Genomic DNA, 72,089 nt, shown 5'->3' with positions numbered 1-72,089 from the left:
ACTGACTGTAGATTGATCCAGACTGAACATTGTGGGCCCAATGGCCTGTTCCTCTCCCTGTACCGTTCGATGTTCGATGTTCTATCCTGACTGACTGTAGATTGAACCAGACTGAACATTGTGGGCCCAATGGCTAGTTCCTCTCCCTGTACCGTTCGATGTTCTATCCTGACGGACTGTAGATTGAACCAGACTGAACATTGTGGGCCCAATAGCCTGTTCCTCTCCCTGTACCGTTCGATGTTCGATGTTCTATCCTGACTGACTACAGAGAGAACCAGACTGAACATTGTGGGCCCAATAGCCTGTTCCTCTCCCTGTACCGTTCGATGTTCGATGTTCTATCCTGACTGACTACAGAGTGAACCAGACTTAACATTGTGGGCCCAATAGACTGTTCCTCTCCCTGTACCATTCGATGTTCGATGTTCTATCCTGACTGACTGTAGATTGAACCAGACTGAACATTGTGGGCCCAATGGCCTGTTCCTCTCCCTGTACCGTTCGATGTTCGATGTTCTATCCTGACTGACTGTAGATTGAACCAGACTGAACATTGTGGGCCCAATGGTCTGTTCCTCTCCCTGTACCGTTCTATGTTCGATGTTCTATCCTGACTGACTGTAGATTGAAACAGACTGAACATTGTGGGCCCAATGGCCTCTTCCTCTCCCTGTACAGTTCGATGTTCGATGTTCTATCCTGACTGACTACAGAGTGAACCAGACTGAACATTGTGGGCCCAATGGCCTGTTCCTCTCCCTGTACCGTTCGATGTTCGATGTTCTATCCTGACTGACTACAGAGTGAACCAGACTGAAAATTGTGGGCCCAATAGCCTGTTCCTATTCCTGTACCATTCGATGTTCGATGTTCTATCCTGACTGACTACAGAGTGAACCAGACTGAACATTGTGGGCCCAATAGCCTGTTCCTCTCCCTGTACCGTTCGATGTTCGATGTTCTATCCTGACTGACTACAGAGTGAACCAGACTGAAAATTCTGGGCCCAATAGCCTGTTCCTCTCCCTGTACCGTTCGATGTTCGATGTTCTATCCTGACTGACTGTAGATTGAACCAGACTGAACATTGTGGGCCCAATGGCCTGTTCCTCTCCCTGTACCGTTCGATGTTTGATGTTCTATCCTGACTGACTACAGAGTGAACCAGAATGAAAATTGTGGGCCCAATAGCCTGTTCCTCTCCCTGTACCGTTCGATGTTCGATGTTCTATCCTGACTGACTGTAGGTTGAACCAGACTGAACATTGTGGGCCCAATGGCCTGTTCCTCTCCCTGTACCGTTCGATGTTCGATGTTCTATCCTGACTTACTACAGAGTGAACCAGACTGAAATTGTGGGCCCAATAGCCTGTTCCTCTCCCTGTACCGTTCGATGTTCGATGTAATATCCTGACTGACTGTAGATTGAACCAGACTGAACATTGTGGGCCCAATGGCCTGTTCCTCTCCCTGTACCGTTCGATGTTCTATCCTGACTGACTGTAGATTGAACCAGACTGAACATTGTGGGCCCAATGGCCTGTTCCTCTCCCTGTACCGTTTGATGTTCTATCCTGACTGACTGTAGATTGAACCAGACTGAACATTGTGGGCCCAATGGCCTGTTCCTCTCCCTGTACCGTTCGATGTTCGATGTTCTATCCTGACTGACTGCAGATTGAACCAGACTGAACATTGTGGGCCCAATGGCCAGTTCCTCTCCCTGTACCGTTCGATGTTCTATCCTGACTGACTGTAGATTGAACCAGACTGAACATTGTGGGCCCAATAGCCTGTTCCTCTCCCTGTACCGTTCGATGTTCGATGTTCTATCCTGACTGACTACAGAGAGAACCAGACTGAACATTGTGGGCCCAATAGCCTGTTCCTCTCCCTGTACCGTTCGATGTTCGATGTTCTATCCTGACTGACTACAGAGTGAACCAGACTTAACATTGTGGGCCCAATGGACTGTTCCTCTCCCTGTACCATTCGATGTTCGATGTTCTATCCTGACTGACTGTAGATTGAACCAGACTGAACATTGTGGGCCCAATGGCCTGTTCCTCTCCCTGTACCGTTCGATGTTCGATGTTCTATCCTGACTGACTGTAGATTGAACCAGACTGAACATTGTGGGCCCAATGGCCTGTTCCTCTCCCTGTACCGTTCGATGTTCTATCCTGACTGACTGTAGATTGAACCAGACTGAACATTGTGGGCCCAATGGCCTGTTCCTCTCCCTGTACCGTTTGATGTTCTATCCTGACTGACTGTAGATTGAACCAGACTGAACATTGTGGGCCCAATGGCCTGTTCCTCTCCCTGTACAGTTCGATGTTCGATGTTCTATCCTGACTGACTACAGAGTGAACCATTCTGAACAGTGTGGCCCAATGGCCTGTTCCTCTCCCTGTACCATTCGATGTTCGATGTTCTATCCTGACTGACTGTAGATTGAACCAGACTGAACATTGTGGGCCCAATGGCCTGTTCCTCTCCCTGTACCATTCGATGTTCGATGTTCTATCCTGACTGACTACAGAGTGAACCAGACTGAATATTGTGGGCCCAATGGCCTGTTCCTCTCCCTGTACCGTTCGATGTTCAATGTTCTATCCTGACTGACTGTAGATTGAACCAGACTGAACATTGTGGGCCCAATGGCCTGTTCCTCTCCCTGTACCATTCGATGTTCGATGTTCTATCCTGACTGACTACAGAGTGAACCAGACTGAATATTGTGGGCCCAATGGCCTGTTCCTCTCCCTGTACCGTTCGATGTTCAATGTTCTATCCTGACTGGCTACAGAGTGAACCAGTCTGAACATTGTGGGCCCAATGGCCTGTTCCTCTCCCTGTACCGTTCGATGTTCTATCCTGACTGACTGACTGTAGATTGAACCAGACTGAACATTGTGGGCCCAATGGCCTGTTCCTCTCCCTGTACCGTTCGATATTCGCTGTTCTATCCTGACTGACTGTAGATTGAAACAGACTGAACATTGTGGGCCCAATGGCCTGTTCCTCTACCTGTACCGTTCTATGTTCGATGTTCTATCCTGACTGACTGTAGATTGAAGCAGACTGAACATTGTGGGCCCAATGGCCTGTTCCTCTCCCTGTACCGTTCGATGTTCGATGTTCTATCCTGACTGACTGTAGATTGAAGCAGACTGAACATTGTGGGCCCAATGGCCTGTTCCTCTCCCTGTACCGTTCGATGTTCGATGTTCTATCCTGACTGACTGTAGATTGAACCAGACTGAAAATTGTGGGCCCAATTGCCTGTTCCTCTCCCTGTACCGTTCGATGTTCGATGTTCTATCCTGACTGACTGTAGATTGAACCAGACTGAACATTGTGGGCCCAATGGCCTGTTCCTCTCCCTGTACCGTTCGATGTTCGATGTTCTATCCTGACTGACTACAGAGTGAACCAGACTGAACATTGTGGGCCCAATGGCCTGTTCCTCTCCCTGTACCGTTCGATGTTCGATGTTCTATCCTGACTTACTGTAGATTGAACCAGACTGAACATTGTGGTCCCAATGGCCTGTTCCTCTCCCTGTACCGATCGATGTTCAATGTTCTATCCTGACTTGCTACAGTGTGAAGCAGACTGAACATTGTAGGCCCAATGGCCTGTTCCTCTCCCTGTACCGTTCGATGTTCGATGTTCTATCCTGACTGGCTACAGAGTGAACCAGACTGAACATTGTGGGCCCAATGGGCTGTTCCTCTCCCTGTACCGTTCGATGTTCTATCCTGACTGACTGTAGATTGAACCAGACTGAACATTGTCGGCCCAATGGCCTGTTCCTCTCCCTGTACCATTCGATGTTCAATGTTCTATCCTGACTGACTACAGAGTGAACCAGACTGAGCATTGTGGGCCCAATGGCCTGTTCCTCTCCCTGTACCGTTCGATGTTCGATGTTCTATCCTGACTGACTGTAGATTGAACCAGACTGAACATTGTGGGCCCAATGGCCTGTTCCTCTCCCTGTACAGTTCGATATTCGATCCTGACTGACTGTAGATTGAACCAGACTGAACATTGTGGGCCCAATGGCCTATTCCTCTCCCTGTACCGTTCGATGTTCAATGTATAATCCTGACTGACTACAGAGTGAACCAGACTGAAAATTGTGGGCCCAATAGCCTGTTCCTATCCCTGTACCATTCGATGTTCGATGTTCTATCCTGACTGACTACAGAGTGAACCAGACTGAACATTGTGGGCCCAATAGCCTGTTCCTCTCCCTGTACCGTTCGATGTTCGATGTTCTATCCTGACTGACTGTAGATTGAACCAGACTGAACATTGTGGGCCCAATGGCCTGTTCCTCTCCCTGTACCGTTCGATGTTTGATGTTCTATCCTGACTGACTACAGAGTGAACCAGACTGAAAATTGTGGGCCCAATAGCCTGTTCCTCTCCCTGTACCGTTCGATGTTCGATGTTCTATCCTGACTGACTGTAGGTTGAACCAGACTGAACATTGTGGGCCCAATGGCCTGTTCCTCTCCCTGTACCGTTCGATGTTCGATGTTCTATCCTGACTGACTACAGAGTGAACCAGACTGAAATTGTGGGCCCAATAGCCTGTTCCTCTCCCTGTACCGTTCGATGTTCGATGTAATATCCTGACTGACTGTAGATTGAACCAGACTGAACATTGTGGGCCCAATGGCCTGTTCCTCTCCCTGTACCGTTTGATGTTCTATCCTGACTGACTGTAGATTGAACCAGACTGAACATTGTGGGCCCAATGGCCTGTTCCTCTCCCTGTACAGTTCGATGTTCGATGTTCTATCCTGACTGACTACAGAGTGAACCATTCTGAACAGTGTGGCCCAATGGCCTGTTCCTCTCCCTGTACCGTTCGATGTTCGATGTTCTATCCTGACTGACTGTAGATTGATCCAGACTGAACATTGTGGGCCCAATGGCCTGTTCCTCTCCCTGTACCGTTCGATGTTCGATGTTCTATCCTGACTGACTGTAGATTGAACCAGACTGAACATTGTGGGCCCAATGGCCAGTTCCTCTCCCTGTACCGTTCGATGTTCTATCCTGACGGACTGTAGATTGAACCAGACTGAACATTGTGGGCCCAATAGCCTGTTCCTCTCCCTGTACCGTTCGATGTTCGATGTTCTATCCTGACTGACTACAGAGAGAACCAGACTGAACATTGTGGGCCCAATAGCCTGTTCCTCTCCCTGTACCGTTCGATGTTCGATGTTCTATCCTGACTGACTACAGAGTGAACCAGACTTAACATTGTGGGCCCAATAGACTGTTCCTCTCCCTGTACCATTCGATGTTCGATGTTCTATCCTGACTGACTGTAGATTGAACCAGACTGAACATTGTGGGCCCAATGGCCTGTTCCTCTCCCTGTACCGTTCGATGTTCGATGTTCTATCCTGACTGACTGTAGATTGAACCAGACTGAACATTGTGGGCCCAATGGTCTGTTCCTCTCCCTGTACCGTTCTATGTTCGATGTTCTATCCTGACTGACTGTAGATTGAACCAGACTGAACATTGTGGGCCCAATGGCCTCTTCCTCTCCCTGTACAGTTCGATGTTCGATGTTCTATCCTGACTGACTACAGAGTGAACCAGACTGAACATTGTGGGCCCAATGGCCTGTTCCTCTCCCTGTACCGTTCGATGTTCGATGTTCTATCCTGACTGACTACAGAGTGAACCAGACTGAAAATTGTGGGCCCAATAGCCTGTTCCTATCCCTGTACCATTCGATGTTCGATGTTCTATCCTGACTGACTACAGAGTGAACCAGACTGAACATTGTGGGCCCAATAGCCTGTTCCTCTCCCTGTACCGTTCGATGTTCGATGTTCTATCCTGACTGACTACAGAGTGAACCAGACTGAAAATTCTGGGCCCAATAGCCTGTTCCTCTCCCTGTACCGTTCGATGTTCGATGTTCTATCCTGACTGACTGTAGATTGAACCAGACTGAACATTGTGGGCCCAATGGCCTGTTCCTCTCCCTGTACCGTTCGATGTTTGATGTTCTATCCTGACTGACTACAGAGTGAACCAGAATGAAAATTGTGGGCCCAATAGCCTGTTCCTCTCCCTGTTCCGTTCGATGTTCGATGTTCTATCCTGACTGACTGTAGGTTGAACCAGACTGAACATTGTGGGCCCAATGGCCTGTTCCTCTCCCTGTACCGTTCGATGTTCGATGTTCTATCCTGACTTACTACAGAGTGAACCAGACTGAAATTGTGGGCCCAATAGCCTGTTCCTCTCCCTGTACCGTTCGATGTTCGATGTAATATCCTGACTGACTGTAGATTGAACCAGACTGAACATTGTGGGCCCAATGGCCTGTTCCTCTCCCTGTACCGTTCGATGTTCTATCCTGACTGACTGTAGATTGAACCAGACTGAACATTGTGGGCCCAATGGCCTGTTCCTCTCCCTGTACCGTTTGATGTTCTATCCTGACTGACTGTAGATTGAACCAGACTGAACATTGTGGGCCCAATGGCCTGTTCCTCTCCCTGTACCGTTCGATGTTCGATGTTCTATCCTGACTGACTGTAGATTGAACCAGACTGAACATTGTGGGCCCAATGGCCAGTTCCTCTCCCTGTACCGTTCGATGTTCTATCCTGACTGACTGTAGATTGAACCAGACTGAACATTGTGGGCCCAATGGCCTGTTCCTCTCCCTGTACCGTTTGATGTTCTATCCTGACTGACTGTAGATTGAACCAGACTGAACATTGTGGGCCCAATGGCCTGTTCCTCTCCCTGTACAGTTCGATGTTCGATGTTCTATCCTGACTGACTACAGAGTGAACCATTCTGAACAGTGTGGCCCAATGGCCTGTTCCTCTCCCTGTACCATTCGATGTTCGATGTTCTATCCTGACTGACTGTAGATTGAACCAGACTGAACATTGTGGGCCCAATGGCCTGTTCCTCTCCCTGTACCATTCGATGTTCGATGTTCTATCCTGACTGGCTACAGAGTGAACCAGTCTGAACATTGTGGGCCCAATGGCCTGTTCCTCTCCCTGTACCGTTCGATGTTCTATCCTGACTGACTGACTGTAGATTGAACCAGACTGAACATTGTGGGCCCAATGGCCTGTTCCTCTCCCTGTACCGTTCGATATTCGCTGTTCTATCCTGACTGACTGTAGATTGAAACAGACTGAACATTGTGGGCCCAATGGCCTGTTCCTCTACCTGTACCGTTCTATGTTCGATGTTCTATCCTGACTGACTGTAGATTGAAGCAGACTGAACATTGTGGGCCCAATGGCCTGTTCCTCTCCCTGTACCGTTCGATGTTCGATGTTCTATCCTGACTGACTGTAGATTGAAGCAGACTGAACATTGTGGGCCCAATGGCCTGTTCCTCTCCCTGTACCGTTCGATGTTCGATGTTCTATCCTGACTGACTGTAGATTGAACCAGACTGAAAATTGTGGGCCCAATTGCCTGTTCCTCTCCCTGTACCGTTCGATGTTCGATGTTCTATCCTGACTGACTGTAGATTGAACCAGACTGAACATTGTGGGCCCAATGGCCTGTTCCTCTCCCTGTACCGTTCGATGTTCGATGTTCTATCCTGACTGACTACAGAGTGAACCAGACTGAACATTGTGGGCCCAATGGCCTGTTCCTCTCCCTGTACCGTTCGATGTTCGATGTTCTATCCTGACTTACTGTAGATTGAACCAGACTGAACATTGTGGTCCCAATGGCCTGTTCCTCTCCCTGTACCGATCGATGTTCAATGTTCTATCCTGACTTGCTACAGTGTGAAGCAGACTGAACATTGTAGGCCCAATGGCCTGTTCCTCTCCCTGTACCGTTCGATGTTCGATGTTCTATCCTGACTGGCTACAGAGTGAACCAGACTGAACATTGTGGGCCCAATGGGCTGTTCCTCTCCCTGTACCGTTCGATGTTCTATCCTGACTGACTGTAGATTGAACCAGACTGAACATTGTCGGCCCAATGGCCTGTTCCTCTCCCTGTACCATTCGATGTTCAATGTTCTATCCTGACTGACTACAGAGTGAACCAGACTGAGCATTGTGGGCCCAATGGCCTGTTCCTCTCCCTGTACCGTTCGATGTTCGATGTTCTATCCTGACTGACTGTAGATTGAACCAGACTGAACATTGTGGGCCCAATGGCCTGTTCCTCTCCCTGTACAGTTCGATATTCGATCCTGACTGACTGTAGATTGAACCAGACTGAACATTGTGGGCCCAATGGCCTATTCCTCTCCCTGTACCGTTCGATGTTCAATGTATAATCCTGACTGACTACAGAGTGAACCAGACTGAAAATTGTGGGCCCAATAGCCTGTTCCTATCCCTGTACCATTCGATGTTCGATGTTCTATCCTGACTGACTACAGAGTGAACCAGACTGAACATTGTGGGCCCAATAGCCTGTTCCTCTCCCTGTACCGTTCGATGTTCGATGTTCTATCCTGACTGACTGTAGATTGAACCAGACTGAACATTGTGGGCCCAATGGCCTGTTCCTCTCCCTGTACCGTTCGATGTTTGATGTTCTATCCTGACTGACTACAGAGTGAACCAGACTGAAAATTGTGGGCCCAATAGCCTGTTCCTCTCCCTGTACCGTTCGATGTTCGATGTTCTATCCTGACTGACTGTAGGTTGAACCAGACTGAACATTGTGGGCCCAATGGCCTGTTCCTCTCCCTGTACCGTTCGATGTTCGATGTTCTATCCTGACTGACTACAGAGTGAACCAGACTGAAATTGTGGGCCCAATAGCCTGTTCCTCTCCCTGTACCGTTTGATGTTCTATCCTGACTGACTGTAGATTGAACCAGACTGAACATTGTGGGCCCAATGGCCTGTTCCTCTCCCTGTACAGTTCGATGTTCGATGTTCTATCCTGACTGACTACAGAGTGAACCATTCTGAACAGTGTGGCCCAATGGCCTGTTCCTCTCCCTGTACCGTTCGATGTTCGATGTTCTATCCTGACTGACTGTAGATTGATCCAGACTGAACATTGTGGGCCCAATGGCCTGTTCCTCTCCCTGTACCGTTCGATGTTCGATGTTCTATCCTGACTGACTGTAGATTGAACCAGACTGAACATTGTGGGCCCAATGGCCAGTTCCTCTCCCTGTACCGTTCGATGTTCTATCCTGACGGACTGTAGATTGAACCAGACTGAACATTGTGGGCCCAATAGCCTGTTCCTCTCCCTGTACCGTTCGATGTTCGATGTTCTATCCTGACTGACTACAGAGAGAACCAGACTGAACATTGTGGGCCCAATAGCCTGTTCCTCTCCCTGTACCGTTCGATGTTCGATGTTCTATCCTGACTGACTACAGAGTGAACCAGACTTAACATTGTGGGCCCAATAGACTGTTCCTCTCCCTGTACCATTCGATGTTCGATGTTCTATCCTGACTGACTGTAGATTGAACCAGACTGAACATTGTGGGCCCAATGGCCTGTTCCTCTCCCTGTACCGTTCGATGTTCGATGTTCTATCCTGACTGACTGTAGATTGAACCAGACTGAACATTGTGGGCCCAATGGTCTGTTCCTCTCCCTGTACCGTTCTATGTTCGATGTTCTATCCTGACTGACTGTAGATTGAACCAGACTGAACATTGTGGGCCCAATGGCCTCTTCCTCTCCCTGTACAGTTCGATGTTCGATGTTCTATCCTGACTGACTACAGAGTGAACCAGACTGAACATTGTGGGCCCAATGGCCTGTTCCTCTCCCTGTACCGTTCGATGTTCGATGTTCTATCCTGACTGACTACAGAGTGAACCAGACTGAAAATTGTGGGCCCAATAGCCTGTTCCTATCCCTGTACCATTCGATGTTCGATGTTCTATCCTGACTGACTACAGAGTGAACCAGACTGAACATTGTGGGCCCAATAGCCTGTTCCTCTCCCTGTACCGTTCGATGTTCGATGTTCTATCCTGACTGACTACAGAGTGAACCAGACTGAAAATTCTGGGCCCAATAGCCTGTTCCTCTCCCTGTACCGTTCGATGTTCGATGTTCTATCCTGACTGACTGTAGATTGAACCAGACTGAACATTGTGGGCCCAATGGCCTGTTCCTCTCCCTGTACCGTTCGATGTTTGATGTTCTATCCTGACTGACTACAGAGTGAACCAGAATGAAAATTGTGGGCCCAATAGCCTGTTCCTCTCCCTGTTCCGTTCGATGTTCGATGTTCTATCCTGACTGACTGTAGGTTGAACCAGACTGAACATTGTGGGCCCAATGGCCTGTTCCTCTCCCTGTACCGTTCGATGTTCGATGTTCTATCCTGACTTACTACAGAGTGAACCAGACTGAAATTGTGGGCCCAATAGCCTGTTCCTCTCCCTGTACCGTTCGATGTTCGATGTAATATCCTGACTGACTGTAGATTGAACCAGACTGAACATTGTGGGCCCAATGGCCTGTTCCTCTCCCTGTACCGTTCGATGTTCTATCCTGACTGACTGTAGATTGAACCAGACTGAACATTGTGGGCCCAATGGCCTGTTCCTCTCCCTGTACCGTTTGATGTTCTATCCTGACTGACTGTAGATTGAACCAGACTGAACATTGTGGGCCCAATGGCCTGTTCCTCTCCCTGTACCGTTCGATGTTCGATGTTCTATCCTGACTGACTGTAGATTGAACCAGACTGAACATTGTGGGCCCAATGGCCAGTTCCTCTCCCTGTACCGTTCGATGTTCTATCCTGACTGACTGTAGATTGAACCAGACTGAACATTGTGGGCCCAATAGCCTGTTCCTCTCCCTGTACCGTTCGATGTTCGATGTTCTATCCTGACTGACTACAGAGAGAACCAGACTGAACATTGTGGGCCCAATAGCCTGTTCCTCTCCCTGTACCGTTCGATGTTCGATGTTCTATCCTGACTGACTACAGAGTGAACCAGACTTAACATTGTGGGCCCAATGGACTGTTCCTCTCCCTGTACCATTCGATGTTCGATGTTCTATCCTGACTGACTGTAGATTGAACCAGACTGAACATTGTGGGCCCAATGGCCTGTTCCTCTCCCTGTACCGTTCGATGTTCGATGTTCTATCCTGACTGACTGTAGATTGAACCAGACTGAACATTGTGGGCCCAATGGCCTGTTCCTCTCCCTGTACCGTTCGATGTTCGATGTTCTATCCTGACTGACTGTAGATTGAACCAGACTGAACATTGTGGGCCCAATGGCCTATTCCTCTCCCTGTACCGTTCGATGTTCGATGTTCTATCCTGACTGACTACAGAGTGAACCAGACTGAAAATTGTGGGCCCAATAGCTTGTTCCTATCCCTGTACCATTCGATGTTCGATGTTCTATCCTGACTGACTACAGAGTGAACCAGACTGAACATTGTGGGCCCAATAGCCTGTTCCTCTCCCTGTACCGTTCGATGTTCGATGTTCTATCCTGAAGGACTACAGAGTGAACCAGACTGAAAATTGTGGGCCCAATAGCCTGTTCCTCTCCCTGTACCGTTCGATGTTCGATGTTCTATCCTGACTGACTGTAGATTGAACCAGACTGAACATTGTGGGCCCAATGGCCTGTTCCTCTCCCTGTACTGTTCGATGTTCGATGTTCTATCCTGACTGACTACAGAGTGAACCAGACTGAAATTGTGGGCCCAATAGCCTGTTCCTCTCCCTGTACCGTTCGATGTTCGATGTTCTATCCTGACTGACTGTAGATTGAACCAGACTGAACATTGTGGGCCCAATGGCCTGTTCCTCTCCCTGTACCGTTCGATGTTTGATGTTCTATCCTGACTGACTACAGAGTGAACCAGACTGAAAATTGTGGGCCCAATAGCCTGTTCCTCTCCCTGTACCGTTCGATGTTCGATGTTCTATCCTGACTGACTGTAGATTGAACCAGACTGAACATTGTGGGCCCAATGGCCTGTTCCTCTCCCTGTACAGTTCGATATTCGATCCTGACTGACTGTAGATTGAACCAGACTGAAAATTGTGGGCCCAATAGCCTGTTCCTATCCCTGTACCATTCGATGTTCGATGTTCTATCCTGACTGACTACAGAGTGAACCAGACTGAACATTGTGGGCCCAATAGCCTGTTCCTCTCCCTGTACCGTTCGATGTTCGATGTTCTATCCTGACTGACTGTAGATTGAACCAGACTGAACATTGTGGGCCCAATGGCCTGTTCCTCTCCCTGTACCGTTCGATGTTTGATGTTCTATCCTGACTGACTACAGAGTGAACCAGACTGAAAATTGTGGGCCCAATAGCCTGTTCCTCTCCCTGTACCGTTCGATATTCGATGTTCTATCCTGACTGACTGTAGGTTGAACCAGACTGAACATTGTGGGCCCAATGGCCTGTTCCTCTCCCTGTACCGTTCGATGTTCGATGTTCTATCCTGACTGACTACAGAGTGAACCAGACTGAAATTGTGGGCCGAATAGCCTGTTCCTCTCCCTGTACCGTTCGATGTTCGATGTAATATCCTGACTGACTGTAGATTGAACCAGACTGAACATTGTGGGCCCAATGGCCTGTTCCTCTCCCTGTACCGTTCGATGTTCTATCCTGACTGACTGTAGATTGAACCAGACTGAACATTGTGGGCCCAATGGCCTGTTCCTCTCCCTGTACCGTTTGATGTTCTATCCTGACTGACTGTAGATTGAACCAGACTGAACATTGTGGGCCCAATGGCCTGTTCCTCTCCCTGTACAGTTCGATGTTCGATGTTCTATCCTGACTGACTACAGAGTGAACCATTCTGAACAGTGTGGCCCAATGGCCTGTTCCTCTCCCTGTACCGTTCGATGTTCGATGTTCTATCCTGACTGACTGTAGATTGAACCAGACTGAACATTGTGGGCCCAATGGCCTGTTCCTCTCCCTGTACCGTTCGATGTTCGATGTTCTATCCTGACTGACTGTAGATTGAACCAGACTGAACATTGTGGGCCCAATGGCCAGTTCCTCTCCCTGTACCGTTCGATGTTCTATCCTGACTGACTGTAGATTGAACCAGACTGAACATTGTGGGCCCAATAGCCTGTTCCTCTCCCTGTACCGTTCGATGTTCGATGTTCTATCCTGACTGACTACAGAGAGAACCAGACTGAACATTGTGGGCCCAATAGCCTGTTCCTCTCCCTGTACCGTTCGATGTTCGATGTTCTATCCTGACTGACTACAGAGTGAACCAGACTTAACATTGTGGGCCCAATGGACTGTTCCTCTCCCTGTACCATTCGATGTTCGATGTTCTATCCTGACTGACTGTAGATTGAACCAGACTGAACATTGTGGGCCCAATGGCCTGTTCCTCTCCCTGTACCGTTCGATGTTCGATGTTCTATCCTGACTGACTGTAGATTGAACCAGACTGAACATTGTGGGCCCAATGGCCTGTTCCTCTCCCTGTACCGTTCTATGTTCGATGTTCTATCCTGACTGACTGTAGATTGAACCAGACTGAACATTGTGGGCCCAATGGCCTCTTCCTCTCCCTGTACAGTTCGATGTTCGATGTTCTATCCTGACTGACTACAGAGTGAACCAGACTGAACATTGTGGGCCCAATAGCCTGTTCCTCTCCCTGTACCGTTCGATGTTCGATGTTCTATCCTGACTGACTACAGAGTGAACCAGACTGAAAATTGTGGGCCCAATAGCCTGTTCCGATCCCTGTACCATTCGATGTTCGATGTTCTATCCTGACTGACTACAGAGTGAACCAGACTGAACATTGTGGGCCCAATAGCCTGTTCCTCTCCCTGTACCGTTCGATGTTCGATGTTCTATCCTGACTGACTGTAGATTGAACCAGACTGAACATTGTGGGCCCAATGGCCTGTTCCTCTCCCTGTACCGTTCGATGTTTGATGTTCTATCCTGACTGACTACAGAGTGAACCAGAATGAAAATTGTGGGCCCAATAGCCTGTTCCTCTCCCTGTACCGTTCGATGTTCGATGTTCTATCCTGACTGACTGTAGGTTGAACCAGACTGAACATTGTGGGCCCAGTGGCCTGTTCCTCTCCCTGTACCGTTCGATGTTCGATGTTCTATCCTGACTGACTACAGAGTGAACCAGACTGAAATTGTGGGCCCAATAGCCTGTTCCTCTCCCTGTACCGTTCGATGTTCGATGTAATATCCTGACTGACTGTAGATTGAACTAGACTGAACATTGTGGGCCCAATGGCCTGTTCCTCTCCCTGTACCGTTCGATGTTCTATCCTGACTGACTGTAGATTGAACCAGACTGAACATTGTGGGCCCAATGGCCTGTTCCTCTCCCTGTACCGTTTGATGTTCTATCCTGACTGACTGTAGATTGAACCAGACTGAACATTGTGGGCCCAATGGCCTGTTCCTCTCCCTGTACCGTTCGATGTTCGATGTTCAATCCTGACTGACTGTAGATTGAACCAGACTGAACATTGTGGGCCCAATGGCCAGTTCCTCTCCCTGTACCGTTCGATGTTCTATCCTGACTGACTGTAGATTGAACCAGACTGAACATTGTGGGCCCAATAGCCTGTTCCTCTCCCTGTACCGTTCGATGTTCGATGTTCTATCCTGACTGACTACAGAGAGAACCAGACTGAACATTGTGGGCCCAATAGCCTGTTCCTCTCCCTGTACCGTTCGATGTTCGATGTTCTATCCTGACTGACTACAGAGTGAACCAGACTTAACATTGTGGGCCCAATGGACTGTTCCTCTCCCTGTACCATTCGATGTTCGATGTTCTATCCTGACTGACTGTAGATTGAACCAGACTGAACATTGTGGGCCCAATAGCCTGTTCCTCTCCCTGTACCGTTCGATGTTCGATGTTCTATCCTGACTGACTGTAGATTGAACCAGACTGAACATTGTGGGCCCAATGGCCTGTTCCTCTCCCTGTACCGTTCGATGTTTGATGTTCTATCCTGACTGACTACAGAGTGAACCAGACCGAAAATTGTGGGCCCAATAGCCTGTTCCTCTCCCTGTACCGTTCGATGTTCGATGTTCTATCCTGACTGACTGTAGGTTGAACCAGACTGAACATTGTGGGCCCAATGGCCTGTTCCTCTCCCTGTACTGTTCGATGTTCGATGTTCTATCCTGACTGACTACAGAGTGAACCAGACTGAAATTGTGGGCCCAATGGCCTGTTCCTCTCCCTGTACTGTTCGATGTTCGATGTTCTATCCTGACTGACTGTAGATTGAACCAGACTGAACATTGTGGGCCCAATGGCCTGTTCCTCTCCCTGTACCGTTCGATGTTCGATGTTCTATCCTGACTGACTGTAGATTGAACCAGACTGAACATTGTGGGCCCAATGGCCTGTTCCTCTCCCTGTACCGTTCGATGTTTGATGTTCTATCCTGACTGACTACAGAGTGAACCAGACTGAAAATTGTGGGCCCAATAGCCTGTTCCTCTCCCTGTACCGTTCGATGTTCGATGTTCTATCCTGACTGACTGTAGATTGAACCAGACTGAACATTGTGTGCCCAATGGCCTCTTCCTCTCCCTGTACAGTTCGATGTTCGATGTTCTATCCTGACTGACTACAGAGTGAACCAGACTGAACATTGTGGGCCCAATAGCCTGTTCCTCTCCCTGTACCGTTCGATGTTCGATGTTCTATCCTGACTGACTACAGAGTGAACCAGACTGAAAATTGTGGGCCCAATAGCCTGTTCCTATCCCTGTACCATTCGATGTTCGATGTTCTATCCTGACTGACTACAGAGTGAACCAGACTGAACATTGTGGGCCCAATAGCCTGTTCCTCTCCCTGTACCGTTCGATGTTCGATGTTCTATCCTGACTGACTACAGAGTGAACCAGACTGAAAATTCTGGGCCCAATAGCCTGTTCCTCTCCCTGTACCGTTCGATGTTCGATGTTCTATCCTGACTGACTGTAGATTGAACCAGACTGAACATTGTGGGCCCAATGGCCTGTTCCTCTCCCTGTACCGTTCGATGTTTGATGTTCTATCCTGACTGACTACAGAGTGAACCAGAATGAAAATTGTGGGCCCAATAGCCTGTTCCTCTCCCTGTACCGTTCGATGTTCGATGTTCTATCCTGACTGACTGTAGGTTGAACCAGACTGAACATTGTGGGCCCAGTGGCCTGTTCCTCTCCCTGTACCGTTCGATGTTCGATGTTCTATCCTGACTGACTACAGAGTGAACCAGACTGAAATTGTGGGCCCAATAGCCTGTTCCTCTCCCTGTACCGTTCGATGTTCGATGTAATATCCTGACTGACTGTAGATTGAACCAGACTGAACATTGTGGGCCCAATGGCCTGTTCCTCTCCCTGTACCGTTCGATGTTCTATCCTGACTGACTGTAGATTGAACCAGACTGAACATTGTGGGCCCAATGGCCTGTTCCTCTCCCTGTACCGTTTGATGTTCTATCCTGACTGACTGTAGATTGAACCAGACTGAACATTGTGGGCCCAATGGCCTGTTCCTCTCCCTGTACCGTTCGATGTTCGATGTTCTATCCTGACTGACTGTAGATTGAACCAGACTGAACATTGTGGGCCCAATGGCCAGTTCCTCTCCCTGTACCGTTCGATGTTCTATCCTGACTGACTGTAGATTGAACCAGACTGAACATTGTGGGCCCAATAGCCTGTTCCTCTCCCTGTACCGTTCGATGTTCGATGTTCTATCCTGACTGACTACAGAGAGAACCAGACTGAACATTGTGGGCCCAATAGCCTGTTCCTCTCCCTGTACCGTTCGATGTTCGATGTTCTATCCTGACTGACTACAGAGTGAACCAGACTGAAAATTGTGGGCCCAATAGCCTGTTCCTCTCCCTGTACCGTTCGATGTTCGATGTTCTATCCTGACTGACTGTAGATTGAACCAGACTGAACATTGTGGGCCCAATGGCCTGTTCCTCTCCCTGTACCGTTCGATGTTTGATGTTCTATCCTGACTGACTACAGAGTGAACCAGACTGAAAATTGTGGGCCCAATAGCCTGTTCCTCTCCCTGTACCGTTCGATGTTCGATGTTCTATCCTGACTGACTGTAGGTTGAACCAGACTGAACATTGTGGGCCCAATGGCCTGTTCCTCTCCCTGTACCGTTCGATGTTCGATGTTCTATCCTGACTGACTACAGAGTGAACCAGACTGAAATTGTGGGCCCAATAGCCTGTTCCTCTCCCTGTACCGTTCGATGTTCGATGTTCTATCCTGACTGACTGTAGGTTGAACCAGACTGAACATTGTGGGCCCAATGGCCTGTTCCTCTCCCTGTACCGTTCGATGTTCGATGTTCTATCCTGACTGACTGTAGGTTGAACCAGACTGAACATTGTGGGCCCAATGGCCTGTTCCTCTCCCTGTACCGTTCGATGTTCGATGTTCTATCCTGACTGACTACAGAGTGAACCAGACTGAAATTGTGGGCCCAATAGCCTGTTCCTCTCCCTGTACCGTTCGATGTTCGATGTTCTATCCTGACTGACTGTAGATTGAACCAGAATGAACATTGTGGGCCCAATGGCCTGTTCCTCTCCCTGTACCGTTCGAAGTTCTATACTGACTGACTGTAGATTGAACCAGACTGAACATTGTGGGCCCAATGGCCTGTTCCTCTCCCTGTACCGTTTGATGTTCTATCCTGACTGACTGTAGATTGAACCAGACTGAACATTGTGGGCCCAATGGCCTGTTCCTCTCCCTGTACAGTTCGATGTTCGATGTTCTATCCTGACTGACTACAGAGTGAACCATTCTGAACAGTGTGGCCCAATGGCCTGTTCCTCTCCCTGTACCGTTCGATGTTCGATGTTCTATCCTGACTGACTGTAGATTGAACCAGACTGAACATTGTGGGCCCAATGGCCTGTTCCTCTCCCTGTACTGTTCGATGTTCAATGCTCCATCCTGACTGACTACAGAATGAACCAGACTGAACATTGTGGGCCCAATGGCCTGTTCCTCCCCCTGTACCGTTGGATGTTCGATGTTCTATCCTGACTGACTGTAGATTGTACTAGACTGAACATTGTGGGCCCAATGGCCAGTTCCTCTCCCTGTACCGTTCGATGTTCGATGTTCTATCCTGACTGACTGTAGATTGAACCAGACTGAACATTGTGGGCCGAATGGCCTGTTCCTCTCCCTGTTCCGTTCGATGTTCGATGTTCGATGTTCTATCCTGACTTACTACAGAGTGAACCAGACTGAACATTGTGGTCCCAATGGCCTGTTCCTCTCCCTGTACCATTCGATGTTCGATGCTCTATCGTGACTGACTACAGAGTGAACCAGACTGAACATTGTGGGGCCAATGGGCTGTTCCTCTCCCTGTACCGTTCGATGTTCTATCCTGACTGACTGTAGATTGAACCAGACTGAACATTGTGGGCCCAATGGCCTGTTCCTCTCACTGTACCGTTCGATGTTCGATGTTCTATCCTGACTGACTGTAGATTGAACCAGACTGAACATTGTGGGCCAATGGCCTGTTCCTCTCCCTGTACCGATCGATGTTCGATGTTCTATCCTGACTGGCTACAGAGTGAACCAGACTGAACATTGTGGGCCCAATGGCCTGTTCCTCTCCCTGTACAGTTCGATGTTCGATGTTCTATCCTGACTGGCTACAGAGTGAACCAGACTGAACATTGTGGGCCCAATGGGCTGTTCCTCTCCCTGTACCGTTCGATGTTCTATCCTGACTGACTGTAGATTGAACCAGACTGAACATTGTGGGCCGAATGGCCTGTTCCTCTCCCTGTACCGTTCGATGTTCGATGTTCTATCCTGACTGACTGTAGATTGAACCAGACTGAACATTGTGGGCCCAATGGCCTGTTCCTCTCCCTGTACCGTTTGATGTTCTATCCTGACTGACTGTAGATTGAACCAGACTGAACATTGTGGGCCCAATGGCCTGTTCCTCTCCCTGTACCGTTCGATGTTCGATGTTCTATCCTGACTGACTGTAGATTGAACCAGACTGAACATTGTGGGCCCAATGGCCTGTTCCTCTCCCTGTACCGTTCGATGTTCGATGTTCTATCCTGACTGACTGTAGATTGAACCAGACTGAACATTGTGGGCCCAATGGCCTATTCCTCTCCCTGTACCGTTCGATGTTCGATGTTCTATCCTGACTGACTACAGAGTGAACCAGACTGAACATTGTGGTCCCAATGGCCTGTTCCTATCCCTGTACCATTCGATGTTCGATGCTCTATCGTGACTGACTACAGAGTGAACCAGACTGAACATTGTGGGGCCAATGGGCTGTTCCTCTCCCTGTACCGTTCGATGTTCTATCCTGACTGACTGTAGATTGAAGCAGACTGAACATTGTGGGCCCAATGGCCTGTTCCTCTCCCTGTACCGTTCGATGTTCTATCCTGACTGACTGTAGATTGAACCAGACTGAACATTGTGGGCCCAATGGCCTGTTCCTCTCACTGTACCGTTCGATGTTCGATGTTCTATCCTGACTGACTGTAGATTGAACCAGACTGAACATTGTGGGCCAATGGCCTGTTCCTCTCCCTGTACCGATCGATGTTCGATGTTCTATCCTGACTGGCTACAGAGTGAACCAGACTGAACATTGTGGGCCCAATGGCCTGTTCCTCTCCCTGTACAGTTCGATGTTCGATGTTCTATCCTGACTGGCTACAGAGTGAACCAGACTGAACATTGTGGGCCCAATGGGCTGTTCCTCTCCCTGTACCGTTCGATGTTCTATCCTGACTGACTGTAGATTGAACCAGACTGAACATTGTGGGCCCAATGGCCTGTTCCTCTCCCTGTACCGTTCGATGTTCTATCCTGACTGACTACAGAGTGAACTAGACTGAAATTGTGGGCCCAATAGCCTGTTCCTCTCCCTGTACCGTTCGATGTTCGATGTTCTATCCTGACTGACTGTAGATTTAACCAGACTGAACATTGTGGGCCCAATGGCCTGTTCCTCTCCCTGTACCGTTCGATGTTCTATACTGACTGACTGTAGATTGAACCAGACTGAACATTGTGGGCCCAATGGCCTGTTCCTCTCCCTGTACCGTTTGATGTTCTATCCTGACTGACTGTAGATTGAACCAGACTGAACATTGTGGGCCCAATGGCCTGTTCCTCTCCCTGTACAGTTCGATGTTCGATGTTCTATCCTGACTGACTACAGAGTGAACCATTCTGAACAGTGTGGCCCAATGGCCTGTTCCTCTCCCTGTACCGTTCGATGTTCGATGTTCTATCCTGACTGACTGTAGATTGAACCAGACTGAACATTGTGGGCCCAATGGCCTGTTCCTCTCCCTGTACCGTTCGATGTTCGATGTTCTATCCTGACTGACTGTAGATTGAACCAGACTGAACATTGTGGGCCCAATGGCCTGTTCCTCTCGCTGTACCGTTCGATGTTCGATGTTCTATCCTGACTGACTGTAGATTGAACCTGACTGAACATTGTGGGCCCAATGGCCGGTTCCTCTCCCTGTATCGTTCGATGTTCGATGTTCTATCCTGACTGACTGTAGATTGTACCAGACTGAACATTGTGGGCCCAATGGCCTGTTCCTCTCCCTGTACCGTTCGATGTTCGATGTTCTATCCTGACTGACTGTAGATTGAAGCAGACTGAACATTGTGGGCCCAATAGCCTGTTCCTCTCCCTGTACCGTTCGATGTTCGATGTTCTATCCTAACTGACTGTAGATTGAACTATACTGAACATTGTGGGCCCAATGGCCTGTTCCTCTCCCTGTACCGTTCGATTTTTGATATTCTATCCTGACTAACTACAGAGTGAACCAGACTGAAAATTGTGGGCCCAATAGCCTGTTCCTCTCCCTGTACCGTTCGATGTTCGATGTTCTATCCTGACTGACTGTAGGTTGAACCAGACTGAACATTGTGGGCCCAATGGCCTGTTCCTCTCCCTGTACCGTTCGATGTTCGATGTTCTATCCTGACTGACTACAGAGTGAACCAGACTGAAATTGTGGGCCCAATAGCCTGTTCCTCTCCCTGTACCGTTCGATGTTCGATGTTCTATCCTGACTGACTGTAGATTTAACCAGACTGAACATTGTGGGCCCAATGGCCTGTTCCTCTCCCTGTACCGTTCGATGTTCTATACTGACTGACTGTAGATTGAACCAGACTGAACATTGTGGGCCCAATGGCCTGTTCCTCTCCCTGTACCGTTTGATGTTCTATCCTGACTGACTGTAGATTGAACCAGACTGAACATTGTGGGCCCAATGGCCAGTTCCTCTCCCTGTACAGTTCGATGTTCGATGTTCTATCCTGACTGACTACAGAGTGAACCATTCTGAACAGTGTGGCCCAATGGCCTGTTCCTCTCCCTGTACCGTTCGATGTTCGATGTTCTATCCTGACTGACTGTAGATTGAACCAGACTGAACATTGTGGGCCCAATGGCCTGTTCCTCTCCCTGTACCGTTCGATGTTCGATGTTCTATCCTGACTGACTGTAGATTGAACCAGACTGAACATTGTGGGCCCAATGGCCTATTCCTCTCCCTGTACCGTTCGATGTTCGATGTTCTATCCTGACTGACTACAGAGTGAACCAGACTGAACATTGTGGTCCCAATGGCCTGTTCCTATCCCTGTACCATTCGATGTTCGATGCTCTATCGTGACTGACTACAGAGTGAACCAGACTGAACATTGTGGGGCCAATGGGCTGTTCCTCTCCCTGTACCGTTCGATGTTCTATCCTGACTGACTGTAGATTGAACCAGACTGAACATTGTGGGCCCAATGGCCTGTTCCTCTCCCTGTACCGTTCGATGTTCTATCCTGACTGACTGTAGATTGAACCAGACTGAACATTGTGGGCCCAATGGCCTGTTCCTCTCACTGTACCGTTCGATGTTCGATGTTCTATCCTGACTGACTGTAGATTGAACCAGACTGAACATTGTGGGCCAATGGCCTGTTCCTCTCCCTGTACCGATCGATGTTCGATGTTCTATCCTGACTGGCTACAGAGTGAACCAGACTGAACATTGTGGGCCCAATGGCCTGTTCCTCTCCCTGTACAGTTCGATGTTCGATGTTCTATCCTGACTGGCTACAGAGTGAACCAGACTGAACATTGTGGGCCCAATGGGCTGTTCCTCTCCCTGTACCGTTCGATGTTCTATCCTGACTGACTGTAGATTGAACCAGACTGAACATTGTGGGCCCAATGGCCTGTTCCTCTCCCTGTACCGTTCGATGTTCTATCCTGACTGACTGTAGATTGAACCAGACTGAACATTGTGGGCCGAATGGCCTGTTCCTCTCCCTGTACCGTTCGATGTTCGATGTTCTATCCTGACTGACTGTAGATTGAACCAGACTGAACATTTTGGGCCCAATGGCCTGTTCCTCTCGCTGTACCGTTCGATGTTCGATGTTCTATCCTGACTGACTGTAGATTGAACCTGACTGAACATTGTGGGCCCAATGGCCTGTTCCTCTCCCTGTATCGTTCGATGTTCGATGTTCTATCCTGACTGACTGTAGATTGTACCAGACTGAACATTGTGGGCCCAATGGCCTGTTCCTCTCCCTGTACCGTTCGATGTTCGATGTTCTATCCTGACTGACTGTAGATTGAAGCAGACTGAACATTGTGGGCCCAATAGCCTGTTCCTCTCCCTGTACCGTTCGATGTTCGATGTTCTATCCTAACTGACTGTAGATTGAACTATACTGAACATTGTGGGCCCAATGGCCTGTTCCTCTCCCTGTACCGTTCGATTTTTGATGTTCTATCCTGACTAACTACAGAGTGAACCAGACTGAAAATTGTGGGCCCAATAGCCTGTTACTCTCCCTGTACCGTTCGATGTTCGATGTTCTATCCTGACTGACTGTAGGTTGAACCAGACTGAACATTGTGGGCCCAATGGCCTGTTCCTCTCCCTGTACCGTTCGATGTTCGATGTTCTATCCTGACTGACTACAGAGTGAACCAGACTGAAATTGTGGGCCCAATAGCCTGTTCCTCTCCCTGTACCGTTCGATGTTCGATGTTCTATCCTGACTGACTGTAGATTTAACCAGACTGAACATTGTGGGCCCAATGGCCTGTTCCTCTCCCTGTACCGTTCGATGTTCTATACTGACTGACTGTAGATTGAACCAGACTGAACATTGTGGGCCCAATGGCCTGTTCCTCTCCCTGTACCGTTTGATGTTCTATCCTGACTGACTGTAGATTGAACCAGACTGAACATTGTGGGCCCAATGGCCAGTTCCTCTCCCTGTACAGTTCGATGTTCGATGTTCTATCCTGACTGACTACAGAGTGAACCATTCTGAACAGTGTGGCCCAATGGCCTGTTCCTCTCCCTGTACCGTTCGATGTTCGATGTTCTATCCTGACTGACTGTAGATTGAACCAGACTGAACATTGTGGGCCCAATGGCCTGTTCCTCTCCCTGTACCGTTCGATGTTCGATGTTCTATCCTGACTGACTGTAGATTGAACCAGACTGAACATTGTGGGCCCAATGGCCTGTTCCTCTCCCTGTACCGTTCGATGTTCGATGTTCTATCCTGACTGACTGTAGATTGAACCAGACTGAACATTGTGGGCCCAATGGCCTATTCCTCTCCCTGTACCGTTCGATGTTCGATGTTCTATCCTGACTGACTACAGAGTGAACCAGACTGAAAATTGTGGGCCCAATAGCCTGTTCCTATCCCTGTACCATTCGATGTTCGATGTTCTATCCTGACTGACTACAGAGTGAACCAGACTTAACATTGTGGGCCCAATAGCCTGTTCCTCTCCCTGTACCGTTCGATGTTCGATGTTCTATCCTGACTGACTACAGAGTGAACCAGACTGTACATTGTGGGCCCAATGGCCTGTTCCTCTCCCTGTACCGTTCGAGGTTCTATCCTGACTGACTGTAGATTGAACCAGACTGAATATTGTGGGCCCAATGGCCTGTTCCTCTCCCTGTACCGTTCTATGTTCGATGTTCTATCCTGACTGACTGTAGATTGAACCAGACTGAACATTGTGGGCCCAATGGCCTCTTCCTCTCCCTGTACAGTTCGATGTTCGATGTTCTATCCTGACTGACTACAGAGTGAACCAGACTGAACATTGTGGGCCCAATAGCCTGTTCCTCTCCCTGTACCGTTCGATGTTCGATGTTCTATCCTGACTGACTACAGAGTGAACCAGACTTAAAATTGTGGGCCCAATAGCCTGTTCCTATCCCTGTAACATTCGATGTTCGATGTTCTATCCTGACTGACTACAGAGTGAACCAGACTGAACATTGTGGGCCCAATAGCCTGTTCCTCTCCCTGTACCGTTCGATGTTCGATGTTCTATCCTGACTGACTACAGAGTGAACCAGACTGAAAATTCTGGGCCCAATAGCCTGTTCCTCTCCCTGTACCGTTCGATGTTCGATGTTCTATCCTGACTGACTGTAGATTGAACCAGACTGAACATTGTGGGCCCAATGGCCTGTTCCTCTCCCTGTACCGTTCGATGTTTGATGTTCTATCCTGACTGACTACAGAGTGAACCAGAATGAAAATTGTGGGCCCAATAGCCTGTTCCTCTCCCTGTACCGTTCGATGTTCGATGTTCTATCCTGACTGACTGTAGGTTGAACCAGACTGAACATTGTGGGCCCAATGGCCTGTTCCTCTCCTTGTACCGTTCGATGTTCGATGTTCTATCCTGACTGACTACAGAGTGAACCAGACTGAAATTGTGGGCCCAATGGCCTGTTCCTCTCCCTGTACCGTTCGATGTTCTATCCTGACTGACTGTAGATTGAACCAGACTGAACATTGTGGGCCCAATGGCCTGTTCCTCTCCCTGTACCGTTTGATGTTCTATCCTGACTGACTGTAGATTGAACCAGACTGAACATTGTGGGCCCAATGGCCTGTTCCTCTCCCTGTACCGTTCGATGTTCGATGTTCTATCCTGACTGACTGTAGATTGAACCAGACTGAACATTGTGGGCCCAATGGCCAGTTCCTCTCCCTGTACCGTTCGATGTTCTATCCTGACTGACTGTAGATTGAACCAGACTGAACATTGTGGGCCCAATAGCCTGTTCCTCTCCCTGTACCGTTCGATGTTCGATGTTCTATCCTGACTGACTACAGAGAGAACCAGACTGAACATTGTGGGCCCAATAGCCTGTTCCTCTCCCTGTACCGTTCGATGTTCGATGTTCTATCCTGACTGACTACAGAGTGAACCAGACTTAACATTGTGGGCCCAATGGACTGTTCCTCTCCCTGTACCATTCGATGTTCGATGTTCTATCCTGACTGACTGTAGATTGAACCAGACTGAACATTGTGGGCCCAATGGCCTGTTCCTCTCACTGTACCGTTCGATGTTCGATGTTCTATCCTGACTGACTGTAGATTGAACCAGACTGAACATTGTGGGCCCAATGGCCTGTTCCTCTCCCTGTACCGTTCGATGTTCGATGTTCTATCCTGACTGACTGTAGATTGAACCAGACTGAACATTGTGGGCCCAATGGCCTATTCCTCTCCCTTTACCGTTCGATGTTCGATGTTCTATCCTGACTGACTACAGAGTGAACCAGACTGAAAATTGTGGGCCCAATAGCTTGTTCCTATCCCTGTACCATTCGATGTTCGATGTTCTATCCTGACTGACTACAGAGTGAACCAGACTGAACATTGTGGGCCCAATAGCCTGTTCCTCTCCCTGTACCGTTCGATGTTCGATGTTCTATCCTGAAGGACTACAGAGTGAACCAGACTGAAAATTGTGGGCCCAATAGCCTGTTCCTCTCCCTGTACCGTTCGATGTTCGATGTTCTATCCTGACTGACTGTAGGTTGAACCAGACTGAACATTGTGGGCCCAATGGCCTGTTCCTCTCCCTGTACCGTTCGATGTTCGATGTTCTATCCTGACTGACTACAGAGTGAACCAGACTGAAATTGTGGGCCCAATAGCCTGTTCCTCTCCCTGTACCGTTCGATGTTCGATGTTCTATCCTGACTGACTGTAGATTTAACCAGACTGAACATTGTGGGCCCAATGGCCTGTTCCTCTCCCTGTACCGTTCGATGTTCTATACTGACTGACTGTAGATTGAACCAGACTGAACATTGTGGGCCCAATGGCCTGTTCCTCTCCCTGTACCGTTTGATGTTCTATCCTGACTGACTGTAGATTGAACCAGACTGAGCATTGTGGGCCCAATAGCCTGTTCCTCTCCCTGTACCGTTCGATGTTCGATGTTCTATCCTGACTGACTACAGAGTGAACCATTCTGAACAGTGTGGCCCAATGGCCTGTTCCTCTCCCTGTACCGTTCGATGTTCGATGTTCTATCCTGACTGACTGTAGATTGAACCAGACTGAACATTGTGGGCCCAATGGCCTGTTCCTCTCCCTGTACCGTTCGATGTTCGATGTTCTATCCTGACTGACTGTAGATTGAACCAGACTGAACATTGTGGGCCCAATGGCCTGTTCCTCTCCCTGTACCGTTCGATGTTCGATGTTCTATCCTGACTGACTGTAGATTGAACCAGACTGAACATTGTGGGCCCAATGGCCTATTCCTCTCCCTGTACCGTTCGATGTTCGATGTTCTATCCTGACTGACTACAGAGTGAACCAGACTGAAAATTGTGGGCCCAATAGCCTGTTCCTATCCCTGTACCATTCGATGTTCGATGTTCTATCCTGACTGACTACAGAGTGAACCAGACTTAACATTGTGGGCCCAATAGCCTGTTCCTCTCCCTGTACCGTTCGATGTTCGATGTTCTATCCTGACTGACTACAGAGTGAACCAGACTGTACATTGTTGGCCCAATGGCCTGTTCCTCTCCCTGTACCGTTCGAGGTTCTATCCTGACTGACTGTAGATTGAACCAGACTGAATATTGTGGGCCCAATGGCCTGTTCCTCTCCCTGTACCGTTCTATGTTCGATGTTCTATCCTGACTGACTGTAGATTGAACCAGACTGAACATTGTGGGCCCAATGGCCTCTTCCTCTCCCTGTACAGTTCGATGTTCGATGTTCTATCCTGACTGACTACAGAGTGAACCAGACTGAACATTGTGGGCCCAATAGCCTGTTCCTCTCCCTGTACCGTTCGATGTTCGATGTTCTATCCTGACTGACTACAGAGTGAACCAGACTGAAAATTGTGGGCCCAATAGCCTGTTCCTATCCCTGTAACATTCGATGTTCGATGTTCTATCCTGACTGACTACAGAGTGAACCAGACTGAACATTGTGGGCCCAATAGCCTGTTCCTCTCCCTGTACCGTTCGATGTTCGATGTTCTATCCTGACTGACTACAGAGTGAACCAGACTGAAAATTCTGGGCCCAATAGCCTGTTCCTCTCCCTGTACCGTTCGATGTTCGATGTTCTATCCTGACTGACTGTAGATTGAACCAGACTGAACATTGTGGGCCCAATGGCCTGTTCCTCTCCCTGTACCGTTCGATGTTTGATGTTCTATCCTGACTGACTACAGAGTGAACCAGAATGAAAATTGTGGGCCCAATAGCCTGTTCCTCTCCCTGTACCGTTCGATGTTCGATGTTCTATCCTGACTGACTGTAGGTTGAACCAGACTGAACATTGTGGGCCCAATGGCCTGTTCCTCTCCTTGTACCGTTCGATGTTCGATGTTCTATCCTGACTGACTACAGAGTGAACCAGACTGAAATTGTGGGCCCAATGGCCTGTTCCTCTCCCTGTACCGTTCGATGTTCTATCCTGACTGACTGTAGATTGAACCAGACTGAACATTGTGGGCCCAATGGCCTGTTCCTCTCCCTGTACCGTTCGATGTTCGATGTTCTATCCTGACTGACTGTAGATTGAACCAGACTGAGCATTGTGGGCCCAATAGCCTGTTCCTCTCCCTGTACCGTTCGATGTTCGATGTTCTATCCTGACTGACTACAGAGTGAACCATTCTGAACAGTGTGGCCCAATGGCCTGTTCCTCTCCCTGTACCGTTCGATGTTCGATGTTCTATCCTGACTGACTGTAGATTGAACCAGACTGAACATTGTGGGCCCAATGGCCTGTTCCTCTCCCTGTACCGTTCGATGTTCGATGTTCTATCCTGACTGACTGTAGATTGAACCAGACTGAACATTGTGGGCCCAATGGCCTGTTCCTCTCCCTGTACCGTTCGATGTTCGATGTTCTATCCTGACTGACTGTAGATTGAACCAGACTGAACATTGTGGGCCCAATGGCCTATTCCTCTCCCTGTACCGTTCGATGTTCGATGTTCTATCCTGACTGACTACAGAGTGAACCAGACTGAAAATTGTGGGCCCAATAGCCTGTTCCTATCCCTGTACCATTCGATGTTCGATGTTCTATCCTGACTGACTACAGAGTGAACCAGACTTAACATTGTGGGCCCAATAGCCTGTTCCTCTCCCTGTACCGTTCGATGTTCGATGTTCTATCCTGACTGACTACAGAGTGAACCAGACTGTACATTGTTGGCCCAATGGCCTGTTCCTCTCCCTGTACCGTTCGAGGTTCTATCCTGACTGACTGTAGATTGAACCAGACTGAATATTGTGGGCCCAATGGCCTGTTCCTCTCCCTGTACCGTTCTATGTTCGATGTTCTATCCTGACTGACTGTAGATTGAACCAGACTGAACATTGTGGGCCCAATGGCCTCTTCCTCTCCCTGTACAGTTCGATGTTCGATGTTCTATCCTGACTGACTACAGAGTGAACCAGACTGAACATTGTGGGCCCAATAGCCTGTTCCTCTCCCTGTACCGTTCGATGTTCGATGTTCTATCCTGACTGACTACAGAGTGAACCAGACTGAAAATTGTGGGCCCAATAGCCTGTTCCTATCCCTGTAACATTCGATGTTCGATGTTCTATCCTGACTGACTACAGAGTGAACCAGACTGAACATTGTGGGCCCAATAGCCTGTTCCTCTCCCTGTACCGTTCGATGTTCGATGTTCTATCCTGACTGACTACAGAGTGAACCAGACTGAAAATTCTGGGCCCAATAGCCTGTTCCTCTCCCTGTACCGTTCGATGTTCGATGTTCTATCCTGACTGACTGTAGATTGAACCAGACTGAACATTGTGGGCCCAATGGCCTGTTCCTCTCCCTGTACCGTTCGATGTTTGATGTTCTATCCTGACTGACTACAGAGTGAACCAGAATGAAAATTGTGGGCCCAATAGCCTGTTCCTCTCCCTGTACCGTTCGATGTTCGATGTTCTATCCTGACTGACTGTAGGTTGAACCAGACTGAACATTGTGGGCCCAATGGCCTGTTCCTCTCCTTGTACCGTTCGATGTTCGATGTTCTATCCTGACTGACTACAGAGTGAACCAGACTGAAATTGTGGGCCCAATGGCCTGTTCCTCTCCCTGTACCGTTCGATGTTCTATCCTGACTGACTGTAGATTGAACCAGACTGAACATTGTGGGCCCAATGGCCTGTTCCTCTCCCTGTACCGTTTGATGTTCTATCCTGACTGACTGTAGATTGAACCAGACTGAACATTGTGGGCCCAATGGCCTGTTCCTCTCCCTGTACCGTTCGATGTTCGATGTTCTATCCTGACTGACTGTAGTTTGAACCAGACTGAACATTGTGGGCCCAATGGCCAGTTCCTCTCCCTGTACCGTTCGATGTTCTATCCTGACTGACTGTAGATTGAACCAGACTGAACATTGTGGGCCCAATAGCCTGTTCCTCTCCCTGTACCGTTCGATGTTCGATGTTCTATCCTGACTGACTACAGAGAGAACCAGACTGAACATTGTGGGCCCAATAGCCTGTTCCTCTCCCTGTACCGTTCGATGTTCGATGTTCTATCCTGACTGACTACAGAGTGAACCAGACTTAACATTGTGGGCCCAATGGACTGTTCCTCTCCCTGTACCATTCGATGTTCGATGTTCTATCCTGACTGACTGTAGATTGAACCAGACTGAACATTGTGGGCCCAATGGCCTGTTCCTCTCACTGTACCGTTCGATGTTCGATGTTCTATCCTGACTGACTGTAGATTGAACCAGACTGAACATTGTGGGCCCAATGGCCTGTTCCTCTCCCTGTACCGTTCGATGTTCGATGTTCTATCCTGACTGACTGTAGATTGAACCAGACTGAACATTGTGGGCCCAATGGCCTATTCCTCTCCCTTTACCGTTCGATGTTCGATGTTCTATCCTGACTGACTACAGAGTGAACCAGACTGAAAATTGTGGGCCCAATAGCTTGTTCCTATCCCTGTACCATTCGATGTTCGATGTTCTATCCTGACTGACTACAGAGTGAACCAGACTGAACATTGTGGGCCCAATAGCCTGTTCCTCTCCCTGTACCGTTCGATGTTCGATGTTCTATCCTGACTGACTGTAGGTTGAACCAGACTGAACATTGTGGGCCCAATGGCCTGTTCCTCTCCCTGTACTGTTCGATGTTCGATGTTCTATCCTGACTGACTACAGAGTGAACCAGACTGAAATTGTGGGCCCAATGGACTGTTCCTCTCCCTGTACCATTCGATGTTCGATGTTCTATCCTGACTGACTGTAGATTGAACCAGACTGAACATTGTGGGCCCAATGGCCTGTTCCTCTCCCTGTACCGTTCGATGTTCGATGTTCTATCCTGACTGACTGTAGATTGAACCAGACTGAACATTGTGGGCCCAATGGCCTGTTCCTCTCCCTGTACCGTTCTATGTTCGATGTTCTATCCTGACTGACTGTAGATTGAACCAGACTGAACATTGTGGGCCCAATGGCCTCTTCCTCTCCCTGTACAGTTCGATGTTCGATGTTCTATCCTGACTGACTACAGAGTGAACCAGACTGAACATTGTGGGCCCAATAGCCTGTTCCTCTCCCTGTACCGTTCGATGTTCGATGTTCTATCCTGACTGACTACAGAGTGAACCAGACTGAAAATTCTGGGCCCAATAGCCTGTTCCTCTCCCTGTACCGTTCGATGTTCGATGTTCTATCCTGACTGACTGTAGATTGAACCAGACTGAACATTGTGGGCCCAATGGCCTGTTCCTCTCCCTGTACCGTTCGATGTTTGATGTTCTATCCTGACTGACTACAGAGTGAACCAGAATGAAAATTGTGGGCCCAATAGCCTGTTCCTCTCCCTGTACCGTTCGATGTTCGATGTTCTATCCTGACTGACTGTAGGTTGAACCAGACTGAACATTGTGGGCCCAATGGCCTGTTCCTCTCCTTGTACCGTTCGATGTTCGATGTTCTATCCTGACTGACTACAGAGTGAACCAGACTGAAATTGTGGGCCCAATGGCCTGTTCCTCTCCCTGTACCGTTCGATGTTCTATCCTGACTGACTGTAGATTGAACCAGACTGAACATTGTGGGCCCAATGGCCTGTTCCTCTCCCTGTACCGTTTGATGTTCTATCCTGACTGACTGTAGATTGAACCAGACTGAACATTGTGGGCCCAATGGCCTGTTCCTCTCCCTGTACCGTTCGATGTTCGATGTTCTATCCTGACTGACTGTAGATTGAACCAGACTGAACATTGTGGGCCCAATGGCCAGTTCCTCTCCCTGTACCGTTCGATGTTCTATCCTGACTGACTGTAGATTGAACCAGACTGAACATTGTGGGCCCAATAGCCTGTTCCTCTCCCTGTACCGTTCGATGTTCGATGTTCTATCCTGACTGACTACAGAGAGAACCAGACTGAACATTGTGGGCCCAATAGCCTGTTCCTCTCCCTGTACCGTTCGATGTTCGATGTTCTATCCTGACTGACTACAGAGTGAACCAGACTTAACATTGTGGGCCCAATGGACTGTTCCTCTCCCTGTACCATTCGATGTTCGATGTTCTATCCTGACTGACTGTAGATTGAACCAGACTGAACATTGTGGGCCCAATGGCCTGTTCCTCTCACTGTACCGTTCGATGTTCGATGTTCTATCCTGACTGACTGTAGATTGAACCAGACTGAACATTGTGGGCCCAATGGCCTGTTCCTCTCCCTGTACCGTTCGATGTTCGATGTTCTATCCTGACTGACTGTAGATTGAACCAGACTGAACATTGTGGGCCCAATGGCCTATTCCTCTCCCTTTACCGTTCGATGTTCGATGTTCTATCCTGACTGACTACAGAGTGAACCAGACTGAAAATTGTGGGCCCAATAGCTTGTTCCTATCCCTGTACCATTCGATGTTCGATGTTCTATCCTGACTGACTACAGAGTGAACCAGACTGAACATTGTGGGCCCAATAGCCTGTTCCTCTCCCTGTACCGTTCGATGTTCGATGTTCTATCCTGAAGGACTACAGAGTGAACCAGACTGAAAATTGTGGGCCCAATAGCCTGTTCCTCTCCCTGTACCGTTCGATGTTCGATGTTTTATCCTGACTGACTGTAGGTTGAACCAGACTGAACATTGTGGGCCCAATGGCCTGTTCCTCTCCCTGTACTGTTCGATGTTCGATGTTCTATCCTGACTGACTGTAGATTGAACCAGACTGAACATTGTGGGCCCAATGGCCTGTTCCTCTCCCTGTACCGTTCGATGTTTGATGTTCTATCCTGACTGACTACAGAGTGAACCAGACTGAAAATTGTGGGCCCAATAGCCTGTTCCTCTCCCTGTACCGTTCGATGTTCGATGTTCTATCCTGACTGACTGTAGGTTGAACCAGACTGAACATTGTGGGCCCAATGGCCTGTTCCTCTCCCTGTACTGTTCGATGTTCGATGTTCTATCCTGACTGACTACAGAGTGAACCAGACTGAAATTGTGGGCCCAATGGACTGTTCCTCTCCCTGTACCATTCGATGTTCGATGTTCTATCCTGACTGACTGTAGATTGAACCAGACTGAACATTGTGGGCCCAATGGCCTGTTCCTCTCCCTGTACCGTTCGATGTTCGATGTTCTATCCTGACTGACTGTAGATTGAACCAGACTGAACATTGTGGGCCCAATGGCCTGTTCCTCTCCCTGTACCGTTCTATGTTCGATGTTCTATCCTGACTGACTGTAGATTGAACCAGACTGAACATTGTGGGCCCAATGGCCTCTTCCTCTCTCTGTACAGTTCGATGTTCGATGTTCTATCCTGACTGACTACAGAGTGAACCAGACTGAACATTGTGGGCCCAATAGCCTGTTCCTCTCCCTGTACCGTTCGATGTTCGATGTTCTATCCTGACTGACTACAGAGTGAACCAGACTGAAAATTGTGGGCCCAATAGCCTGTTCCTATCCCTGTACCATTCGATGTTCGATGTTCTATCCTGACTGACTACAGAGTGAACCAGACTGAACATTGTGTGCCCAATAGCCTGTTCCTCTCCCTGTACCGTTCGATGTTCGATGTTCTATCCTGACTGACTACAGAGTGAACCAGACTGAAAATTCTGGGCCCAATAGCCTGTTCCTCTCCCTGTACCGTTCGATGTTCGATGTTCTATCCTGACTGACTGTAGATTGAACCAGACTGAACATTGTGGGCCCAATGGCCTGTTCCTCTCCCTGTACCGTTCGATGTTTGATGTTCTATCCTGACTGACTACAGAGTGAACCAGACTGAACATTGTGGGCCCAATAGCCTGTTCCTCTCCCTGTACCGTTCGATGTTCGATGTTCTATCCTGAAGGACTACAGAGTGAACCAGACTGAAAATTGTGGGCCCAATAGCCTGTTCCTCTCCCTGTACCGTTCGATGTTCGATGTTCTATCCTGACTGACTGTAGGCTGAACCAGACTGAACATTGTGGTCCCAATGGCCTGTTCCTCTCCCTGTACTGTTCGATGTTCGATGTTCTATCCTGACTGACTGTAGATTGAACCAGACTGAACATTGTGGGCCCAATGGCCTGTTCCTCTCCCTGTACCGTTCGATGTTTGATGTTCTATCCTGACTGACTGCAGAGTGAACCAGTCTGAACAGTGTGGCCCAATGGCCTGTTCCTCTCCCTGTACCGTTCGATGTTCGATGTTCTATCCTGACTGACTGTAGATTGAACCAGACTGAACATTGTGGGCCCAATGGCCTGTTCCTCTCCCTGTACTGTTCGATGTTCGATGTTCTATCCTGACTGACTGTAGATTGAACCAGACTGAACATTGTGGGCCCAATGGCCTGTTCCTCTCCCTGTACCGTTCGATGTTTGATGTTCTATCCTGACTGACTACAGAGTGAACCAGACTGAAAATTGTGGGCCCAATAGCCTGTTCCTCTCCCTGTACCGTTCGATGTTCGATGTTCTATCCTGACTGACTGTAGATTGAACCAGACTGAACATTGTGGGCCCAATGGCCTGTTCCTCTCCCTGTACCGTTCGATGTTCGATGTTCTATCCTGACTGACTGTAGATTGAACCAGACTGAACATTGTGGGCCCAATGGCCTGTTCCTCTCCCTGTACCGTTCTATGTTCGATGTTCTATCCTGACTGACTGTAGATTGAACCAGACTGAACATTGTGGGCCCAATGGCCTCTTCCTCTCCCTGTACAGTTCGATGTTCGATGTTCTATCCTGACTGACTACAGAGTGAACCAGACTGAACATTGTGGGCCCAATAGCCTGTTCCTCTCCCTGTACCGTTCGATGTTCGATGTTCTATCCTGACTGACAACAGAGTGAACCAGACTGAAAATTGTGGGCCCAATAGCCTGTTCCTATCCCTGTACCATTCGATGTTCGATGTTCTATCCTGACTGACTACAGAGTGAACCAGACTGAACATTGTGGGCCCAATAGCCTGTTCCTCTCCCTGTACCGTTCGATGTTCGATGTTCTATCCTGACTGACTACAGAGTGAACCAGACTGAAAATTCTGGGCCCAATAGCATGTTCCTCTCCCTGTACCGTTCGATGTTCGATGTTCTATCCTGACTGACTGTAGATTGAACCAGACTGAACATTGTGGGCCCAATGGCCTGTTCCTCTCCCTGTACCGTTCGATGTTTGATGTTCTATCCTGACTGACTACAGAGTGAACAAGAATGAAAATTGTGGGCCCAATAGCCTGTTCCTCTCCCTGTACCGTTCGATGTTCGATGTTCTATCCTGACTGACTGTAGATTGAACCAGACTGAACATTGTGGGCCCAATGGCCTGTTCCTCTCCCTGTACCGTTCGATGTTCGATGTTCTATCCTGACTGACTGTAGATTGAACCAGACTGAACATTGTGGGCCCAATGGCCAGTTCCTCTCCCTGTACCGTTCGATGTTCTATCCTGACTGACTGTAGATTGAACCAGACTGAACATTGTGGGCCCAATAGCCTGTTCCTCTCCCTGTACCGTTCGATGTTCGATGTTCTATCCTGACTGACTACAGAGAGAACCAGACTGAACATTGTGGGCCCAATAGCCTGTTCCTCTCCCTGTACCGTTCGATGTTCGATGTTCTATCCTGACTGACTACAGAGTGAACCAGACTTAACATTGTGGGCCCAATGGACTGTTCCTCTCCCTGTACCATTCGATGTTCGATGTTCTATCCTGACTGACTGTAGATTGAACCAGACTGAACATTGTGGGCCCAATGGCCTGTTCCTCTCCCTGTACCGTTCGATGTTCGATGTTCTATCCTGACTGACTACAGAGTGAACCAGACTGAAAATTGTGGGCCCAATAGCTTGTTCCTATCCCTGTACCATTCGATGTTCGATGTTCTATCCTGACTGACTACAGAGTGAACCAGACTGAACATTGTGGGCCCAATAGCCTGTTCCTCTCCCTGTACCGTTCGATGTTCGATGTTCTATCCTGAAGGACTACAGAGTGAACCAGACTGAAAATTGTGGGCACAATAGCCTGTTCCTCTCCCTGTACCGTTCGATGTTCGATGTTCTATCCTGACTGACTGTAGATTGAACCAGACTGAACATTGTGGGCCCAATGGCCTGTTCCTCTCCCTGTACCGTTCGATGTTTGATGTTCTATCCTGACTGACTACAGAGTGAACCAGACTGAAAATTGTGGGCCCAATAGCCTGTTCCTCTCCCTGTACCGTTCGATGTTCGATGTTCTATCCTGACTGACTGTAGGTTGAACCAGACTGAACATTGTGGGCCCAATGGCCTGTTCCTCTCCCTGTACTGTTCGATGTTCGATGTTCTATCCTGACTGACTACAGAGTGAACCAGACTGAAATTGTGGGCCCAATAGCCTGTTCCTCTCCCTGTACCGTTCGATGTTCAATGTTCTATCCTGACTGACTGCAGATTGAACCAGACTGAACATTGTGGGCCCAATGGCCTGTTCCTCTCCCTGTACCGTTCGATGTTTGATGTTCTATCCTGACTGACTACAGAGTGAACCAGACTGAAAATTGTGGGCCCAATAGCCTGTTCCTCTCCCTGTACCGTTCGATGTTCGATGTTCTATCCTGACTGACTGTAGGTTGAACCAGACTGAACATTGTGGGCCCAATGGCCTGTTCCTCTCCCTGTACCGTTCGATGTTCGATGTTCTATCCTGACTGACTACAGAGTGAACCAGACTGAAATTGTGGGCCCATTAGCCTGTTCCTCTCCCTGTACCGTTCGATGTTCGATGTTCTATCCTGACTGACTGTAGATTGAACCAGAATGAACATTGTGGGCCCAATGGCCTGTTCCTCTCCCTGTACCGTTCCATGTTCTATACTGACTGACTGTAGATTGAACCAGACTGAACATTGTGGGCCCAATGGCCTGTTCCTCTCCCTGTACCGTTTGATGTTCTATCCTGACTGACTGTAGATTGAACCAGACTGAACATTGTGGGCCCAATGGCCTGTTCCTCTCCCTGTACCGTTCGATGTTCGATGTTCTATCCTGACTGACTGTAGATTGAACCAGACTGAACATTGTGGGCCCAATGGCCTGTTCCTCTCCCTGTACCGTTCGATGTTCAATGCTCCATCCTTACTGACTACAGAATGAACCAGACTGAACATTGTGGGCCCAATGGCCTGTTCCTCCCCCTGTACCGTTCGATGTTCGATGTTCTATCCTGACTGACTGTAGATTGTACTAGACTGAACATTGTGGGCCCAATGGCCAGTTCCTCTCCCTGTACAGTTCGATGTTCGATGTTCTATCCTGACTGACTGTAGATTGAACCAGACTGAACATTGTGGGCCGAATGGCCTGTTCCTCTCCCTGTTCCGTTCGATGTTCGATGTTCGATGTTCTATCCTGACTTACTACAGAGTGAACCAGACTGAACATTGTGGTCCCAATGGCCTGTTCCTCTCCCTGTACCATTCGATGTTCGATGCTCTATCGTGACTGACTACAGAGTGAACCAGACTGAACATTGTGGGGCCAATGGGCTGTTCCTCTCCCTGTACCGTTCGATGTTCTATCCTGACTGACTGTAGATTGAACCAGACTGAACATTGTGGGCCCAATGGCCTGTTCCTCTCCCTGTACCGTTCGATGTTCTATCCTGACTGACTGTAGATTGAACCAGACTGAACATTGTGGGCCCAATGGCCTGTTCCTCTCACTGTACCGTTCGATGTTCGATGTTCTATCCTGACTGACTGTAGATTGAACCAGACTGAACATTGTGGGCCAATGGCCTGTTCCTCTCCCTGTACCGTTCGATGTTCGATGTTCTATCCTGACTGGCTACAGAGTGAACCAGACTGAACATTGTGGGCCCAATGGGCTGTTCCTCTCCCTGTACAGTTCGATGTTCGATGTTCTATCCTGACTGGCTACAGAGTGAACCAGACTGAACATTGTGGGCCCAATGGGCTGTTCCTCTCCCTGTACCGTTCGATGTTCTATCCTGACTGACTGTAGATTGAACCAGACTGAACATTGTGGGCCCAATGGCCTGTTCCTCTCCCTGTACCGTTCGATGTTCTATCCTGACTGACTGTAGATTGAACCAGACTGAACATTGTGGGCCCAATGGCCTGTTCCTCTCCCTGTACCGTTCGATGTTCGATGTTCTATCCTGACTGACTGTAGATTGAACCAGACTGAACATTGTGGGCCCAATGGCCTGTTCCTCTCCCTGTACCGTTCGATGTTCGATGTTCTATCCTGACTGACTGTAGATTGTACCAGACTGAACATTGTGGGCCCAATGGCCTGTTCCTCTCCCTGTACCGTTCGATGTTCGATGTTCTATCCTGACTGACTGTAGATTGAAGCAGACTGAACATTGTGGGCCCAATAGCCTGTTCCTCTCCCTGTACCGTTCGATGTTCGATGTTCTATCCTGACTGACTGTAGATTGAACAATACTGAACATTGTGGGCCCAATGGCCTGTTCCTCTCCCTGTACCGTTCGATTTTTGATGTTCTATCCTGACTGACTACAGAGTGAACCAGATTGAAAATTGTGGGCCCAATAGCCTGTTCCTCTCCCTGTACCGTTCGATGTTCGATGTTCTATCCTGACTGACTGTAGGTTGAACCAGACTGAACATTGTGGGCCCAATGGCCTGTTCCTCTCCCTGTACCGTTCGATGTTCGATGTTCTATCCTGACTGACTACAGAGTGAACCAGACTGAAATTGTGGGCCCAATAGCCTGTTCCTCTCCCTGTACCGTTCGATGTTCGATGTTCTATCCTGACTGACTGTAGATTTAACCAGACTGAACATTGTGGGCCCAATGGCCTGTTCCTCTCCCTGTACCGTTCGATGTTCTATACTGACTGACTGTAGATTGAACCAGACTGAACATTGTGGGCCCAATGGCCTGTTCCTCTCCCTGTACCGTTTGATGTTCTATCCTGACTGACTGTAGATTGAACCAGACTGAACATTGTGGGCCCAATGGCCTGTTCCTCTCCCTGTACCGTTCGATGTTCGATGTTCTATCCTGACTGACTGTAGATTGAACCAGACTGAACATTGTGGGCCCAATGGCCTGTTCCTCTCCCTGTACCGTTCGATGTTCGATGTTCTATCCTGACTGACTGTAGATTGAACCAGACTGAACATTGTGGGCCCAATGGCCTGTTCCTCTCCCTGTACCGTTCGATGTTCGATGTTGTATCCTGACTGACTGTAGATTGAACCAGACTGAACATTGTGGGCCCAATGGCCTATTCCTCTCCCTGTACCGTTCGATGTTCGATGTTCTATCCTGACTGACTACAGAGTGAACCAGACTGAAAATTGTGGGCCCAATAGCCTGTTCCTATCCCTGTACCATTCGATGTTCGATGTTCTATCCTGACTGACTACAGAGTGAACCAGACTTAACATTGTGGGCCCAATAGCCTGTTCCTCTCCCTGTACCGTTCGATGTTCGATGTTCTATCCTGACTGACTACAGAGTGAACCAGACTGTACATTGTGGGCCCAATGGCCTGTTCCTCTCCCTGTACCGTTCGAGGTTCTATCCTGACTGACTGTAGATTGAACCAGACTGAATATTGTGGGCCCAATGGCCTGTTCCTCTCCCTGTACCGTTCTATGTTCGATGTTCTATCCTGACTGACTGTAGATTGAACCAGACTGAACATTGTGGGCCCAATGGCCTCTTCCTCTCCCTGTACAGTTCGATGTTCGATGTTCTATCCTGACTGACTACAGAGTGAACCAGACTGAACATTGTGGGCCCAATAGCCTGTTCCTCTCCCTGTACCGTTCGATGTTCGATGTTCTATCCTGACTGACTACAGAGTGAACCAGACTGAAAATTGTGGGCCCAATAGCCTGTTCCTATCCCTGTACCATTCGATGTTCGATGTTCTATCCTGACTGACTACAGAGTGAACCAGACTGAACATTGTGGGCCCAATAGCCTGTTCCTCTCCCTGTACCGTTCGATGTTCGATGTTCTATCCTGACTGACTACAGAGTGAACCAGACTGAAAAATCTGGGCCCAATAGCCTGTTCCTCTCCCTGTACCGTTCGATGTTCGATGTTCTATCCTGACTGACTGTAGATTGAACCAGACTGAACATTGTGGGCCCAATGGCCTGTTCCTCTCCCTGTACCGTTCGATGCTTGATGTTCTATCCTGACTGACTACAGAGTGAACCAGAATGAAAATTGTGGGCCCAATAGCCTGTTCCTCTCCCTGTACCGTTCGATGTTCGATGTTCTATCCTGACTGACTGTAGGTTGAACCAGACTGAACATTGTGGGCCCAATGGCCTGTTCCTCTCCCTGTACCGTTCGATGTTCGATGTTCTATCCTGACTGACTACAGAGTGAACCAGACTGAAATTGTGGGCCCAATAGCCTGTTCCTCTCCCTGTACCGTTCGATGTTCGATGTAATATCCTGACTGACTGTAGATTGAACCAGACTGAACATTGTGGGCCCAATGGCCTGTTCCTCTCCCTGTACCGTTCGATGTTCTATCCTGACTGACAGTAGATTGAACCAGACTGAACATTGTGGGCCCAATGGCCTGTTCCTCTCCCTGTACCGTTTGATGTTCTATCCTGACTGACTGTAGATTGAACCAGACTGAACATTGTGGGCCCAATGGCCTGTTCCTCTCCCTGTACCGTTCGATGTTCGATGTTCTATCCTGACTGACTGTAGATTGAACCAGACTGAACATTGTGGGCCCAATGGCCAGTTCCTCTCCCTGTACCGTTCGATGTTCTATCCTGACTGACTGTAGATTGAACCAGACTGAACATTGTGGGCCCAATAGCCTGTTCCTCTCCCTGTACCGTTCGATGTTCGATGTTCTATCCTGACTGACTACAGAGAGAACCAGACTGAACATTGTGGGCCCAATAGCCTGTTCCTCTCCCTGTACCGTTCGATGTTCGATGTTCTATCCTGACTGACTACAGAGTGAACCAGACTTAACATTGTGGGCCCAATGGACTGTTCCTCTCCCTGTACCATTCGATGTTCGATGTTCTATCCTGACTGACTGTAGATTGAACCAGACTGAACATTGTGGGCCAAATGGCCTGTTCCTCTCACTGTACCGTTCGATGTTCGATGTTCTATCCTGACTGACTGTAGATTGAACCAGACTGAACAATGTGGGCCCAATGGCCTGTTCCTCTCCCTGTACCGTTCGATGTTCGATGTTCTATCCTGACTGACTGTAGATTGAACCAGACTGAACATTGTGGGCCCAATGGCCTATTCCTCTCCCTGTACCGTTCGATGTTCGATGTTCTATCCTGACTGACTACAGAGTGAACCAGACTGAAAATTGTGGGCCCAATAGCTTGTTCCTATCCCTGTACCATTCGATGTTCGATGTTCTATCCTGACTGACTACAGAGTGAACCAGACTGAACATTGTGGGCCCAATAGCCTGTTCCTCTCCCTGTACCGTTCGATGTTCGATGTTCTATCCTGAAGGACTACAGAGTGAACCAGACTGAAAATTGTGGGCCCAATAGCCTGTTACTCTCCCTGTACCGTTCGATGTTCGATGTTCTATCCTGACTGACTGTAGGTTGAACCAGACTGAACATTGTGGGCCCAATGGCCTGTTCCTCTCCCTGTACTGTTCGATGTTCGATGTTCTATCCTGACTGACTGTAGATTGAACCAGACTGAACATTGTGGGCCCAATGGCCTGTTCCTCTCCCTGTACCGTTCGATGTTTGATGTTCTATCCTGACTGACTACAGAGTGAACCAGACTGAAAATTGAGGGCCCAATAGCCTGTTCCTCTCCCTGTACCGTTCGATGTTCGATGTTCTATCCTGACTGACAGTAGGTTGAACCAGACTGAACATTGTGGGCCCAATGGCCTGTTCCTCTCCCTGTACTGTTCGATGTTCGATGTTCTATCCTGACTGACTACAGAGTGAACCAGACTGAAATTGTGGGCCCAATAGCCTGTTCCTCTCCCTGTACCGTTCGATGTTCGATGTTCTATCCTGACTGACTGTAGATTGAACCAGACTGAACATTGTGGGCCCAATGGACTGTTCCTCTCCCTGTACCGTTCGATGTTTGATGTTCTATCCTGACTGACTACAGAGTGAACCAGACTGAAAATTGTGGGCCCAATAGCCTGTTCCTCTCCCTGTACCGTTCGATGTTCGATGTTCTATCCTGACTGACTGTAGGTTGAACCAGACTGAACATTGTGGGCCCAATGGCCTGTTCCTCTCCCTGTACCGTTCGATGTTCGATGTTCTATCCTGACTGACTACAGAGTGAACCAGACTGAAATTGTGGGCCCAATAGCCTGTTCCTCTCCCTGTACCGTTCGATGTTCGATGTTCTATTCTGACTGACTGTAGATTGAACCAGAATGAACATTGTGGGCCCAATGGCCTGTTCCTCTCCCTGTACCGTTCGATGTTCTATACTGACTGACTGTAGATTGAACCAGACTGAACATTGTGGGCCCAATGGCCTGTTCCTCTCCCTGTACCGTTTGATGTTCTATCCTGACTGACTGTAGATTGAACCAGACTGAACATTGTGGGCCCAATGGCCTGTTCCTCTCCCTGTACAGTTCGATGTTCGATGTTCTATCCTGACTGACTACAGAGTGAACCATTCTGAACAGTGTGGCCCAATGGCCTGTTCCTCTCCCTGTACCGTTCGATGTTCGATGTTCTATCCTGACTGACTGTAGATTGAACCAGACTGAACATTGTGGGCCCAATGGCCTGTTCCTCTCCCTGTACCGTTCGATGTTCAATGCTCCATCCTGACTGACTACAGAATGAACCAGACTGAACATTGTGGGCCCAATGGCCTGTTCCTCCCCCTGTACCGTTCGATGTTCGATGTTCTATCCTGACTGACTGTAGATTGTACTAGACTGAACATTGTGGGCCCAATGGCCAGTTCCTCTCCCTGTACCGTTCGATGTTCGATGTTCTATCCTGACTGACAGTAGATTGAACCAGACTGAACATTGTGGGCCCAATGGCCTGTTCCTCTCCCTGTACCGTTCGATGTTCGATGTTCTATCCTGACTGACTGTAGATTGAACCAGACTGAACATTGTGGGCCCAATGGCCTATTCCTCTCCCTGTACCGTTCGATGTTCGATGTTCTATCCTGACTGACTACAGAGTGAACCAGACTGAAAATTGTGGGCCCAATAGCTTGTTCCTATCCCTGTACCATTCGATGTTCGATGTTCTATCCTGACTGACTACAGAGTGAACCAGACTGAACATTGTGGGCCCAATAGCCTGTTCCTCTCCCTGTACCGTTCGATGTTCGATGTTCTATCCTGAAGGACTACAGAGTGAACCAGACTGAAAATTGTGGGCACAATAGCCTGTTCCTCTCCCTGTACCGTTCGATGTTCGATGTTCTATCCTGACTGACTGTAGATTGAACCAGACTGAACATTGTGGGCCCAATGGCCTGTTCCTCTCCCTGTACCGTTCGATGTTTGATGTTCTATCCTGACTGACTACAGAGTGAACCAGACTGAAAATTGTGGGCCCAATAGCCTGTTCCTCTCCCTGTACCGTTCGATGTTCGATGTTCTATCCTGACTGACTGTAGGTTGAACCAGACTGAACATTGTGGGCCCAATGGCCTGTTCCTCTCCCTGTACCGTTCGATGTTCGATGTTCTATCCTGACTGACTGCAGATTGAACCAGACTGAAATTGTGGGCCCAATAGCCTGTTCCTCTCCCTGTACCGTTCGATGTTCGATGTTCTATCCTGACTGACTGCAGATTGAACCAGACTGAACATTGTGGGCCCAATGGCCTGTTCCTCTCCCTGTACCGTTCGATGTTTGATGTTCTATCCTGACTGACTACAGATTGAACCAGACTGAAAATTGTGGGCCCAATAGCCTGTTCCTCTCCCTGTACCGTTCGATGTTCGATGTTCTATCCTGACTGACTGTAGGTTGAACCAGACTGAACATTGTGGGCCCAATGGCCTGTTCCTCTCCCTGTACCGTTCGATGTTCGATGTTCTATCCTGACTGACTACAGAGTGAACCAGACTGAAATTGTGGGCCCATTAGCCTGTTCCTCTCCCTGTACCGTTCGATGTTCGATGTTCTATCCTGACTGACTGTAGATTGAACCAGAATGAACATTGTGGGCCCAATGGCCTGTTCCTCTCCCTGTACCGTTCCATGTTCTATACTGACTGACTGTAGATTGAACCAGACTGAACATTGTGGGCCCAATGGCCTGTTCCTCTCCCTGTACCGTTTGATGTTCTATCCTGACTGACTGTAGATTGAACCAGACTGAACATTGTGGGCCCAATGGCCTGTTCCTCTCCCTGTACAGTTCGATGTTCGATGTTCTATCCTGACTGACTACAGAGTGAACCATTCTGAACAGTGTGGCCCAATGGCCTGTTCCTCTCCCTGTACCGTTCGATGTTCGATGTTCTATCCTGACTGACTGTAGATTGAACCAGACTGAACATTGTGGGCCCAATGGCCTGTTCCTCTCCCTGTACCGTTCGATGTTCAATGCTCCATCCTTACTGACTACAGAATGAACCAGACTGAACATTGTGGGCCCAATGGCCTGTTCCTCCCCCTGTACCGTTCGATGTTCGATGTTCTATCCTGACTGACTGTAGATTGTACTAGACTGAACATTGTGGGCCCAATTGCCAGTTCCTCTCCCTGTACCGTTCGATGTTCGATGTTCTATCCTGACTGACTGTAGATTGAACCAGACTGAACATTGTGGGCCGAATGGCCTGTTCCTCTCCCTGTTCCGTTCGATGTTCGATGTTCGATGTTCTATCCTGACTTACTACAGAGTGAACCAGACTGAACATTGTGGTCCCAATGGCCTGTTCCTCTCCCTGTACCATTCGATGTTCGATGCTCTATCGTGACTGACTACAGAGTGAACCAGACTGAACATTGTGGGGCCAATGGGCTGTTCCTCTCCCTGTACCGTTCGATGTTCTATCCTGACTGACTGTAGATTGAACCAGACTGAACATTGTGGGCCCAATGGCCTGTTCCTCTCCCTGTACCGTTCGATGTTCTATCCTGACTGACTGTAGATTGAACCAGACTGAACATTGTGGGCCCAATGGCCTGTTCCTCTCACTGTACCGTTCGATGTTCGATGTTCTATCCTGACTGACTGTAGATTGAACCAGACTGAACATTGTGGGCCAATGGCCTGTTCCTCTCCCTGTACCGATCGATGTTCGATGTTCTATCCTGACTGGCTACAGAGTGAACCAGACTGAACATTGTGGGCCCAATGGCCTGTTCCTCTCCCTGTACAGTTCGATGTTCGATGTTCTATCCTGACTGGCTACAGAGTGAACCAGACTGAACATTGTGGGCCCAATGGGCTGTTCCTCTCCCTGTACCGTTCGATGTTCTATCCTGACTGACTGTAGATTGAACCAGACTGAACATTGTGGGCCCAATGGCCTGTTCCTCTCCCTGTACCGTTCGATGTTCTATCCTGACTGACTGTAGATTGAACCAGACTGAACATTGTGGGCCCAATGGCCTGTTCCTCTCCCTGTACCGTTCGATGTTCGATGTTCTATCCTGACTGACTGTAGATTGAACCAGACTGAACATTGTGGGCCCAATGGCCTGTTCCTCTCCCTGTACCGTTCGATGTTCGATGTTCTATCCTGACTGACTGTAGATTGTACCAGACTGAACATTGTGGGCCCAATGGCCTGTTCCTCTCCCTGTACCGTTCGATGTTCGATGTTCTATCCTGACTGACTGTAGATTGAAGCAGACTGAACATTGTGGGCCCAATAGCCTGTTCCTCTCCCTGTACCGTTCGATGTTCGATGTTCTATCCTGACTGACTGTAGGTTGAACCAGACTGAACATTGTGGGCCCAATAGCCTGTTCCTCTCCCTCTACCGTTCGATGTTCGATGTTCTATCCTGACTGACTGTAGATTTAACCAGACTGAACATTGTGGGCCCAATGGCCTGTTCCTCTCCCTGTACCGTTCGATGTTCGATGTTCTATCCTGACTGACTGTAGATTGAACCAGACTGAACATTGTGGGCCCAATGGCCTGTTCCTCTCCCTGTACCGTTCGATGTTCGATGTTGTATCCTGACTGACTGTAGATTGAACCAGACTGAACATTGTGGGCCCAATGGCCTATTCCTCTCCCTGTACCGTTCGATGTTCGATGTTCTATCCTGACTGACTACAGAGTGAACCAGACTGAAAATTGTGGGCCCAATAGCCTGTTCCTATCCCTGTACCATTCGATGTTCGATGTTCTATCCTGACTGACTACAGAGTGAACCAGACTTAACATTGTGGGCCCAATAGCCTGTTCCTCTCCCTGTACCGTTCGATGTTCGATGTTCTATCCTGACTGACTACAGAGTGAACCAGACTGTACATTGTGGGCCCAATGGCCTGTTCCTCTCCCTGTACCGTTCGAGGTTCTATCCTGACTGACTGTAGATTGAACCAGACTGAATATTGTGGGCCCAATGGCCTGTTCCTCTCCCTGTACCGTTCTATGTTCGATGTTCTATCCTGACTGACTGTAGATTGAACCAGACTGAACATTGTGGGCCCAATGGCCTCTTCCTCTCCCTGTACAGTTCGATGTTCGATGTTCTATCCTGACTGACTACAGAGTGAACCAGACTGAACATTGTGGGCCCAATAGCCTGTTCCTCTCCCTGTACCGTTCGATGTTCGATGTTCTATCCTGACTGACTACAGAGTGAACCAGACTGAAAATTGTGGGCCCAATAGCCTGTTCCTATCCCTGTACCATTCGATGTTCGATGTTCTATCCTGACTGACTACAGAGTGAACCAGACTGAACATTGTGGGCCCAATAGCCTGTTCCTCTCCCTGTACCGTTCGATGTTCGATGTTCTATCCTGACTGACTACAGAGTGAACCAGACTGAAAATTCTGGGCCCAATAGCCTGTTCCTCTCCCTGTACCGTTCGATGTTCGATGTTCTATCCTGACTGACTGTAGATTGAACCAGACTGAACATTGTGGGCCCAATGGCCTGTTCCTCTCCCTGTACCGTTCGATGTTTGATGTTCTATCCTGACTGACTACAGAGTGAACCAGAATGAAAATTGTGGGCCCAATACCCTGTTCCTCTCCCTGTACCGTTCGATGTTCGATGTTCTATCCTGACTGACTGTAGGTTGAACCAGACTGAACATTGTGGGCCCAATGGCCTGTTCCTCTCCCTGTACCGTTCGATGTTCGATGTTCTATCCTGACTGACTACAGAGTGAACCAGACTGAAATTGTGGGCCCAATAGCCTGTTCCTCTCCCTGTACCGTTCGATGTTCGATGTAATATCCTGACTGACTGTAGATTGAACCAGACTGAACATTGTGGGCCCAATGGCCTGTTCCTCTCCCTGTACCGTTCGATGTTCGATGTTCTATCCTGACTGACTGTAGATTGAACCAGACTGAACATTGTGGGCCCAATGGCCTATTCCTCTCCCTGTACCGTTCGATGTTCGATGTTCTATCCTGACTGACTACAGAGTGAACCAGACTGAAAATTGTGGGCCCAATAGCTTGTTCCTATCCCTGTACCATTCGATGTTCGATGTTCTATCCTGACTGACTACAGAGTGAACCAGACTGAACATTGTGGGCCCAATAGCCTGTTCCTCTCCCTGTACCGTTCGATGTTCGATGTTCTATCCTGAAGGACTACAGAGTGAACCAGACTGAAAATTGTGGGCCCAATAGCCTGTTCCTCTCCCTGTACCGTTCGATGTTCGATGTTCTATCCTGACTGACTGTAGGTTGAACCAGACTGAACATTGTGGGCCCAATGGCCTGTTCCTCTCCCTGTACTGTTCGATGTTCGATGTTCTATCCTGACTGACTGTAGATTGAACCAGACTGAACATTGTGGGCCCAATGGCCTGTTCCTCTCCCTGTACCGTTCGATGTTTGATGTTCTATCCTGACTGACTACAGAGTGAACCAGACTGAAAATTGTGGGCCCAATAGCCTGTCCCTCTCCCTGTACCGTTCGATGTTCGATGTTCTATCCTGACTGACTACAGAGTGAACCAGACTGAAATTGTGGGCCCAATGGCCTGTTCCTCTCCCTGTACCGTTCGATGTTCGATGTTCTATCCTGACTGACTGTAGATTGAACCAGACTGAACATTGTGGGCCCAATGGCCTGTTCCTCTCCCTGTACCGTTCGATGTTCAATGCTCCATCCTGACTGACTACAGAGTGAACCAGACTGAACATTGTGGGCCCAATGGGCTGTTCCTCTCCCTGTACCGTTCGATGTTCTATCCTGACTGACTGTAGATTGAACCAGACTGAACATTGTGGGCCCAATGGCCTGTTCCTCTCCCTGTACAGTTCGATGTTCGATGTTCTATCCTGACTGACTACAGAGTGAACCATTCTGAACAGTGTGGCCCAATGGCCTGTTCCTCTCCCTGTACCGTTCGATGTTCGATGTTCTATCCTGACTGACTGTAGATTGAACCAGACTGAACATTGTGGGCCCAATGGCCTGTTCCTCTCCCTGTACCGTTCGATGTTCAATGCTCCATCCTGACTGACTACAGAATGAACCAGACTGAACATTGTGGGCCCAATGGCCTGTTCCTCCCCCTGTACCGTTCGATGTTCGATGTTCTATCCTGACTGACTGTAGATTGTACTAGACTGAACATTGTGGGCCCAATGGCCAGTTCCTCTCCCTGTACCGTTCGATGTTCGATGTTCTATCCTGACTGACTGTAGATTGAACCAGACTGAACATTGTGGGCCGAATGGCCTGTTCCTCTCCCTGTTCCGTTCGATGTTCGATGTTCGATGTTCTATCCTGACTGACTACAGAGTGAACCAGACTGAACATTGTGGTCCCAATGGCCTGTTCCTCTCCCTGTACCATTCGATGTTCGATGCTCTATCGTGACTGACTACAGAGTGAACCAGACTGAACATTGTGGGGCCAATGGGCTGTTCCTCTCCCTGTACCGTTCGATGTTCTATCCTGACTGACTGTAGATTGAACCAGACTGAACATTGTGGGCCCAATGGCCTGTTCCTCTCCCTGTACCGTTCGATGTTCTATCCTGACTGACTGTAGATTGAACCAGACTGAACATTGTGGGCCCAATGGCCTGTTCCTCTCACTGTACCGTTCGATGTTCGATGTTCTATCCTGACTGACTGTAGATTGAACCAGACTGAACATTGTGGGCCAATGGCCTGTTCCTCTCCCTGTACCGATCGATGTTCGATGTTCTATCCTGACTGGCTACAGAGTGAACCAGACTGAACATTGTGGGCCCAATTGCCTGTTCCTCTCCCTGTACAGTTCGATGTTCGATGTTCTATCCTGACTGGCTACAGAGTGAACCAGACTGAACATTGTGGGCCCAATGGGCTGTTCCTCTCCCTGTACCGTTCGATGTTCTATCCTGACTGACTGTAGATTGAACCAGACTGAACATTGTGGGCCCAATGGCCTGTTCCTCTCCCTGTACCGTTCGATGTTCGATGTTCTATCCTGACTGACTGTAGATTGTACCAGACTGAACATTGTGGGCCCAATGGCCTGTTCCTCTCCCTGTACCGTTCGATGTTCGATGTTCTATCCTGACTGACTGTAGATTGAAGCAGACTGAACATTGTGGGCCCAATAGCCTGTTCCTCTCCCTGTACCGTTCGATGTTCGATGTTCTATCCTGACTGACTGTAGATTGAACTATACTGAACATTGTGGGCCCAATGGCCTGTTCCTCTCCCTGTACCGTTCGATTTTTGATGTTCTATCCTGACTAACTACAGAGTGAACCAGACTGAAAATTGTGGGCCCAATAGCCTGTTCCTCTCCCTGTACCGTTCGATGTTCGATGTTCTATCCTGACTGACTGTAGGTTGAACCAGACTGAACATTGTGGGCCCAATGGCCTGTTCCTCTCCCTGTACCGTTCGATGTTCGATGTTCTATACTGACTGACTACAGAGTAAACCAGACTGAAATTGTGGGCCCAATAGCCTGTTCCTCTCCCTGTACCGTTCGATGTTCTATACTGACTGACTGTAGATTGAACCAGACTGAACATTGTGGGCCCAATGGCCTGTTCCTCTCCCTGTACCGTTTGATGTTCTATCCTGACTGACTGTAGATTGAACCAGACTGAACATTGTGGGCCCAATGGCCTGTTCCTCTCCCTGTACAGTTCGATGTTCGATGTTCTATCCTGACTGACTACAGAGTGAACCAGACTGAACATTGTGGCCCAATGGCCTGTTCCTCTCCCTGTACCGTTCGATGTTCGATGTTCTATCCTGACTGACTGTAGATTGAACCAGACTGAACATTGTGGGCCCAATGGCCTGTTCCTCTCCCTGTACCGTTCGATGTTCGATGTTCTATCCTGACTGACTGTAGATTGAACCAGACTGAACATTGTGGGCCCAATGGCCTGTTCCTCTCCCTGTACCGTTCGATGTTCGATGTTCTATCCTGACTGACTGTAGATTGAACCAGACTGAACATTGTGGGCCCAATGGCCTATTCCTCTCCCTGTACCGTTCGATGTTCGATGTTCTATCCTGACTGGCAACAGAGTGAACCAGACTGAACATTGTGGGCCCAATGGGCTGTTCCTCTCCCTGTACCGTTCGATGTTCTATCCTGACTGACTGTAGATTGAACCAGACTGAACATTGTGGGCCCAATGGCCTGTTCCTCTCCCTGTACCGTTCGATGTTCGATGTTCTATCCTGACTGACTGTAGATTGAACCAGACTGAACATTGTGGGCCCAATGGCCTGTTCCTCTCCCTGTACCGTTCGATGTTCGATGTTCTATCCTGACTGACTACACAGTGAACCAGACTGAATATTGTGGGCCCAATGGCCTGTTCCTCTCCCTGTACCGTTCGATGTTTGATGTTCTATCCTGACTGACTGTAGATTGAACCAGACTGAACATTGTGGGCCAATGGCCTGTTCCTCTCCCTGTACCGATCGATGTTCGATGTTCTATCCTGACTGGCTACAGAGTGAACCAGACTGAACATTGTGGGCCCAATGGCCTGTTCCTCTCCCTGTACAGTTCGATGTTCGATGTTCTATCCTGACTGGCTACAGAGTGAACCAGACTGAACATTGTGGGCCCAATGGGCTGTTCCTCTCCCTGTACCGTTCGATGTTCTATCCTGACTGACTGTAGATTGAACCAGACTGAACATTGTGGGCCCAATGGCCTGTTCCTCTCCCTGTACCGTTCGATGTTCTATCCTGACTGACTGTAGATTGAACCAGACTGAACATTGTGGGCCCAATGGCCTGTTCCTCTCCCTGTACCGTTCGATGTTCGATGTTCTATCCTGACTGACTGTAGATTGAACCAGACTGAACATTGTGGGCCCAATGGCCTGTTCCTCTCGCTGTACCGTTCGATGTTCGATGTTCTATCCTGACTGACTGTAGATTGAACCTGACTGAACATTGTGGGCCCAATGGCCTGTTCCTCTCCCTGTACCGTTCGATGTTCGATGTTCTATCCTGACTGACTGTAGATTGTACCAGATTGAACATTGTGGGCCCAATGGCCTGTTCCTCTCCCTGTACCGTTTGATGTTCTATCCTGACTGACTGTAGATTGAACCAGACTGAACATTGTGGGCCCAATGGCCTGTTCCTCTCCCTGTACCGTTTGATGTTCTATCCTGACTGACTGTAGATTGAACCAGACTGAACATTGTGGGCCCAATGGCCTGTTCCTCTCCCTGTACAGTTCGATGTTCGATGTTCTATCCTGACTGACTACAGAGTGAACCATTCTGAACAGTGTGGCCCAATGGCCTGTTCCTCTCCCTGTACCGTTCGATGTTCGATGTTCTATCCTGACTGACTGTAGATTGAACCAGACTGAACATTGTGGGCCCAATGGCCTGTTCCTCTCCCTGTACCGTTCGATGTTCGATGTTCTATCCTGACTGACTGTAGATTGAACCAGACTGAACATTGTGGGCCCAATGGCCTATTCCTCTCCCTGTACCGTTCGATGTTCGATGTTCTATCCTGACTGACTACAGAGTGAACCAGACTGAAAATTGTGGGCCCAATAGCCTGTTCCTATCCCTGTACCATTCGATGTTCGATGTTCTATCCTGACTGACTACAGAGTGAACCAGACTTAACATTGTGGGCCCAATAGCCTGTTCCTCTCCCTGTACCGTTCGATGTTCGATGTTCTATCCTGACTGACTACCGAGTGAACCAGACTGTACATTGTGGGCCCAATGGCCTGTTCCTCTCCCTGTACCGTTCGAGGTTCTATCCTGACTGACTGTATATTGAACCAGACTGAATATTGTGGGCCCAATGGCCTGTTCCTCTCCCTGTACCATTCGATGTTCGATGTTCTATCCTGACTGACTGTAGATTGAACCAGACTGAACATTGTGGGCCCAATGGCCTGTTCCTCTCCCTGTACCGTTCAATGTTCGATGTTCTATCCTGACTGACTATTGAGTGAACCAGACTGAATATTGTGGGCCCAATGGCCTGTTCCTCTCCCTGTACCGTTCGATGTTTGATGTTCTATCCTGACTGACTGTAGATTGAACCAGACTGAACATTGTGCGCCCAATGGCCTGTTCCTCTCCCTATACCGTTCGATGTTCGATGTTCTATCCTGACTGACTACAGAGTGAACCAGTCTGAACAGTGTGGTCCCAATGGCCTGTTCCTCTCCGTGTACCGTTCGATGTTCGATGTTCTATCCTGACTGACTACAGAGTGAACCAGACTGAACATTGTGGGCCCAATGGCCTGTTCCTCTCCCTGTACCGTTCTATGTTCTATCCTGACTGACTTTAGATTGAACCAGACTGAACATTGTGGGCCCAATGGCCTGTTCCTCTCCCTGTACCGTTCGATGTTCGATGTTCTATCCTGACTGACTGTAGATTGAACCAGACTGAACATTGTGGGCCCAATGGCCTGTTCCTCTCCCTGTACCGTTCGATGTTCAATGCTCCATCCTGACTGACTACAGAATGAACCAGACTGAACATTGTGGGCCCAATGGCCTGTTCCTCCCCCTGTACCGTTCGATGTTCGATGTTCTATCCTGACTGACTGTAGATTGTACTAGACTGAACATTGTGGGCCCAATGGCCAGTTCCTCTCCCTGTACCGTTCGATGTTCGATGTTCTATCCTGACTGACTGTAGATTGAACCAGACTGAACATTGTGGGCCGAATGGCCTGTTCCTCTCCCTGTTCCGTTCGATGTTCGATGTTCGATGTTCTATCCTGACTGACTACAGAGTGAACCAGACTGAACATTGTGGTCCCAATGGCCTGTTCCTCTCCCTGTACCATTCGATGTTCGATGCTCTATCGTGACTGACTACAGAGTGAACCAGACTGAACATTGTGGGGCCAATGGGCTGTTCCTCTCCCTGTACCGTTCGATGTTCTATCCTGACTGACTGTAGATTGAACCAGACTGAACATTGTGGGCCCAATGGCCTGTTCCTCTCCCTGTACCGTTCGATGTTCTATCCTGACTGACTGTAGATTGAACCAGACTGAACATTGTGGGCCCAATGGCCTGTTCCTCTCCCTGTACCGTTCGATGTTCGATGTTCTATCCTGACTGACTGTAGATTGAACCAGACTGAACATTGTGGGCCCAATGGCCTGTTCCTCTCACTGTACCGTTCGATGATCGATGTTCTATCCTGACTGACTGTAGATTGAACCAGACTGAACATTGTGGGCCAATGGCCTGTTCCTCTCCCTGTACCGATCGATGTTTGATGTTCTATCCTGACTGGCTAGAGAGTGAACCAGACTGAACATTGTGGGCCCAATGGCCTGTTCCTCTCCCTGTACCGTTTGATGTTCTATCCTGACTGACTGTAGATTGAACCAGACTGAACATTGTGGGCCCAATGGCCTGTTCCTCTCCCTGTACAGTTCGATGTTCGATGTTCTATCCTGACTGACTACAGAGTGAACCATTCTGAACAGTGTGGCCCAATGGCCTGTTCCTCTCCCTGTACCGTTCGATGTTCGATGTTCTATCCTGACTGACTGTAGATTGAACCAGACTGAACATTGTGGGCCCAATGGCCTGTTCCTCTCCCTGTACCGTTCGATGTTCAATGCTCCATCCTGACTGACTACAGAATGAACCAGACTGAACATTGTGGGCCCAATGGCCTGTTCCTCCCCCTGTACCGTTCGATGTTCGATGTTCTATCCTGACTGACTGTAGATTGTACTAGACTGAACATTGTGGGCCCAATGGCCAGTTCCTCTCCCTGTACCGTTCGATGTTCGATGTTCTATCCTGACTGACTGTAGATTGAACCAGACTGAACATTGTGGGCCGAATGGCCTGTTCCTCTCCCTGTTCCATTCGATGTTCGATGTTCGATGTTCTATCCTGACTGACTACAGAGTGAACCAGACTGAACATTGTGGTCCCAATGGCCTGTTCCTCTCCCTGTACCATTCGATGTTCGATGCTCTATCGTGACTGACTACAGAGTGAACCAGACTGAACATTGTGGGGCCAATGGGCTGTTCCTCTCCCTGTACCGTTCGATGTTCTATCCTGACTGACTGTAGATTGAACCAGACTGAACATTGTGGGCCCAATGGCCTGTTCCTCTCCCTGTACCGTTCGATGTTCTATCCTGACTGACTGTAGATTGAACCAGACTGAACATTGTGGGCCCAATGGCCTGTTCCTCTCACTGTACCGATCGATGTTCGATGTTCTATCCTGACTGACTGTAGATTGAACCAGATTGAACATTGTGGGCCAATGGCCTGTTCCTCTCCCTGTACCGATCGATGTTCGATGTTCTATCCTGACTGGCTACAGAGTGAACCAGACTGAACATTGTGGGCCCAATGGCCTGTTCCTCTCCCTGTACAGTTCGATGTTCGATGCTCTATCCTGACTGGCTACAGAGTGAACCAGACTGAACATTGTGGGCCCAATGGGCTGTTCCTCTCCCTGTACCTTTCGATGTTCTATCCTGACTGACTGTAGATTGAACCAGACTGAACATTGTGGGCCCAATGGCCTGTTCCTCTCCCTGTACCGTTCGATGTTCTATCCTGACTGACTTTAGATTGAACCAGACTGAACATTGTGGGCCCAATGGCCTGTTCCTCTCCCTGTACCGTTCGATGTTCGATGTTCTATCCTGACTGACTGTAGATTGAACCAGACTGAACATTGTGGGCCCAATGGCCTGTTCCTCTCCCTGTACCGTTCGATGTTCGATGTTCTATCCTGACTGACTGTAGATTGAACCCGACTGAACATTGTGGGCCCAATGGCCTGTTCCTCTCCCTGTACCGTTCGATGTTCGATGTTCTATCCTGACTGACTGTAGATTGTACCAGACTGAACATTGTGGGCCCAATGGCCTGTTCCTCTCCCTGTACCGTTCGATGTTCGATGTTCTATCCTGACTGACTGTAGATTGAAGCAGACTGAACATTGTGATCCCAATAGCCTGTTCCTCTCCCTGTACCGTTCGATGTTCGATGTTCTATCCTGACTGACTGTAGATTGAACCAGACTGAACATTGTGGGCCCAATGGCCTGTTCCTCTCCCTGTAACGTTTGATGTTCTATCCTGACTGACTGTAGATTGAACCAGACTGAACATTGTGGGCCCAATGGCCTGTTCCTCTCCCTGTACAGTTCGATGTTCGATGTTCTATCCTGACTGACTACAGAGTGAACCATTCTGAATAGTGTGGCCCAATGGCCTGTTCCTCTCCCTGTACCGTTCGATGTTCGATGTTCTATCCTGACTGACTGTAGATTGAACCAGACTGAACATTGTGGGCCCAATGGCCTGTTCCTCTCCCTGTACCGTTCGATGTTCGATGTTCTATCCTGACTGACTGTAGATTGAACCAGACTGAACATTGTGGGCCCAATGGCCTGTTCCTCTCCCTGTACCGTTCGATGTTCGATGATCTATCCTGACTGACTGTAGATTGAACCAGACTGAACATTGTGGGCCCAATGGCCTATTCCTCTCCCTGTACCGTTCGATGTTCGATGTTCTATCCTGACTGACTACAGAGTGAACCAGACTGAAAATTGTGGGCCCAATAGCCTGTTCCTATCCCTGTACCATTCGATGTTCGATGTTCTATCCTGACTGACTACAGAGTGAACCAGACTTAACATTGTGGGCCCAATAGCCTGTTCCTCTCCCTGTACCGTTCGATGTTCGATGTTCTATCCTGACTGACTACAGAGTGAACCAGACTGAATATTGTGGGCCCAATGGCCTGTTCCTCTCCCTGTACCGTTCGATGTTTGATGTTCTATCCTGACTGACTGTAGATTGAACCAGACTGAACATTGTGCGCCCAATGGCCTGTTCCTCTCCCTGTAGCGTTCGATGTTCGATGTTCTATCCTGACTGACTACAGAGTGAACCAGTCTGAACAGTGTGGTCCCAATGGCCTGTTCCTCTCCGTGTACCGTTCGATGTTCGATGTTCTATCCTGACTGACTACAGAGTGAACCAGACTGAACATTGTGGGCCCAATGGCCTGTTCCTCTCCCTGTACCGTTCGATGTTCTATCCTGACTGACTTTAGATTGAACCAGACTGAACATTGTGGGCCCAATGGCCTGTTCCTCTCCCTGTACCGTTCGATGTTCGATGTTCTATCCTGACTGACTGTAGATTGAACCAGACTGAACATTGTGGGCCCAATGGCCTGTTCCTCTACCTGTACCGTTCGATGTTCAATGCTCCATCCTGACTGACTACAGAATGAACCAGACTGAACATTGTGGGCCCAATGGCCTGTTCCTCCCCCTGTACCGTTCGATGTTCGATGTTCTATCCTGACTGACTGTAGATTGTACTAGACTGAACATTGTGGGCCCAATGGCCAGTTCCTCTCCCTGTACCGTTCGATGTTCGATGTTCTATCCTGACTGACTGTAGATTGAACCAGACTGAACATTGTGGGCCGAATGGCCTGTTCCTCTCCCTGTTCCGTTCGATGTTCGATGTTCGATGTTCTATCCTGACTGACTACAGAGTGAACCAGACTGAACATTGTGGTCCCAATGGCCTGTTCCTCTCCCTGTACCATTCGATGTTCGATGCTCTATCGTGACTGGCTACAGAGTGAACCAGACTGAACATTGTGGGGCCAATGGGCTGTTCCACTCCCTGTACCGTTCGATGTTCTATCCTGACTGACTGTAGATTGAACCAGACTGAACATTGTGGGCCCAATGGCCTGTTCCTCTCCCTGTACCGTTCGATGTTCTATCCTGACTGACTGTAGATTGAACCAGACTGAACATTGTGGGCCCAATGGCCTGTTCCTCTCCCTGTACCGTTCGATGTTCGATGTTCTATCCTGACTGACTGTAGATTGAACCAGACTGAACATTGTGGGCCCAATGGCCTGTTCCTCTCACTGTACCGTTCGATGATCGATGTTCTATCCTGACTGACTGTAGATTGAACCAGACTGAACATTGTGGGCCAATGGCCTGTTCCTCTCCCTGTACCGATCGATGTTTGATGTTCTATCCTGACTGGCTAGAGAGTGAACCAGACTGAACATTGTGGGCCCAATGGCCTGTTCCTCTCCCTGTACCGTTTGATGTTCTATCCTGACTGACTGTAGATTGAACCAGACTGAACATTGTGGGCCCAATGGCCTGTTCCTCTCCCTGTACCGTTCGATGTTCAATGCTCCATCCTGACTGACTACAGAATGAACCAGACTGAACATTGTGGGCCCAATGGCCTGTTCCTCCCCCTGTACCGTTCGATGTTCGATGTTCTATCCTGACTGACTGTAGATTGTACTAGACTGAACATTGTGGGCCCAATGGCCAGTTCCTCTCCCTGTACCGTTCGATGTTCGATGTTCTATCCTGACTGACTGTAGATTGAACCAGACTGAACATTGTGGGCCGAATGGCCTGTTCCTCTCCCTGTTCCATTCGATGTTCGATGTTCGATGTTCTATCCTGACTGACTACAGAGTGAACCAGACTGAACATTGTGGTCCCAATGGCCTGTTCCTCTCCCTGTACCATTCGATGTTCGATGCTCTATCGTGACTGACTACAGAGTGAACCAGACTGAACATTGTGGGGCCAATGGGCTGTTCCTCTCCCTGTACCGTTCGATGTTCTATCCTGACTGACTGTAGATTGAACCAGACTGAACATTGTGGGCCCAATGGCCTGTTCCTCTCCCTGTACCGTTCGATGTTCTATCCTGACTGACTGTAGATTGAACCAGACTGAACATTGTGGGCCCAATGGCCTGTTCCTCTCACTGTACCGTTCGATGTTCGATGTTCTATCCTGACTGACTGTAGATTGAACCAGATTGAACATTGTGGGCCAATGGCCTGTTCCTCTCCCTGTACCGATCGATGTTCGATGTTCTATCCTGACTGGCTACAGAGTGAACCAGACTGAACATTGTGGGCCCAATGGCCTGTTCCTCTCCCTGTACAGTTCGATGTTCGATGTTCTATCCTGACTGACTGTAGATTGAACCAGACTGAACATTGTGGGCCCAATGGCCTGTTCCTCTCCCTGTACCGTTCGATGTTCTTTCCTGACTGACTTTAGATTGAACCAGACTGAACATTGTGGGCCCAATGGCCTGTTCCTCTCCCTGTACCGTTCGATGTTCGATGTTCTATCCTGACTGACTGTAGATTGAACCAGACTGAACATTGTGGGCCCAATGGCCTGTTCCTCTCCCTGTACCGTTCGATGTTCGATGTTCTATCCTGACTGACTGTAGATTGAACCTGACTGAACATTGTGGGCCCAATGGCCTGTTCCTCTCCCTGTACCGTTCGATGTTCGATGTTCTATCCTGACTGACTGTAGATTGTACCAGACTGAACATTGTGGGCCCAATGGCCTGTTCCTCTCCCTGTACCGTTCGATGTTCGATGTTCAATCCTGACTGACTGTAGATTGAAGCAGACTGTACATTGTGGGCCCAATAGCCTGTTCCTCTCCCTGTACCGTTCGATGTTCGATGTTCTATCCTGACTGACTGTAGATTGAACCAGACTGAACATTGTGGGCCCAATGGCCTGTTCCTCTCCCTGTAACGTTCGATGTTCTATACTGACTGACTGTAGATTGAACCAGACTGAACATTGTGGGCCCAATGGCCTGTTCCTCTCCCTGTACCGTTTGATGTTCTATCCTGACTGACTGTAGATTGAACCAGACTGAACATTGTGGGCCCAATGGCCTGTTCCTCTCCCTGTACAGTTTGATGTTCGATGTTCTATCCTGACTGACTACAGAGTGAACCATTCTGAATAGTGTGGCCCAATGGCCTGTTCCTCTCCCTGTACCGTTCGATGTTCGATGTTCTATCCTGACTGACTGTAGATTGAACCAGACTGAACATTGTGGGCCCAATGGCCTGTTCCTCTCCCTGTACCGTTCGATGTTCGATGTTCTATCCTGACTGACTGTAGATTGAACCAGACTGAACATTGTGGGCCCAATGGCCTGTTCCTCTCCCTGTACCGTTCGATGTTCGATGTTCTATCCTGACTGACTGTAGATTGAACCAGACTGAACATTGTGGGCCCAATGGCCTATTCCTCTCCCTGTACCGTTCGATGTTCGATGTTCTATCCTGACTGACTACAGAGTGAACCAGACTGAAAATTGTGGGCCCAATAGCCTGTTCCTATCCCTGTACCATTCGATGTTCGATGTTCTATCCTGACTGACTACAGAGTGAACCAGACTTAACATTGTGGGCCCAATAGCCTGTTCCTCTCCCTGTACCGTTCGATGTTCGATGTTCTATCCTGACTGACTACAGAGTGAACCAGACTGTACATTGTGGGCCCAATGGCCTGTTCCTCTCCCTGTACCATTCGAGGTTCTATCCTGACTGACTGTAGATTGAACCAGACTGAATATTGTGGGCCCAATGGCCTGTTCCTCTCCCTGTACCATTCGATGTTCGATGTTCTATCCTGACTGACTGTAGATTGAACCAGACTGAACATTGTGGGCCCAATGGCCTGTTCCTCTCCCTGTACCGTTCGATGTTCGATGTTCTATCCTGACTGACTACAGAGTGAACCAGACTGAATATTGTGGGCCCAATGGCCTGTTCCTCTCCCTGTACCGTTCGATGTTTGATGTTCTATCCTGACTGACTGTAGATTGAAACAGACTGAACATTGTGCGCCCAATGGCCTGTTCCTCTCCCTGTACCGTTCGATGTTCGATGTTCTATCCTGACTGACTACAGAGTGAACCAGTCTGAACAGTGTGGTCCCAATGGCCTGTTCCTCTCCGTGTACCGTTCGATGTTCGATGTTCTATCCTGACTGACTACAGAGTGAACCAGACTGAACATTGTGGGCCCAATGGCCTGTTCCTCTCCCTGTACCGTTCGATGTTCTATCCTGACTGACTTTAGATTGAACCAGACTGAACATTGTGGGCCCAATGGCCTGTTCCTCTCCCTGTACCGTTCGATGTTCGATGTTCTATCCTGACTGACTGTAGATTGAACCAGACTGAACATTGTGGGCCCAATGGCCTGTTCCTCTACCTGTACCGTTCGATGTTCAATGCTCCATCCTGACTGACTACAGAATGAACCAGACTGAAGATTGTGGGCCCAATGGCCTGTTCCTCCCCCTGTACCGTTCGATGTTCGATGTTCTATCCTGACTGACTGTAGATTGTACTAGACTGAACATTGTGGGCCCAATGGCCAGTTCCTCTCCCTGTACCGTTCGATGTTCGATGTTCTATCCTGACTGACTGTAGATTGAACCAGACTGAACATTGTGGGCCGAATGGCCTGTTCCTCTCCCTGTTCCGTTCGATGTTCGATGTTCGATGTTCTATCCTGACTGACTACAGAGTGAACCAGACTGAACATTGTGGTCCCAATGGCCTGTTCCTCTCCCTGTACCATTCGATGTTCGATGCTCTATCGTGACTGACTACAGAGTGAACCAGACTGAACATTGTGGGGCCAATGGGCTGTTCCACTCCCTGTACCGTTCGATGTTCTATCCTGACTGACTGTAGATTGAACCAGACTGAACATTGTTGGCCCAATGGCCTGTTCCTCTCCCTGTACCGTTCGATGTTCTATCCTGACTGACTGTAGATTGAACCAGACTGAACATTGTGGGCCCAATGGCCTGTTCCTCTCCCTGTACCGTTCGATGTTCGATGTTCTATCCTGACTGACTGTAGATTGAACCAGACTGAACATTGTGGGCCCAATGGCCTGTTCCTCTCACTGTACCGTTCGATGTTCGATGTTCTATCCTGACTGACTGTAGATTGAACCAGACTGAACATTGTGGGCCAATGGCCTGTTCCTCTCCCTGTACCGATCGATGTTCGATGTTCTATCCTGACTGGCTACAGAGTGAACCAGACTGAACATTGTGGGCCCAATGGCCTGTTCCTCTCCCTGTACCGTTTGATGTTCTATCCTGACTGACTGTAGATTGAACCAGACTGAACATTGTGGGCCCAATGGCCTGTTCCTCTCCCTGTACAGTTCGATGTTCGATGTTCTATCCTGACTGACTACAGAGTGAACCAGACTGAATATTGTGGGCCCAATGGCCTGTTCCTCTCCCTGTACCGTTCGATGTTTGATGTTCTATCCTGACTGACTGTAGATTGAACCAGACTGAACATTGTGCGCCCAATGGCCTGTTCCTCTCCCTGTAGCGTTCGATGTTCGATGTTCTATCCTGACTGACTACAGAGTGAACCAGTCTGAACAGTGTGGTCCCAATGGCCTGTTCCTCTCCGTGTACCGTTCGATGTTCGATGTTCTATCCTGACTGACTACAGAGTGAACCAGACTGAACATTGTGGGCCCAATGGCCTGTTCCTCTCCCTGTACCGTTCGATGTTCTATCCTGACTGACTTTAGATTGAACCAGACTGAACATTGTGGGCCCAATGGCCTGTTCCTCTCCCTGTACCGTTCGATGTTCGATGTTCTATCCTGACTGACTGTAGATTGAACCAGACTGAACATTGTGGGCCCAATGGCCTGTTCCTCTACCTGTACCGTTCGATGTTCAATGCTCCATCCTGACTGACTACAGAATGAACCAGACTGAACATTGTGGGCCCAATGGCCTGTTCCTCCCCCTGTACCGTTCGATGTTCGATGTTCTATCCTGACTGACTGTAGATTGTACTAGACTGAACATTGTGGGCCCAATGGCCAGTTCCTCTCCCTGTACCGTTCGATGTTCGATGTTCTATCCTGACTGACTGTAGATTGAACCAGACTGAACATTGTGGGCCGAATGGCCTGTTCCTCTCCCTGTTCCGTTCGATGTTCGATGTTCGATGTTCTATCCTGACTGACTACAGAGTGAACCAGACTGAACATTGTGGTCCCAATGGCCTGTTCCTCTCCCTGTACCATTCGATGTTCGATGCTCTATCGTGACTGGCTACAGAGTGAACCAGACTGAACATTGTGGGGCCAATGGGCTGTTCCACTCCCTGTACCGTTCGATGTTCTATCCTGACTGACTGTAGATTGAACCAGACTGAACATTGTGGGCCCAATGGCCTGTTCCTCTCCCTGTACCGTTCGATGTTCTATCCTGACTGACTGTAGATTGAACCAGACTGAACATTGTGGGCCCAATGGCCTGTTCCTCTCCCTGTACCGTTCGATGTTCGATGTTCTATCCTGACTGACTGTAGATTGAACCAGACTGAACATTGTGGGCCCAATGGCCTGTTCCTCTCACTGTACCGTTCGATGATCGATGTTCTATCCTGACTGACTGTAGATTGAACCAGACTGAACATTGTGGGCCAATGGCCTGTTCCTCTCCCTGTACCGATCGATGTTTGATGTTCTATCCTGACTGGCTAGAGAGTGAACCAGACTGAACATTGTGGGCCCAATGGCCTGTTCCTCTCCCTGTACCGTTTGATGTTCTATCCTGACTGACTGTAGATTGAACCAGACTGAACATTGTGGGCCCAATGGCCTGTTCCTCTCCCTGTACCGTTCGATGTTCAATGCTCCATCCTGACTGACTACAGAATGAACCAGACTGAACATTGTGGGCCCAATGGCCTGTTCCTCCCCCTGTACCGTTCGATGTTCGATGTTCTATCCTGACTGACTGTAGATTGTACTAGACTGAACATTGTGGGCCCAATGGCCAGTTCCTCTCCCTGTACCGTTCGATGTTCGATGTTCTATCCTGACTGACTGTAGATTGAACCAGACTGAACATTGTGGGCCGAATGGCCTGTTCCTCTCCCTGTTCCATTCGATGTTCGATGTTCGATGTTCTATCCTGACTGACTACAGAGTGAACCAGACTGAACATTGTGGTCCCAATGGCCTGTTCCTCTCCCTGTACCATTCGATGTTCGATGCTCTATCGTGACTGACTACAGAGTGAACCAGACTGAACATTGTGGGGCCAATGGGCTGTTCCTCTCCCTGTACCGTTCGATGTTCTATCCTGACTGACTGTAGATTGAACCAGACTGAACATTGTGGGCCCAATGGCCTGTTCCTCTCCCTGTACCGTTCGATGTTCTATCCTGACTGACTGTAGATTGAACCAGACTGAACATTGTGGGCCCAATGGCCTGTTCCTCTCACTGTACCGTTCGATGTTCGATGTTCTATCCTGACTGACTGTAGATTGAACCAGATTGAACATTGTGGGCCAATGGCCTGTTCCTCTCCCTGTACCGATCGATGTTCGATGTTCTATCCTGACTGGCTACAGAGTGAACCAGACTGAACATTGTGGGCCCAATGGCCTGTTCCTCTCCCTGTACAGTTCGATGTTCGATGTTCTATCCTGACTGACTGTAGATTGAACCAGACTGAACATTGTGGGCCCAATGGCCTGTTCCTCTCCCTGTACCGTTCGATGTTCTTTCCTGACTGACTTTAGATTGAACCAGACTGAACATTGTGGGCCCAATGGCCTGTTCCTCTCCCTGTACCGTTCGATGTTCGATGTTCTATCCTGACTGACTGTAGATTGAACCAGACTGAACATTGTGGGCCCAATGGCCTGTTCCTCTCCCTGTACCGTTCGATGTTCGATGTTCTATCCTGACTGACTGTAGATTGAACCTGACTGAACATTGTGGGCCCAATGGCCTGTTCCTCTCCCTGTACCGTTCGATGTTCGATGTTCTATCCTGACTGACTGTAGATTGTACCAGACTGAACATTGTGGGCCCAATGGCCTGTTCCTCTCCCTGTACCGTTCGATGTTCGATGTTCAATCCTGACTGACTGTAGATTGAAGCAGACTGTACATTGTGGGCCCAATAGCCTGTTCCTCTCCCTGTACCGTTCGATGTTCGATGTTCTATCCTGACTGACTGTAGATTGAACCAGACTGAACATTGTGGGCCCAATGGCCTGTTCCTCTCCCTGTAACGTTCGATGTTCTATACTGACTGACTGTAGATTGAACCAGACTGAACATTGTGGGCCCAATGGCCTGTTCCTCTCCCTGTACCGTTTGATGTTCTATCCTGACTGACTGTAGATTGAACCAGACTGAACATTGTGGGCCCAATGGCCTGTTCCTCTCCCTGTACAGTTTGATGTTCGATGTTCTATCCTGACTGACTACAGAGTGAACCATTCTGAATAGTGTGGCCCAATGGCCTGTTCCTCTCCCTGTACCGTTCGATGTTCGATGTTCTATCCTGACTGACTGTAGATTGAACCAGACTGAACATTGTGGGCCCAATGGCCTGTTCCTCTCCCTGTACCGTTCGATGTTCGATGTTCTATCCTGACTGACTGTAGATTGAACCAGACTGAACATTGTGGGCCCAATGGCCTGTTCCTCTCCCTGTACCGTTCGATGTTCGATGTTCTATCCTGACTGACTGTAGATTGAACCAGACTGAACATTGTGGGCCCAATGGCCTATTCCTCTCCCTGTACCGTTCGATGTTCGATGTTCTATCCTGACTGACTACAGAGTGAACCAGACTGAAAATTGTGGGCCCAATAGCCTGTTCCTATCCCTGTACCATTCGATGTTCGATGTTCTATCCTGACTGACTACAGAGTGAACCAGACTTAACATTGTGGGCCCAATAGCCTGTTCCTCTCCCTGTACCGTTCTATGTTCGATGTTCTATCCTGACTGACTACAGAGTGAACCAGACTGTACATTGTGGGCCCAATGGCCTGTTCCTCTCCCTGTACCATTCGAGGTTCTATCCTGACTGACTGTAGATTGAACCAGACTGAATATTGTGGGCCCAATGGCCTGTTCCTCTCCCTGTACCATTCGATGTTCGATGTTCTATCCTGACTGACTGTAGATTGAACCAGACTGAACATTGTGGGCCCAATGGCCTGTTCCTCTCCCTGTACCGTTCGATGTTCGATGTTCTATCCTGACTGACTACAGAGTGAACCAGACTGAATATTGTGGGCCCAATGGCCTGTTCCTCTCCCTGTACCGTTCGATGTTTGATGTTCTATCCTGACTGACTGTAGATTGAAACAGACTGAACATTGTGCGCCCAATGGCCTGTTCCTCTCCCTGTACCGTTCGATGTTCGATGTTCTATCCTGACTGACTACAGAGTGAACCAGTCTGAACAGTGTGGTCCCAATGGCCTGTTCCTCTCCGTGTACCGTTCGATGTTCGATGTTCTATCCTGACTGACTACAGAGTGAACCAGACTGAACATTGTGGGCCCAATGGCCTGTTCCTCTCCCTGTACCGTTCGATGTTCTATCCTGACTGACTTTAGATTGAACCAGACTGAACATTGTGGGCCCAATGGCCTGTTCCTCTCCCTGTACCGTTCGATGTTCGATGTTCTATCCTGACTGACTGTAGATTGAACCAGACTGAACATTGTGGGCCCAATGGCCTGTTCCTCTACCTGTACCGTTCGATGTTCAATGCTCCATCCTGACTGACTACAGAATGAACCAGACTGAACATTGTGGGCCCAATGGCCTGTTCCTCCCCCTGTACCGTTCGATGTTCGATGTTCTATCCTGACTGACTGTAGATTGTACTAGACTGAACATTGTGGGCCCAATGGCCAGTTCCTCTCCCTGTACCGTTCGATGTTCGATGTTCTATCCTGACTGACTGTAGATTGAACCAGACTGAACATTGTGGGCCGAATGGCCTGTTCCTCTCCCTGTTCCGTTCGATGTTCGATGTTCGATGTTCTATCCTGACTGACTACAGAGTGAACCAGACTGAACATTGTGGTCCCAATGGCCTGTTCCTCTCCCTGTACCATTCGATGTTCGATGCTCTATCGTGACTGACTACAGAGTGAACCAGACTGAACATTGTGGGGCCAATGGGCTGTTCCACTCCCTGTACCGTTCGATGTTCTATCCTGACTGACTGTAGATTGAACCAGACTGAACATTGTTGGCCCAATGGCCTGTTCCTCTCCCTGTACCGTTCGATGTTCTATCCTGACTGACTGTAGATTGAACCAGACTGAACATTGTGGGCCCAATGGCCTGTTCCTCTCCCTGTACCGTTCGATGTTCGATGTTCTATCCTGACTGACTGTAGATTGAACCAGACTGAACATTGTGGGCCCAATGGCCTGTTCCTCTCACTGTACCGTTCGATGTTCGATGTTCTATCCTGACTGACTGTAGATTGAACCAGACTGAACATTGTGGGCCAATGGCCTGTTCCTCTCCCTGTACCGATCGATGTTCGATGTTCTATCCTGACTGGCTACAGAGTGAACCAGACTGAACATTGTGGGCCCAATGGCCTGTTCCTCTCCCTGTACCGTTTGATGTTCTATCCTGACTGACTGTAGATTGAACCAGACTGAACATTGTGGGCCCAATGGCCTGTTCCTCTCCCTGTACAGTTCGATGTTCGATGTTCTATCCTGACTGACTACAGAGTGAACCATTCTGAACAATGTGGCCCAATGGCCTGTTCCTCTCCCTGTACCGTTCGATGTTCGATGTTCTATCCTGACTGACTGTAGATTGAACCAGACTGAACATTGTGGGCCCAATGGCCTGTTCCTCTCCCTGTACCGTTCGATGTTCAATGCTCCATCCTGACTGACTACAGAATGAACCAGACTGAACATTGTGGGCCCAATGGCCTGTTCCTCCCCCTGTACCGTTCGATGTTCGATGTTCTATCCTGACTGACTGTAGATTGTACTAGACTGAACATTGTGGGCCCAATGGCCAGTTCCTCTCCCTGTACCGTTCGATGTTCGATGTTCTATCCTGACTGACTGTAGATTGAACCAGACTGAACATTGTGGGCCGAATGGCCTGTTCCTCTCCGTGTACCGTTCGATGTTCGATGTTCTATCTTGACTGACTACAGAGTGAACCAGATTGAACATTGTGGGCCCAATGGCCTGTTCCTCGCCCTGTACCGTTCGAGGTTCTATCCTGACTGACTGTAGATTGAACCAGACTGAATATTGTGGGCCCAATGGCCTGTTCCTCTCCCTGTACCATTCGATGTTCGATGTTCTATCCTGACTGACTGTAGATTGAACCAGACTGAACATTGTGGGCCCAATGGCCTGTTCCTCTCCCTGTACCATTCGATGTTCGATGTTCTATCCTGACTGACTACAGAGTGAACCAGACTGAATATTGTGGGCCCAATGGCCTGTTCCTCTCCCTGTACCGTTCGATGTTCAATGTTCTATCCTGACTGGCTACAGAGTGAACCAGTCTGAACATTGTGGGCCCAATGGCCTGTTCCTCTCCCTGTACCGTTCGATGTTCTATCCTGACTGACTGACTGTAGATTGAACCAGACTGAACATTGTGGGCCCAATGGCCTGTTCCTCCCCCTGTACCGTTCGATGTTCGCTGTTCTATCCTGACTGACTGTAGATTGAAACAGACTGAACATTGTGGGCCCAATGGCCTGTTCCTCTACCTGTACCGTTCGATGTTCGATGTTCTATCCTGACTGACTGTAGATTGAAGCAGACTGAACATTGTGGGCCCAATGGCCTGTTCCTCTCCCTGTACCGTTCGATGTTCGATGTTCTATCCTGACTGACTGTAGATTGAAGCAGACTGAACATTGTGGGCCCAATGGCCTGTTCCTCACCCTGTACCGTTCGATGTTCGATGTTCTATCCTGACTGACTGTAGATTGAACCAGACTGAAAATTGTGGGCCCAATTGCCTGTTCCTCTCCCTGTACCGTTCGATGTTCGATGTTCTATCCTGACTGACTGTAGATTGAACCAGACTGAACATTGTGGGCCCAATGGCCTGTTCCTCTCCCTGTACCGTTCGATGTTCGATGTTCTATCCTGACTGACTACAGAGTGAACCAGACTGAACATTGTGGGCCCAATGGCCTGTTCCTCTCCCTGTACCGTTCGATGTTCGATGTTCTATCCTGACTTACTGTAGATTGAACCAGACTGAACATTGTGGTCCCAATGGCCTGTTCCTCTCCCTGTACCGATCGATGTTCAATCTTCTATCCTGACTTGCTACAGTGTGAAGCAGACTGAACATTGTAGGCCCAATGGCCTGTTCCTCTCCCTGTACCGTTCGATGTTCGATGTTCTATCCTGACTGGCTACAGAGTGAACCAGACTGAACATTGTGGGCCCAATGGGCTGTTCCTCTCCCTGTACCGTTCGATGTTCTATCCTGACTGACTGTAGATTGAACCAGACTGAACATTGTGGGCCCAATGGCCTGTTCCTCTCCCTGTACCATTCGATGTTCAATGTTCTATCCTGACTGACTACAGAGTGAACCAGACTGAGCATTGTGGGCCCAATGGCCTGTTCCTCTCCCTGTACCGTTCGATGTTCGATGTTCTATCCTGACTGACTGTAGATTGAACCAGACTGAACATTGTGGGCCTAATGGCCTGTTCCTCTCCCTGTACAGTTCGATATTCGATCCTGACTGACTGTAGATTGAACCAGACTGAACATTGTGGGCCCAATGGCCTGTTCCTCTCCCTGTACCGTTCGATGTTCGATGTTCTATCCTGACTGACTACAGAGTGAACCAGTCTGAACAGTGTGGGCCCAATGGCCTGTTCCTCTCCGTGTACCGTTCGATGTTCGATGTTCTATCTTGACTGACTACAGAGTGAACCAGATTGAACATTGTGGGCCCAATGGCCTGTTCCTCGCCCTGTACCATTCGAGGTTCTATCCTGACTGACTGTAGATTGAACCAGACTGAATATTGTGGGCCCAATGGCCTGTTCCTCTCCCTGAACCATTCGATGTTCGATGTTCTATCCTGACTGACTACAGAGTGAACCAGACTGAATATTGTGGGCCCAATGGCCTGTTCCTCTCCCTGTACCGTTCGATGTTCAATGTTCTATCCTGACTGGCTACAGAGTGAACCAGACTGAACATTGTGGGCCCAATGGCCTGTTCCTCTCCCTGTACCATTCGATGTTCGATGTTCTATCCTGACTGACTGTAGATTGAACCAGACTGAACATTGTGGGCCCAATGGCCTGTTCCTCTCCCTGTACCATTCGATGTTCGATGTTCTATCCTGACTGACTACAGAGTGAACCAGACTGAATATTGTGGGCCCAATGGCCTGTTCCTCTCCCTGTACCGTTCGATGTTCAATGTTCTATCCTGACTGGCTACAGAGTGAACCAGACTGAACATTGTGGGCCCAATGGCCTGTTCCTCTCCCTGTACCGTTCGATGTTCTATCCTGACTGACTGACTGTAGATTGAACCAGACTGAATATTGTGGGCCCAATGGCCTGTTCCTCTCCCTGTACCATTCGATGTTCGATGTTCTATCCTGACTGACTGTAGATTGAACCAGACTGAACATTGTGGGCCCAATTGCCTGTTCCTCTCCCTGTACCGTTCGATGTTCGATGTTCTATCCTGACTGACTACAGAGTGAACCAGACTGAATATTGTGGGCCCAATGGCCTGTTCCTCTCCCTGTACCGTTCGATGTTTGATGTTCTATCCTGACTGACTGTAGATTGAACCAGACTGAACATTGTGCGCCCAATGGCCTGTTCCTCTCCCTGTACCGTTCGATGTTCGATGTTCTATCCTGACTGACTACAGAGTGAACCAGTCTGAACAGTGTGGTCCCAATGGCCTGTTCCTCTCCGTGTACCGTTCGATGTTCGATGTTCTATCCTGACTGACTACAGAGTGAACCAGACTGAACATTGTGGGCCCAATGGCCTGTTCCTCTCCCTGTACCGTTCGATGTTCTATCCTGACTGACTTTAGATTGAACCAGACTGAACATTGTGGGCCCAATGGCCTGTTCCTCTCCCTGTACCGTTCGATGTTCGATGTTCTATCCTGACTGACTGTAGATTGAACCAGACTGAACATTGTGGGCCCAATGGCCTGTTCCTCTACCTGTACCGTTCGATGTTCAATGCTCCATCCTGACTGACTACAGAATGAACCAGACTGAACATTGTGGGCCCAATGGCCTGTTCCTCCCCCTGTACCGTTCGATGTTCGATGTTCTATCCTGACTGACTGTAGATTGTACTAGACTGAACATTGTGGTCCCAATGGCCAGTTCCTCTCCCTGTACCGTTCGATGTTCGATGTTCTATCCTGACTGACTGTAGATTGAACCAGACTGAACATTGTGGGCCGAATGGCCTGTTCCTCTCCCTGTTCCGTTCGATGTTCGATGTTCGATGTTCTATCCTGACTGACTACAGAGTGAACCAGACTGAACATTGTGGTCCCAATGGCCTGTTCCTCTCCCTGTACCATTCGATGTTCGATGCTCTATCGTGACTGACTACAGAGTGAACCAGACTGAACATTGTGGGGCCAATGGGCTGTTCCACTCCCTGTACCGTTCGATGTTCTATCCTGACTGACTGTAGATTGAACCAGACTGAACATTGTGGGCCCAATGGCCTGTTCCTCTCCCTGTACCGTTCGATGTTCGATGTTCTATCCTGACTGACTACAGAGTGAACCAGACTGAACATTGTGGGCCCAATGGCCTGTTCCTCTCCCTGTACCGTTCGATGTTCGATGTTCTATCCTGACTTACTGTAGATTGAACCAGACTGAACATTGTGGTCCCAATGGCCTGTTCCTCTCCCTGTACCGATCGATGTTCAATCTTCTATCCTGACTTGCTACAGTGTGAAGCAGACTGAACATTGTAGGCCCAATGGCCTGTTCCTCTCCCTGTACCGTTCGATGTTCGATGTTCTATCCTGACTGGCTACAGAGTGAACCAGACTGAACATTGTGGGCCCAATGGGCTGTTCCTCTCCCTGTACCGTTCGATGTTCTATCCTGACTGACTGTAGATTGAACCAGACTGAACATTGTGGGCCCAATGGCCTGTTCCTCTCCCTGTACCATTCGATGTTCAATGTTCTATCCTGACTGACTACAGAGTGAACCAGACTGAGCATTGTGGGCCCAATGGCCTGTTCCTCTCCCTGTACCGTTCGATGTTCGATGTTCTATCCTGACTGACTGTAGATTGAACCAGACTGAACATTGTGGGCCTAATGGCCTGTTCCTCTCCCTGTACAGTTCGATATTCGATACTGACTGACTGTAGATTGAACCAGACTGAACATTGTGGGCCCAATGGCCTGTTCCTCTCCCTGTACCGTTCGATGTTCGATGTTCTATCCTGACTGACTACAGAGTGAACCAGTCTGAACAGTGTGGGCCCAATGGCCTGTTCCTCTCCGTGTAACGTTCGATGTTCGATGTTCTATCTTGACTGACTACAGAGTGAACCAGATTGAACATTGAGGGCCCAATGGCCTGTTCCTCGCCCTGTACCATTCGAGGTTCTATCCTGACTGACTGTAGATTGAACCAGAATGAATATTGTGGGCCCAATGGCCTGTTCCTCTCCCTGTACCATTCGATGTTCGATGTTCTATCCTGACTGACTGTAGATTGAACCAGACTGAACATTGTGGGCCCAATGGCCTGTTCCTCTCCCTGTACCATTCGATGTTCGATGTTCTATCCTGACTGACTACAGAGTGAACCAGACTGA

This window comes from Hemitrygon akajei, chromosome 26 (assembly GCF_048418815.1).
Source record: "Hemitrygon akajei chromosome 26, sHemAka1.3, whole genome shotgun sequence".
In the NCBI taxonomy this organism is placed as follows: Eukaryota; Metazoa; Chordata; class Chondrichthyes; order Myliobatiformes; family Dasyatidae; genus Hemitrygon; species Hemitrygon akajei.
Note: the sequence above shows the minus strand (reverse complement) of the source record.